The sequence below is a fragment of the Cornus florida genome, unplaced genomic scaffold (assembly GCF_030987335.1).
Source record: "Cornus florida cultivar Cherokee Brave unplaced genomic scaffold, ASM3098733v1 CherokeeBrave_3.0.0_Hap2_Chr05, whole genome shotgun sequence".
Classification (NCBI taxonomy): Eukaryota; Viridiplantae; Streptophyta; class Magnoliopsida; order Cornales; family Cornaceae; genus Cornus; species Cornus florida.
The window spans coordinates 93282449-93354537 of record NW_026775575.1 but is presented as its reverse complement, the minus strand read 5'-3'; the positions used below and the strand labels follow the sequence as shown (position 1 = coordinate 93354537).

Here is a 72089-nt window from a genome sequence, read left to right as displayed (position 1 = left end):
CATCCCAAGTCCCACACCCGACTCTCCTTATAGCTCTCTTCTTATCGCCAATTTCTTCAACTTGGTGAAGACGTAAGTAACGAATTGACATTTATTCTTGCTACTCGTATGCCATGGATATTCCTTTTTATATGGAGCTTTACTGTAAAGATCAATGTCCAATATTACACCCTTAGGCATGCTCGACATGCTCTCTTGCTTCACTTTTCTACTCAGGTAATGGAGGATTTCAACTTCTGTTGGGGCGAAGTGAAACCTTAACGTAATTAAAAACTTCTTGTGATCGAAAACAGAGGAATTCATTAAGAAAAAACAAGACGTCTTCCAATTACAGAAGAAGAAGGAGGAGAAGAATGATTGAGGCGGTAGTTGTAGTGACTTGGGAAAATAGTTGAATGAGAAAAAAAGGGACTTACAGTGTTACGGAATACAAGAAGATGAAAAGGAGCGTGATTAGTTTGCAAATACAGAAGAAAAAAAAGACGACCACCACCGAGGAGCGTGATCAGTTTGCAAATACAGAAGAAGATGAAGAGGAGCATGATCAGTTTGTAAGTATAGAGGAGTGTGATCAGTTTGCAAATACGGAAGAGATGATTCTAACCGCGCCATACTAGCAAATCATGCTTGCAAAGTCACGCTTCTGCACTCCAAACCGCGCCACCGTGCGCCTTAAGTGGTAATCCCACTATTCCATGTACTTTCACACGCACCAGCGGTAATCCTACACCTCAACGTGTCGGATCAACTCCATCACCGCACCACCACGCGCCATCATTGGTCATCCCACGCCTCGCCCAAACGCCCACAAACGTCAAATCCACGCCGCGCCACGTGTCAGGCCACGTCAACATCACCGCGTCATTCATCCACGTCGCGCCACATGTCAGGCCACGTCATCACCGCCGCATCATTCTGCCACATCAGCAACAGTACCAGCAATAGTGCCACATCAACTGTCACGTCAGCTATTAATCGTGTTTCCATCTTCATCATGGGTAAAAACCTATCTTCACCAAATCGTTTCCACCATGCCGCTTTCAAGATTTCATTTCCAAAATCAGGATATTGAGGGGGTTGTTAGAATATATTGTATAATATATTATTACTATATTGTATAATATATGCTAACCTTGTATAGGATTACCATATATATATAGTTATCATATACATATAGGATTTACTTGTTAATCACACATAACCCTTCCTATATAAACATATTTTATATAAATATCATACACATCAATACATTATATAGTTATACTCTCTCTTTTATATCTAACAGTTACAAATAGTAAAAAAATGAACGAAAACGCATGGGAAGCGTAAGAGCAAAAGTGCATAACATGAAAGTGGTTCTTAATTGTGTGCCTTAGATTATACCATTGTTTAGGGGTAAAGAAGTTTGATCAGTTGGTGACATTACCCTTGCTGGCCCAATATTACGGCAATGAAGATGAATTTCTTACCGTCCGATCTAATATCCAGTGTCAAAGCTGATATGTGAAAGGACAAATTTCACAACAAATAAAAAATGGAATCTAAGTTGGTGCACTGAAACCAAGTGTGGACATAGAAGAAAATGGCTCTTGTTGATTTTTAATGCACACCCAAAATAAGCTTAGGATTAATTGCAAACAAATCCAACTCTTAATAAAAAGAGAACTCGTTAGTTAAGTAAATAAATTGAGTGTCAGTTTAACTATGAGTTTTGTTTATTAAACTTTTGTGAATTTTTTTTAAATATTAGAAATTATATTTAAGTGATGTTTGTTAGTGATAGAGGTTCAACTCATATAGGCTCAAATGTGATGACGAAAACATATTAGATTATATAAACCATAAATAAGAATAAAAGTTTGAAAATTTCGATAATTATATGATGCTTGGGAGAACCTAACATCAGCTTCGTTGACTACAAAAATGTATATATATATATACATATATTTTACTGTAAATGATTACAAATTGGACCGAGTTGTTATCTTATGTGGACTAGTAAATAGAAATGATGTGCAGAACATAAACACGGCCTGGTCAAAATTCAAGTGGATTATGTGAAGCCCAGTGAGGCCCAAATAATTTCTTATGGGTATAGGGCTTTTCAGATTTTCCCGAATAGAAAATCGTGGTTGACTTGGGTTTGACCATTTCTAAGATGGGTGTTTTTTCAAAAAAATATTATACTCGGATTCCGTTTGTTTCGAAATAAAATATTTTTTTCAAAAAATAATATTTTTTAAGTAAAATATATTTTTTTATTTTAAATTTTCTGTGTTTGGCAAAGGTCGAATCTATCGGATATGACGTGTAAAATAGTTTATCGAAAATTGATGAATAAATTATTTTTGTTAGGTTTTAATATATTTTTTTCTTCGTAAATATTTTACGACAACCATACGCCAAAAACACGGAAAACATTTTTCAAAAAATATTTTACGCTCAAACAAACAGAGCTCAAATATAATTTCTGTTGATGAAAATTTTTTTACAAAGTGAAATTATAGTGTATATATGCTTAACTTGCCGGGAAAAAAAGTGTACATATATATATTTAACCGTGGAAAATTAAATTAAAGGTTAATTTTGCCTTTTATAGTTATATGGTATATGGTAAATTCACTTGCTATATATATATATATACACTGTGGCATATTCATACAAAAATGAAGTCAGGGACCTTTTTCACAGTCATATGAAGTTAAAATTTCAAATTTTAAATAAGTAAATTCTTCAAAATTGCTGAGGTAAACATGAACAAATACTATGCATTGTCATTTTTACATGGATTTTTTTTCTTTTTTCTTTTCTTAATTGGTACTCACATAGGGACATAGTTGTTAAAGGTGCCGGAGGCGCGCGCCTGTGGCGCAAGGCGCCTCCAAGCGCCACCATGTCGCCTCCAATGGCTTAAGGCACTGGGTTGAATAGGGCGGCCGCCTTTGTATAACAGGCACAAGGCCACAGGCGCACAGAAAGCGCACCTCTTGAAAAAGGGAACTTTTTTTTATAGTTGTTTTGTTATTTTTTCGGTTTTGTATTGTTTATTATTTGTTTATTATTACTTTTTATTTGTTTATTACACAACTTACGAGTTACAAAACGAAAAAATAAAAAGAAAACCAAAAGCAAAAGTGGAAAGAGACAGATCTGCCGGTAGCGAAGGCGATATCTGCGAAGCTCTCGGATCTACCGGCTCTCTCAGTCTCGGTCCTCTCGGATCTGCCGGTCAGTTCTCCTTCTCTCTCTCCTTTCCTCCTCTCCTCTTTCTCTCTCTTCTTCTTCTCTCTTCTCTTCTCACCGAATCTCTGTCAGATTTTTTTTTTTTACTCTCTTCTTCTTCCTTCTCTCGTTAGAATGTCAAATTTTTTTTATCTTTTTTTTTTTTTTTTTCTTCTTCTTCTTCTTCCTTCTCTCGTCAGATGTCAGATTTTTTTTTCTTTTTTTTTCTTCTTCTTCTTCTTCCTTCTCTCGTCAGAATGTCAGAATTTTTTTTTCTTTTTTCTTCTTCTTCTTCTTCTTCTTCTTCTTCTTCTTCTCCCGGCTCTCTCTTCTTTCAGTTCTTCTTCTCTCGGTCTCTCTTCTTTCAGTTCTTTGAGTTCTTTCCTTTTGCTTTTGGCAGATTTTTTTAATTTATTTTTATGCTTGTCTAGAATCTGGATGATGTTGGTCCTCTGTTTTTCTGAGGGCTTTTTTTTTTTTTTTTTTTTTTCTTCTTCTTCTTCTTCTTCCTCTCTCGGCTCTCTCTTCTTTCAGTTCTTTGAGTTCTTTCCTTTTGCTTTTGGCAGATTTTTTTAATTTATTTTTATGCTTGTCTAGAATCTGGATGATGTTGGTCCTCTGTTTTTTTGAGGGTTTTTGCGTAGTTGTTGTTTCTGTAGATTAGTGCCTTACTGCCTTGCATGTGTTTGGTGATGCCCCTGATTGATTTTGTTTACTCCTTATTAAAACAGATTAAAACAGATAATAGAGATATACCTAATCAATCAATCATGGTGCTTATAGAAAATTAGATTGATTTGATTTGAAAATATAGCACATCCTTGATCCTTATGGTTTTTGCAAGATAAATTCATAATTTCTATTTAATGCATCCAAACATGGTGCTTGCAACTTGCAAAAATGTTTTATTCTTGCTTAATTAGTGCTTAATGAAAATTAGATTTGATTTAAAAGTAGTAATAGCACATCCATGTGATTTTTGCAAGATGAACTCAAATTTTCTAGCATCCAAACATTATTGCAATCTTTATATATACTATTGCATCTTTAATACTTTATTGGGTGGGTTTTTTTTTTTTTTTTTAACGTGCACCTTACTTCAGTCGGGCGCGCACCACGCCTTGAGCCTTGCGCCTCAGGCTCCAGGAGGCATTTGCGCTTTTGTGCGCCTTGAGCCTTTAACAACTATGCATAGGGATGGCAAAATACCTCGCCCTGTCGGGGTACCCGCCCCACCCCATCCCGTTTAGAATGATTATAGGAGTGGTTAAAATGATTTTGGGGTGGGGATGGGAAAAAGTCACCTCGCCTCGTCCCACCCCATTTATAGTAGTAAATTATAATTTTGTGTTTATACTTTATTTTAGAGGTTTTTATAGTATAATTCCATAATTTTATATAAGTTTTGACATTAGACCCTTTTAAAAAATATATTAGAGATTGATCATATTTTTGTACATTTCAGTTAACTAACAATGAGAGAAAAGATCCAAGGTACCTTTGGCGTGTTAACTTTAAAAGTGCATTTTTCTACAAAATTAGCTTCCCTAGCCACCATCAAAACCTACCACCCTCTTTCTCTCTCTCCCTTTTTTTTTTTTATTTTTTTTTTTATGGTAAAACAAACACACACACTTTTTTCCCCCACGCCGGGGCTCGAACCCCTCCCCTCTTCTTTAAAGATGGGGAGGTTGTACCATTGGGCCAAAGGCCCTTTGGTCTCTTTCTCCCTATTTTGTTTCTACGCCATCGTTTCTTATCATGGTTACAAACAATTGTTATTTATAATCTATGAAAAATTAAAATGGTTGTCAAGAAATTGGCCGCAACTTGTTCTCATTTAGGGGACATTCACAATTTCAAAGTGCAATCTTCAATCAGGTTTTGACTTATGCAATCTTGAAATTTTTCACATTGTGAGATCCTTGGTATTAGTTCTCCAAATTGATCTTTTATTTTATTTTTTTTATATTTTCCGTTAAGTTGTTTCCTGTTTCAAGGGCCTCCTTAGATCCTTGGCGTTAGTTCTCCAATTTGATCCTTGAATTTTTTTTTTATTTTCTGTTAGGTTGTTTCTTATTTCAGGGGACTCGTTTGACCCGTGTTTTGTTTGATCAATGCCTTGTACTTTAATGGCATAAATAAAAAATAAACATAAAATTGACTTTCATTGAAACAATATATATATGGATTACTTCTGTATTTTTCACAATCCAACCAAATTTTTATTTCTATTACTGGAAAAGAGTTTTTATTTATATTGCTGGAAAAGTTCCTATACGAATAAAGAGGTGAGAGATAAAATCATGTCAAGATAGTTTAATCAAAGGGATAATTTTTGAATTTTATAATAATAATAATAAGAAGGACTCTTAATTGTAAGGGTGGTAAATTACATAACACGAGATAAGCGAGTTTGGGTTGACCTTAAACGGGTTCGAGTCATAAATGGGTTGATATGATTAACCAGTTTACTTAACCGTGTCGGGTTAGGGTTAAGATATTCAACCCATGTAACCTGTTTATACCCGTTTAACTCAACATATTATAATCGTGAATATGACATATGTAATATGTTACTTATTTAAACCCAACTACTATGCACAGTTAAGTCATTTTAACATAAACCTTGATTACGCCTTATGATTTTTCTTCTTATTTTGAATATTTGGGTTTAATTGTAACAATTTTTTCTAGTATTTATTATATGATTGAATATTTGTAATGACCCGGTCTTTTGCCTCCCTTTCCTTTTTTTGAAATTTTACGGATAAATTTTTTCCGTTTAATTCTCCTTTCTGAGTTTTGTTTCTCGTCGTTTAATGTCATCTCGAATGCACGGAAATGGTTTCTAAGACTCTTTCGTTTGGATTGACAACTTCTTTTGAGGACCGAGTCATTTCCCCATTTTTACTTTTCAGACACTACTCACTTTTTGTCTTTTTCCCTATTCTGTCTTTTCCCCGTTTGTCACTTTGTTGGCAAAACCTCACTTTTCATGCTCGGAGTTAGTTTTTGACTTCATGTGTCTTCATCCTTAGTGATTTTCACGAAATACGTATCTTTACTTTTGCAAGAAAGTACTCTGATTGCACCCAGTGCCAATAGGGGTATAGATGCATAGTTCTTTACAATTATTTTCTTTTCTTGGGGTGTTTTTCGTAAATATATTTTGAAAATATTTTATTTCAGGGGTATCTATGAAAATATTTTTGGAAGATATTTTCATTCTGGGGTATTAGTGCAGTTAACCCTTTTTGGAGGGGTCATTGTGCAATTAACCAAAGTTATTGCAAAAATACCTTGTTTGGAGCCTGCATCCTCGTACGGGATTCATTTTCATATTTCGTCGAGTCGTGTACTCTTAGAATTCCGTTCTGGTCATTTTTCTCCAGTTTCAGAATTTCTGGCCCTAGTTGTCGCCAAACTTGTTTGGGGCATATCTCTCTACTCGGGACTCAATTTTTGACTCCGTTTCTTCCGTTGTTCATATTTTCTCATTTTGAATCTTTTTCATTCACGAAGTTTTGTCATTTGAGCGCGTTTGCTCAAAATCCACTTTTCTAGACCCGGTGGGGCCCTTTCGGGGCACTTTTTGAGATTTTCTATAAATAGGGGACTTAAAGAAGAAAAGTCATATTTCCTTCTCTCTCTCCTCTCTCTTGGCTGGTAGTTGTGGCTGCCAAGGGGCTTCCATGCTTCTTCTTCTTTATCCGGCCACTTCCCTCAAGTGAAAACTCTTCGGCCTTAACGTTTAATACTTGTCTTGACGCCGCGCACCTTTCACCCTTATTAGAACCCATTTCTGACCATTTCTTGAGTTCGGGTTTGAAGTCAAGTTGTGATTTTCATGGGGTTTCCTTCGGATTCTTGTTCATCGTGTTGTCCCCGACAAAACCCTTCTGTATCGTCGGATTCGGAGCACTTTTATTTCGGTGGGCTTTTGAGATTTTCATCTCAAATTGAGGTAGGGGGTGTTATAATTTATTTTCTTATTATATAGCATGCTTGTGATGCTTATATACTTCATTTACATGTCTTTGTATCAAATCTAGAACCTTTAATTTATAATTTCTTTGTGTAAGATTTAATTTTCCCGGTTGTCCATAATTTGTTTTAAACATGTGGCACGATAGAATATTACCCTTTGATATGTTCATTGACATATATTAAATTGAGAGCTTTTGGACAAGTATTAAAGATTTTATTTAATATTTATCTTGGGTAAATATTTAATTCAAGTGGCCTTAACTAGTTTGAAATCATTGTGTGTTAGCATATTATATTAGGCCCTAGCATGCTCTTCAACATAGGTGAATTTGAGAATAATCGGAAGTGTTCTAAAATCTAGAGAATATTTAATTAATTGATTAATTAATTTATTCCATGTGTACTATTCGTCTCATTTGAATTCCGACTTGATATTCTTGATATGTATGATATATAGTTTCATATATATTAAATCTACAATATTTGATTGGTTTTGAAACTTTTCATTTATTATTTTTCTAATATTAAAGTTTAATACTCATGGCCGTGTCTTGCTTAGAATTCACTTGTATCATACTTTAGATTGAGATCATTTAGATGAATTTCAAAATCTGAAGATTTTAATTAAATGAATTAATTAAAATCCATTCAATGGCTCATTAGTCTTGATTAAGTTTCTAACTTGGTAATCATGCTTTCCTTGACAAGTTCCCTTACGTGGATCAATTTGAGAATAACCGGATAAGTTTTGAAATTTATATTTAATTATATCCTTTGTATGGAATTAAATTCACATGGTCGTGTCTTGTATGGAATGAACTTGTAACTTGACATTGAACTTGCCTTCGACATGACCCTTGACTTGTCTTGTCATCTTGACAATTTAATCCCTTAAGTAGATTAAATTTCCTTATATGCTTTTATCGCGTTAATCATGCTTTGATATTGAACTCGTGTTAACTTATGAATTGGACTTGTATTTCATATACTTTCATCTTTTTATCAAGCATCGTGACTCCTTGTATCTAGGTTTCATTAATATACTTAATGAACTTGCACATTTGTCTTGGAATGGTTTAATTTCACATATGTTGTTTAGTAAGTAATTGAACTATGTATCTTATACGTGTGGTATGTTTACTTCAATGGATTCCTTGTGCTATATATTTTGGTTGTAATCTATATATATGCACACTATAACTTCTTGACATTTCACATGCCATGATAGTTGATGAACTTAGGACATGACTTGTGTCTTTCAAAATCTTGGTTGTGCATGAAACGTGGCTAATGCATTTCTTGTATTTTGATACTATCTTGGTTTGCACAACTTGTTGATTTTGGGACTTGGGATATCAATCAAGAATTGACATGGCTAGGACTTGGTTCTAGTACTGGGGAATGTCCTCTTACACTATAGTGCGCACTGGGGGAAAGGTACCCATGGGTTAGTAGCCCTAAAGTGATCTCAAGAGTACGGTTTTAATCCGGGCGATATCCAAGTTTCCACATTGGTTGATTTCACTCCTTTAAATTTCAAGTGCTATTCCTTGAAGATTTAAACTTGTCATGTATGTGAAATGCTCCAATCCTGTTTAATTGCATAGATATTATGCCTTATTCTTGATTTCATGTATAACTATATTCGTGTTTCATGAAATGTTCCATCCTTGTTTAATTGAATAGATATTATGCCTTGTTCTCATTTTCGTGTGTTACTCCTATCGTGTTAATTGGAATGCTCCAATCATGTTAATTGCATTGATAATGTAATTCTTGTTAACTTGTATCCGAGTATGCTTCTTGTCGTGTTAATTGGTATGTTCCAATCTTGTTTAATTGTATTGATAATTCAATTCATGTTAATCTATTTTCAATCATATTTCTTGTCGTGTTGTATGTATTGTTCCAAACCTTGTTTAACTACATTGATAATGTAATTCATGTTAACTTATAAACTTCTCATGTTCGTTGGATTATGTAATACCCCTAATTTTAAAAGGACAGTCCTGGAATTTAATTTAATTATTTATTGTATTTTTATTTAATTAATTGATTATTTGTTTGTTTTGATAAATAAATTATTTGCTTATTTGATTTATTTTATTTTTAATCCAATTAATTGTGTTTTCTTTAATCAATTGCTTAAATTGTATTTTGGTTTATTTCATTAATTTAAATTGTATTTTGGTTTGTTTTATTAATTTAAATGTATTCTCAAGTTTAATTAATTACGTGCTTATGTGAATTCACTGTTTAAGAATTTAGGGTTTTGGTTTTAGCCAACATAGGTTATTAAAAGGTTTTCTTGGGCTGACTAAGAGTTGCATTAGGGCTCTAATTATACAAGGATTAGGGTTGGAGTATTAAGCCTATAAATATAATCTTATGTGGGTTTAAGGGTTTTAGAAAAATACAAAACTCTGTTCACGATACAGAGAGAGCAACAGAGAGAAAGAAAGAGAGATAGGAGAGGAAGGCTAGGTTGGACCAAGAAGGAGGAAGGAGAGGCTGCTTATAGGTGAAACCAATAGCAACGGAGGTGGAACTACAGTCTAAGATATAAACGGAACATTCAGAGACAGAGGATTTCAGTTTCAAAATCTGGAATTGCAGGCAAGTCTCTGTTCTTCACTTTCCCATTAATTCGTGTTCTGTGCATGCCTAGTTGGACTCCAGGGATTTAAATAAAGATTAAAACGGATTTAAATAAAAGTAATAACAAGTCTTTTATGCATATATGATTTTTTATTTAGTCTCGTTGATAATCTGGTTTGCCTAATCCTTGATGTTTCTGTTATTTGTTTCTTCTCGGTGTTTATGTTAAGCTTTGATTAAATGGGGATCATGATTATGTATTGGGGACTAGATATCAATCTGGAGTTAAGATTGAACTCTGAAATAAGTATTAAAAACAGTATTCAATTTTCACATAAGAAATCTGTTTTGAATCGCTTAAGTTTATAACTGAGTTTTTTGTAATCGTCACTTTAAAAGGTTGTGTTCAATACATGTTATGGTTGTATGTTAGTGGTTTAAGGTATGCCTGGGATTGAGTTGGAACCTAGAACAAGGACTAAAAACATCACAGAGGGTCTAGGGAAACACTGGAGTTGAAGCAAATGAAGCTAGAACGAAGAGAGGGCTGCTAAGAGGAAGGAGAGAGGGCTCCAAACCTCTTAGAGCCGACTCCCAAAGGGGAGAGCCGGCTCTAGGTATCATGGAGCCGGCTCTAAGATCCTAGAGCCGGCTCTAGGTGCAAATACAGAGCAGGCTCTCATTTTTCTAGAGCCTGCTCTTCTTGAAAAACACTGTAACGTGCATTTTGTTAAAACTGTTTGCTTTCAGGATTTTTGCAATTAATTTAAATTGGTTTAAATGATGTGTGGGACTATTCAAGGCTAGATTTATGGTGCAAAAATATAAATTCATAGCTGGATTAAAAGTTAGAGCAAGATGAACCTAAGAGAACATGGGTAGTTTGCTCTCTGTTTTTATTAGTTTTGTATAGTGGAACGGAATAAGGTTTTTATATATAATTTAATTATATATAATCATATGTTTATTCAGTATGTTAAGGATGGTAAATTAATTTTATTTTAACCATGCTTAGTTAGATTTAATTGATACTTAAATTTCTTTTAACTGTATCAATTCGGGGACTATATTGGAGGATTTGCTAGGTTGATATACCGGAGTTTGGCAAGGTTGTTGTATATGATTTAAATATATGTCTAAATCATAATTCTATAGTACTTGAAGTCTAGTGAATTAACTGAGTTTTCCCTATGCTTAACTTGGGTTTATTTGATACTTAAATTGTACTAAATTGTATCAATTCATAAATTATGCTGGAAAATGTAAATGTGTGCAAATTATGTAGCAATTTACATTGTTGGAGTTGGATTTTAGGCTCGGTATTGAATGCCTAATATTTATGTATATAGATTAACTTATCTTGTGCATACTATGGAATGTGGTTGATGACTATTTAATATTGTTTTGTCAACTATGTTAACTGGAGGATTGTATGTACCGGTATGGGACGGTAACATACTAGGTATGGATTAGTTCAAACACTAAATCCTACCTAATTTGGAATGAGTTGGATTAACCATAAAAAGGTTAAAACCTACTTATATAGATATATATGAACCGGTACAAGACGGTGTCATATTAGGACTGGCTTAGTTCAAAACACTAAGACCTACCTATATTGGGAATGGATTAGTTCAAAACACTAAGTCCTACCTAATTTGGATTAAGGTATGGATTAACCTTAAAGGTTAAGTCCATCACCTACTTGTGTCATGTCAATCAAATAAATTGAATGACCTATTATGGTTTCATGATGGATTTGTTATACATATATCCAACCACTATGCAGATGGATGATATTTTGTATTAGAAGTATGGACTCTATATATTTATTATATGTACCATGGTATGAGCTTGAGTCTCAGGACCATGGTTAGGGCGCGTATATCGCCTAGGATGGATAACTGGACATAGGTGTTGTTTCCTGGTAGGTCTAGGTACTCATGCCCACCTTCGGGTGCGTATTCGCATGTTGCCTTGTATTCAGGCTGAGACAGACCTACTGGACTAGCGATCGTCCTATACTGTGTACTATATACTTATATGGACTACTCTAGTTATTATTAAGTCTTCCTAGGATGTATCTGCGTATCGGATTACTGTTTGGATTGTAGTAGATCAGGACTTGCATATGGGCCTGACCCACTACTATATTTTTCAGGTGTTCGTCAGTTCCAGGGTTAGAGCTTGGACATGCAGAGTAGATACAGATATTCATTCCTCCGACTATGTAGGAATCTCCTTTATGTTAGCTTTGGTCTTTATTTCTATTATTTTCAGTTCCGGTTTGAGAATCTTTAATAAGGGGTCCAATGGATGGATTCCCAAGTTATAAACCTATAGGGTTTGGATTTAACGGATTTTAAATAATTATACTATTTTAAATAATTATATTATTTTAAGGATTTTCAATTAGCATTCTTTCAGCTTATTATTTTTAATTCTTATTTTATCTTGTATTCTGTGTTCGATTACATATTAATTGTTTGACATCCCTCGGGTTTGGGCCTGGGCCTGATCAACCCGTGTCTCGGATCCGAGGGGTATCACAGTTGGTATCAGAGCACTTCAGGTTCAAGTGTCTCTAGGATTCTATCGTATAAGACTTCCGCGTAGCGTTCTCTATTGTTTAGAGCTTAAGTTTAGGATTCATTGTATTCTTTACGGTTCGGTTTAATCGTGCTGATGTCTGTCTTTCTGTGTTGACAGAATGGCTAACGCAAGAACCAGACGGAACAATCGGCAACGAAGGGAAGCGGCCCGTAGGCAGCGTCAGGAGGATGAAGGTCAGTTTTATGAGGAGCATGAGGAAGTTCAGCAGACTGGGGATCAGGGAGGAAATCCAGAGTTTCCTCCTCACCTTAATGACCTTATTGCTCGGGCTATAGAGGCTGGGGTAACAGCTGCACTCCGGAACCAACCACAGGTTCAGCCGGCACCACTACCAGCACCAGTGGTTCAGACGGATTCTTGGGGAAAGGCTAGGAGCTCTTTCACAAAGGGTAGTCCACCTGTGTTCTCAGGCTCAACCGATGTGAGAGCAGCTCACCAGTGGAAATAGGACATTGAGCGTCATCTTCGTTTGGTTCAGTGCACGGAGGTTCAAAAGTAGATGCTTGCTACTTTCAAGTTAGTAGGGGATGCACTACAGTGGTGGGAATCAGTTACCACCCCGGAGGAGAGGATGACATTGTCTTATGATGAGTTCAGTGCTCGCTTTGACGAGAAATATTTTCACTATGCAGTCAGGGCAGCTATGAAGACAGAGTTTCTAAATCTGTAGTAGGGAATGACAGTGGCGGAGTATGAGCAGCAGTTCACACGCTTGTCTCTCTTTGCACCGGAGGAGGTGGATACAGAGGAGAAGAAACGTAACAGTTTCGTCAAAGGACTGATGTGGTCTATCAAGAGAGCTATTACAGGTAGTCCAGCCTATACTACCTATGCTCAGGTGGTAGACGCCACTCTATAACAGTATCAGTTGACTGTGGACATCAGACAGGCTCGTGGTGAGAAGCGAGGTGATAAAGACTCTACTAATCAGTCAGCTGAAAAGGGGAACGGCAATGGTCATCGGCAGAATGACAAAGGCAAGTTCCAGGGACAACAGCCTTGGAAGAAGCACAAGGGTGGTTCAGATGCTCATCGGAATGGGGCACCTATTCAGAGGCAACAGAATGGGGGAACACAGGCAGGACAGGGTCAGCCAAAGGTAACCGACAGAGGAGGCCATTTGGTACTTTCCAGGGTAGTTATTACACTTGTGGAGAGTATGGTCATACCACCAGGCAGTGTCCTAAAGCAGGACAGGGACAGGGACAGTATGTGCAGCAGTGACAGAGGGCGCCAGTGCCTCTACCAGCTCCACAGGTTCCACGGATTCAGGGACAGACACATCTGGCTTTACCGGCACCGCCGCAGACTCAGGGACAGGCACCACAGTAATTGCACTATGGCAGGGTGTATAACCCCATGCCACAGGATGTTCAGGCACCTCAGACTATTGAAGGTAAGTTTCCTATTCATGGTTTACATGGATGTGTTTTATTTGATACAGGTGCTACACACTTATTTGTAGCTAGGACTTTTGTTGCTTTATCTGGGATGAGGACGAGGGTATGCACTAGACCTCAGGGTATTTCTACACCATTGGGTGATACAGCTATTGTACATGAGAGTGATGGGCCTGTGACACTAGATATTGGCAGACTCAGATTTCTAGCCAATCTATTGGTCCCGAACATGCACACTTATGATGTGATACTTGGGATGGATTAGTTGTCTCACTACCATACCCAAGTTGATTGTTTTAATAGATCTATTATTTTACCATACCTGGTCAGGATATGTATGTAGTAGCTATGCCACGTTCTAAAGGGGGCGGTAGCACCTATTTGTTCCATGTGGAGGGGGAAAATGAGGAGGGGATTACTGTGCCATTGGATAACATACCGATTGTACAGGATTTCCCGGATGTATTTCAGGAGATTCCAGGGTTGCCACCTAGTCGAGAGATTGATTTTGTGATAGACTTAGCTCCAGGCACTGCGCCTATTGCTAGGGCACCCTATAGGATGGCACCGGTGGAGATGAGAGAACTGAGGGATCAGATTCAGCAGTTACTCAGCCAGGATTTTATTCGTAGGAGTACATCACCTTGGGGAGTACTGGTTCTGTTTGTGAAGAAAAAGGATGGTTCGCTTCGTCTGTGTATAGATTATAGGGAGTTGAACAAGGTTACGATTCGTAACAAGTATCCTTTGCCCAGGATTGATGACTTATTTGATCAGTTAAGGGGAGCCAAATACTTCTCCAAGATTAACCTGCATTCTGGGTATCATCAGCTAAGGGTTAGGGAGCAGGATGTTCCTAAGACGGCGTTTCTCACTAGATATGGATCTTATGCGTTTCGTGTTATGCCGTTTGAGACCACTAACGCACCAACAGTTTTAATGAACAGAGTGTTCAGGGCGTATTTAGATTAGTTTTTCATCGTCTTCATTGAGGATATCTTGATCTATTCTCGGTTGGAGGACGATCATGCAGGAGATTTTCGTATAGTCGTGCAGAAGCTTCGTGAACACCAGTTGTATGCCAAGTTCAAGAAGTGTGAATGTTGGCAACGGGAAGTGAAGTTTCTGGGTCACGTGGCGTCGGAAAGGGGGATAGCAGTAGGTCCAGCCAAGGTTTCAGCTGTGGTTGAGTGGAGACCACCTATTTTACCTACCGAGATTTAAAGTTTTCTCAGTTTGGCGGAATATTATTGGAGGTTCATCCAGGGGTTCTCTAAGATAGCTGGACCACTCACACACCTAACTAAAAAGGGTGTACCGTTTGTGTAGGATGAGCACTGTCAATGAGCTTTTGATGAGCTCAAAAGGAAGTTGACCTTTGTTGAGTTTTCAGCAGTCTTTGGGTACCGAGTTACATCTTAGTACTGCTTATCATCTTCAGACTAATGGACAGACTGAGAGTGTGAATCAGATCATGGAAGATTACTTGCCACTTGTGAAATTTACGTGTAACAATAGTTTCCAAAAGACTGTTGGTATGGCACCATTTGAGGCATTGTATGATAGACCGTGTCGATCACTTGTTTGTTAGATGAAGGTTGGAGAGAGAAGATTCTTAGGTCCTGTGTTTATTAAGGGTACTTCTGCGAAGATTGCTCTAATTCGGAATCGCATGCGTACTGCTCAGAGTAGGCAGCAGAGTTATGTTGATCGGTGTACTCGTATTTTGGAGTTTAGGGTTGGAAATCAGGTTCTACTCAAGGTGTCGCCTATGAAAGGTGTTTTGCGCTTTGGGAAGAAAGGGAAGTTGTTATCGCGGTTTGTCGGTCCATTCATGATCACGGGTCGCGTTGGAGCTGTTGCTTGTAGGTTGGCACTTCCGGATACTTTGGATCGCGTTCACAATGTGTTTCATGTTTCCATATTACAGAAATTTCTCCGAGATGGGGATAGGTATCAATGTATTGATGTTGGGGGAAATTAAGTTGCAGCCGGATGCAACCTATTAGGAGTCACCGTGTCGTATTGTCGACCATCGGGATCAAATCCTTCGTTACAAGGTTATCCCTTTGGTGCGTGATCAGTGGAGTCATCACAATGAGGCTGAGTCCACTTGGGAATGGGAGGATGTCATTCGCTCGCAATTTCCTGAATTATGCGAATAAGGTAAGAGCGAATTCCGAGGACAGAATTCCTTTTTGTTAGAGGGGAAGAATGTAATACCCCTAATTTTAAAAGGACAGTCCTGGAATTTAATTTAATTATTTATTGTATTTTTATTTAATTAATTGATTATTTGTTTGTTTTGATAAATAAATTATTTGCTTATTTGATTTATTTTATTTTTAATTCAATTAATTGTGTTTTCTTTAATCAATTGCTTAAATTGTATTTTGGTTTGTTTCATTAATTTAAATTGTATTTTGGTTTGTTTTATTAATTTAAATGTATTCTCAAGTTTAATTAATTACGTGCTTATGTGAATTCACTGTTTAAGAATTTAGGGTTTTGGTTTTAGCTGACATAGGTTATTAAAAGGTTTTCTTGGGCTGACTAAGAGTTGCATTAGGGCTCTAATTATACAAGGATTAGGGTTGGAGTATTAAGCCTATAAATATAATCTTATGTGGGTTTAAGGGTTTTAGAAAAATACAAAACTCTGTTCACGATACAGAGAGAACAACAGAGAGAAAGAAAGAGAGATAGGAGAGGAAGGCTAGGTTGGACCAAGAAGGAGGAAGGAGAGGCTGCTTATAGGTGAAACCAATAGCAACGGAGGTGGAACTACAGTCTAAGATATTAACGGAACATTCAGAGACAGAGGATTTCAGTTTCAAAATATGGAATTGCAGGCAAGTCTCTGTTCTTCACTTTCCCATTAATTCGTGTTCTGTGCATGCCTAGTTGGACTCCAGGGATTTAAATAAAGATTAAAACGGACTTAAATAAAAGTAATAACAAGTCTTTTATGCATATATGATTTTTTATTTAGTCTCGTTGATAATCTGGTTTGCCTAATCCTTGATGTTTCTGTTATTTGTTTCTTCTCGGTGTTTATGTTAAGCTTTGATTAAATGGGGATCATGATTATGTATTGAGGACTAGATATCAATCTGGGGTTAAGATTGAACTCTGAAATAAGTATTAAAAACAGTATTCAATTTTCACATAAGAAATCTGTTTTGAATCGCTTAAGTTTATAACTGAGTTTTTTGTAATCGTCGCTTTAAAATGTTGTGTTCAATACATGTTATGGTTGTATGTTAGTGGTTTAAGGTGTGTCTAGGATTGAGTTGGAACCTAGAACAAGGACTAAAAACATCACAGAGGGTCTAGGGAAACACCGGAGTTAAAGCAGATGAAGCTAGAACGAAGAGAGGGCTGCTAAGAGGAAGGAGAGAGGGCTCCAAACCTTTTAGAGCCGGCTCCCAAAGGGGAGAGCCAGCTCTAGGTATCATGGAGCCGGCTCTAAGATCCTAGAGTCGGCTCTAGGTGCAAATATGGAGCAGGCTCTCATTTTTCTAGAGCCTGCTCTTCTTGAAAAGCACTATAACGTGCATTTTGTTAAAACTGTTTGTTTTTAGGATTTTTGCAATTAATTTAAATTGGTTTAAATGATGTGTGGGACTATTCAAGGCTAGATTTATGGTGCAAAAATATAAATTCATAGCTGGATTAAAAGTTAGAGCAAGATGAACCTAAGAGAACAGGGGTAGTTTACTCTCTGTTTTTATTAGTTTTGTATACTGGAACGGAATAAGGTTTTTATATATAATTTAATTATATATAATCATATGTTTATTCAGTATGTTAAGGATGGTAAATTAATTTTATTTAAACCATGCTTAGTTAGATTTAATTGATACTTAAATTTCTTTTAACTGTATCAATTCGGGGACTATATTGGAGGATTTGCTAGGTTGATATACCGGAGCTTGGCAAGGTTGTTGTGTATGATTTAAATATATGTCTAAATCATAATTCTATAGTGCTTGTAGTCTAGTGAATTAACTGAGTTTTCCCTATGCTTAACTTGGGTTTATTTGATACTTAAATTGTACTAAATTGTATCAATTCATGGATTATGCTGGAAAATGTAAATGTGTACAAATTATGTAGCAATTTACATTATTGGAGTTGGATTTTAGGCTCGGTATTGAATGCCTAATATTTATGTATATAGATTAACTTATCTTGTGCATACTATGGAATGTGGTTGATAACTATTTAATATTGTTTTGTCAACTATGTTAACTGGAGAATTGTATGTACCGGTATGGGACGGTAACATACTAGGTATGGATTAGTTCAAGCACTAAATCCTACCTAATTTGGAATGAGTTGGATTAACCATAAAAAGGTTAAGTCCTACTTATATGGATATATATGAACCGGTACGGGACGGTGTTATATTAGGGCTGGCTTAGTTCAAAACACTAAGACCTACCTATATTGGGAATGGATTAGTTCAAAACACTAAGTTCTACCTAATTTGGATTAAGGTATGGATTAACCATAAAGGTTAAGTCCATCACCTACTTGTGTCATGTCAATCAAATAAATTGAATGACCTATTATGGTTTCAGGATGGATTTGTTATACATATATCCAACCACTATGCAGATGGATGATATTTTGTATTAGGAGTATAGACTCTATATATTTATTATATGTACCATGGTATGAGCTTGAGTCTCAGGACCATGGTTAGGGCGCTTATATCGCCTAGGATGGATAACTGGACATAGGTGTTGTTTCTTGGTAGGTCTAGGTACTCATGCCCACCTTCGGGTGCGTATTCGCATGTTGCCTTCTATTAAGGCTGAGACAGACCTACTGGACTATCGAGCGTCCTATACTGTGTACTATATACTTATATGGACTACTCTAGTTATTGTTGAGTCTTCCTATGATGTATTTGCGTATCGGATTACTGTTTGGATTGTAGTAGATCAGGACTTGCATGTGGGCCTGACCCACTTCTTTATTTTTCAGGTGTTCGTCAGTTCCAGAGTTAGAGCTTGGACGTGCAGAGCAGATACAGATATTCATTCCTCCGACTATGTAGGAATCTCCTTTATGTTAGCTTTGGTCTTTATTTCTATTATTTTCAGTTCCGGTTTGAGAATCTTTAATAAGGGGTCCAATGGATGGATTCCCAAGTTGTAAACCTATGGGGTTTGGATTTAACGGATTTTAAATAATTATATTATTTTAAGGATTTTCAATTAGCATTCTTTCAGCTTATTATTTTTAATTCTTATTTTATCTTGTATTCTGTGTTCGATTACATATTAATTGTTTGACATCCCTCGGGTTTGGGCCTGGGCCTGATCAACCCGTGTCTCGGATCCGAGGGGTATCACAGATTACCCCAACCTTGACTTGTTTCATACATGTATATGTATCATGATTCTTGTTGACATTGTTCTAAGGTAGCTTAGGATGCTCCCTGAGTCCAACCTTTGACATAGACATTAGGTGGCATGACCTTTTTAAACTATTGCATGTCAGTCTAAAAATCTCTAAAGAAATCAAGTCGATGCATGCTCATTCTCTACGAGTAAACTTGTTTACTCACCCCGAAGTTACTGGGGGATTTGTTCAGGTACAAAGACTTGGTTCGTGATGCTTGTCGTTCATTGGGATGGCTTGTAGCTTCGAGTTTCCATTTCATGCAAGTGTTAGCATGAAATATCACTTGGTAGCCTTATGTATCAAACTTGTATTTTGATTCTAAATATGTAATGCGTGCTTAAGCACATCTTTTGACTTTTATTTTATATGTATGACATGAGGCCAAGGGCCACAAACTCTAAAGTTCAAGTATATGTATTTAAATTTCAAGTTTCGCATTGGAAATGTAATTTTTTTTAACTTTGGAGGTTTGACATGTCAAATCTTGCAGATGGAATGTAATGAGGCCGTAGGCCATTATAGCATGTTTAAAATGTCATATTACACTTGCGTGTATGTTCACACCATCACACATTAGCTTATAATTAAGTTTGATCATGCCATGGGGGATTCCAAATCGATTTTCAGCCTTGGGTGCATAACAGGTGGTTTTTGCACTTTCTCGAGCCATTTCGGTCAACCGAAATGCCAGTTCAGTCGATCGATTCTCCTTTGGTTTCAATTGAACATCAAAACCTCCCATTTCAGTAGCCATTTTTGATGTTTGGCCCAGTTTGGTCGACCGATGGCTTGGTTCGGTCGACCGATTCTCTTGTGGTTTTAGTTGAACAGTGTTTTGCTAATTCCAGTAGCCTTTTTCACAATTTGGACCCAGTTCGGTAGACCGGTTCTCTGTTTCGGTCGACCGAAACACCTCCCATTTTTCCTTCTTTTCCTGGCCCATTTTGGCAGACCGATACTCCATTTCGGTCGACCGAAATGGTGCTGTCTTGTGGGTTTTTGTTTAGTTGTTGCCTAGATAGGTTAACCTTCTTCCGTTCGTTCCCACTTGACCTCGTTGATCTTGTTCAAGCCATTTAATGGCGTACATAGTCTAGATTGAACTAGACTTTGTTTCCCTTGGATGTCATTGGTGCCATAGGGTACCAGTTGACCTTTTTATCCTAGTTTCCGCCTTCGGCTATTTCCTTGGGTTCCGTGACTTTATGGAAGGTCATATTCGCGTCTGAGAAATGATTTATATCTCGTAAGACTTTGGTTTATCTTTTACTTCCGCACATACTTTCTATGGGTTCCGTGACTTCATGGAAGGTCATCAAAGTGTCTTAGAGGTGTGTGATGCCTTGGGAGACCGTTGTCTTGTTTCTTGCTTCCGCATCTGGATCCGTTATCGGGTCAATTTTCGGTCCATCACTGTAGTACTGGGTTGAATCAAAACCCGGGTTGTTACAAGTGGTATCAGAGCATCCGGGTTCAAATACCTTGGACGATGGGTTTTTGGTGCATATCATGCTTGTGTTGCCATGCTCTACGTGTTCAAATGCTTCTTGAAAACATGTTTTGTGTGATAACATGTTCACATGCTCAGGTATTTTGAGACATCTATCATTTGTTAAGCATGCTTTGTGTGTATATATGCTTCCTGATAACATGGTCTAAGTTAGTGTCATGTCCTAGTGTGACATCATATTTGTGTGTTTATGTTAGTATGATCGTATGCGACGTATGTCGGCATACCTTACTTTTTTCATTCACGTGTATTGTCGTACCATGTACTTACGTGCTTCTTGATAACATGTTTTGATTTGATAACATGTCTGTTTGCTTATGTGGCACCTTGAGTGGGTAGTCTGTTGTTAGGTTGTATGCTAGCTATTTTCTTTCATGTCTGGTTTTGGCATTTTCACTTGGGGTCTGTCGTATCCCTTAGATGTGTTCTTGTTTTATGAGTTTCTTCCTTGGATAGGAGAAATTCATTCCGTAAGGACCCAGGTAAGGAACCTTCTTGTCTGTTCTGTTGGTTGATGCGAGTAAAGCCCATGTGAGCGTAGAGGACTGCTATTAATTTCCATCTCCTTATCTGGTGGAGTGAGACGTGGGCCGAGGAGGCACCGTTTCATTTCCTTTTCCTTCGTGGCTTCTAGATCTAAAGCCTTAAGCGTAACGGTACCTATGGCATTGTTGTCAGAGCTTTGGGATTAGGTACCCCAACTCTCGCAGATACCTGGTTCCCGTAGTGCTTTTGGTAATGATCATTTTCGACATTTATGTCATCCATATCGATAAGTTTTTCAGAGTTGACCTGGTTGGGGCATGTTATGAACATTAGTTCATATGAACATTAGTTTTTCAGAGTTGCTATTTGTACTGCCTTGTCGCTCTCTTCCTTTATCGTGTTTCAATGTTTCGTTGTCTTGGGATTCTCTCAGTGGTTGACGTTGAGTTAACGTGCCGATTCATATGAGGTGTTGTCTCGGTTCGTGGTTTCGCGTTCCTTCAGTTGATCTTGAAATCTCTTGGGTTGTCCTTCAGTTCTTTATGAGCCGTCTTTGGTTTGACCTTCTGCTCTGTCTTTGCTCTGTTCTTGTTCCCGTATGTTCCCTCACGTGGATCAATTTGAGAATAACCGGATAAGTTTTGAAACTTATATTTAATTATTTCCTTTGTATGGAATTAATTTCACATGGTCGTGTCTTGTATGGAATGAACTTGTAACTTGACATTGAACTTGCCTTTGACATGACCCTTGACTTGTCTTGTCATCTTGACAATTTAATCCCTTAAGTAAATTAAATTTCCTTATATGCTTCCATCGCGTTAATCATGCTTTGATATTGAACTCGTGTTAACTTATAAATCGGACTTGTATTTTTATGTACTTTCATCTTTTTATCAAGCATCGTGACTCCTTGTATCTAGGTTTCATTAATGTACTTAATGAACTTGCACATTTGTCTTGGAATGGTTTAATTTCACATGTGTTGTTTAGTAAGTAATTGAACTATGTATCTTATACGTGTGGTATGTTTACTTTAATGGATTCCTTGTGCTATATATTTTGGTTGTAATCTATATAGATGCACACTATGGCTTCTTGACATTTCACATGCCATGATAGTTGATGAACTTAGGGCATGACTTGTGTATTCCAAAATCTTGGTTGTGTATGAAACGTGGTTAATGCATTTATTGTATTTTGATACTATCTTAGTTTGCACAACTTGTTGATTTTGGGACTTGGGATATCAATCAAGAATTGACATGGCTAAGACTTGGTTCTAGTACGGGGGAATGTCCTCCTACACTATAGTGCGCACTAGGGGAAAGGTACCCATGGGTTAGTAGCCCTAAAGTGATCTCAAGAGTACGGTTTTAATCCGGGCGATATCCGAGTTTCCACATTGGTTGATTTCACTCCTTTAAATTTCAAGTGCTATTCCTTGAAGATTTAAACTTGTCATGTATGTGAAATGCTCCAATCTTGTTTAATTGCATAGATATTGTACCTTGTTCTTGATTTCATATATAACTTTTTTCGTGTTTCATGAAATGTTCCATTCTTGTTTAGTTGCATAGATATTTTGCCTTGTTCTCGTTTTTGTGTGTTACTCCTATCGTGTTAATTGGAATGCTCCAATCATGTTAATTGCATTGATAATGTAATGCTTGTTAACTTGTATCCGAGTATGCTTCTTGTCGTGTTAATTGGTATGTTCCAATCTTGTTTAATTGTATTGATAATGCAATTCATGTTAATCTATTTTCAAGCATCTTTCTTGTCGTGTTGCATGGATTGTTCCAAACCTTGTTTAACTACATTGATAATGTAATTCATGTTAACTTATAAACTTCTCGTGTTTGTTAGATTACCCCAACCTTTTTATCCTAGTTTTCGCCTCCGGTTATTTCGTTGGGTTCCGTGACTTCATGGAAGGTCACATTCGCGTCTGAGAGATGATTTATATCTCGTAAGACTTTGGTTTATCTTTTGCTTCCGCACATACTTTCTTTGAGTTCCGTGACCTCATGGAAGGTCATCAAAGTGTCTTAGAGGTGTGTGTGCCTTGGGAGACCGTTGTCTTGTTTCTTGCTTCCGCATCTGGATCTGTTATCGATTCAATTTTCGGTCTATCACTGTAGTACCGGGTTGAATCAAAACCCGGGTCGTTACAATATTAAATATCTCATTTTGATAAACAGGTCATTAAATGGGTTAATAAACAAGTCGGGTTAGTGTTGAAAGTTCTTGACACGATTATTAAATAAGTTGGGTTTGAATTTACATGTTTAGTAGAATATCCCTACATCGATATGACAAGACATGATTATAAGTCACAAACACGAATTGCTACTCCTACTTAATTGTAACGTCGTTTGATGGACCGTGTGATGACTAATTGAAATGTTAAAAAATATGATCAATGTCTAAGACTTTTTAATAGAAGGACTAATATCAAAACCAATGCAAAATAATTGGATTTAACTCAAAGAAATTCTTTATTTTATATTCAATAATAGGAGATATATATTAAACAAATTCTAATTCATTCTATCTCAATCACTAAATATTCTTTTGTACTATTTTTACTTCAGAAAATTTATGTATTATTTTGTTGTTCTTACAATAATATTAAGTCTAAAATTCCACTTGAGAAGTTAAATTTTGTTTTCATTCGTATGAGAAAAAATAATTATTACCATTATGGGAATAAGTGTAGCTATGCTAAACGGCGGTGGGGATGGGGAAGGCATTTCCCGAGTTAACCCGCCCAATTGACATCCCTATTCACACACACGTGCCTCTAGAGACTTGAATATCTAACGTCCCTTTGAGAAGTATGGCCTAATACCACTAGGCTGCTGCCAATTGATAAATATATTTTTTTTTAAATAAAAATTTTAAAAAGTTTATTAGGTACACCCACTTTCATTCACTTAGGTACAATTTATGTGTAACTATGTATTATTTTTGTGCCTAACAAAATGGATAATTTATACATCAGATAACTTTTTTTGGTTTGTTTGTTTGTTTGTTTTTTTTTTTTTTTTTTTTTTTTTTTGTTACTGTCAAATCATATAATTTATTTATAATTATTATTATTATTATTATTATTATGTTTGGGGCAATCAAAGAGACTGAAAATATTAGAGATGAGAGAAGCAAAGACCAATCATATCTAAATGGGTAGTTGTTTAGTTTGAAAATAACTAATTATTCACTTGTGAAGTTAGGGTTAGATGAGTCAATTCATTTTAGATTAGAGTGCAAACATAAAAAGTAATAGAGTGCAGCCTCCCATTTTCCCTATATTTATAGTTTGTATGGAATTGCTATTCAAACTTTAAAAACCTTTTAATATAAGAATTGCGCTTACAAGTGTTTGGTATTACCAATTTTAGTTTTGTATGGCTTTTGAATAAGGTTAATATTTTTAAGGGTGAATTGCACCCCCTTTTATGAATTGTTTTAGCAAAAAACCCCCCTCAACTATCATGAGGGGTATTTTAACTGCGCTCTGTTTAAGGGGTTATGTTTTGAACGAAAATACCCCTTAAATAGTTATCCTCTTCGTCTTCTACTTTCTCTCTTTAACCTCCCAATCTCCTCCATTCCACCGTTGCCACCACAACCCACCTCCGCCATTGCCACCACAATCCAACAATAACTAAAATAATACTAGTGATAATCACTTTAGTCCACAAACAGTCTCTCCCAGTCCAGCACACAAATCACCCACAATACAAGAAGATAAACCCACATTTTCCTCTTTTCTTCACCCTCCTAATTTCGTCTTGTATCTCTTAGATCTCTGACCCTTCAGCTCAAACAACTGCAAAAAATCAACATCAACATTCAACCAAATCATCGTTTTTCTTTGAGATTACAACTTGTTTTTGATATTTTGCTTCGATTTTTTGAAACCCAATTGGGAATTTGAACCAAATCATTGTTTTTCTTTAAGACTACAATTTGTTTTTATCTTTTTGCTTCGATTTATTGATGATACCCAATTCAAGAATTTGGACCAAATCATCGCTTTTTATTTTTTTTATTTATTTTTTTATTTATTTTTATATATTACAATTGATGGTTGTGTTTGTTAAACATATATAATTATATATGTCCGGTTCTCAGATTTTAATTGATGGGTTGTGTTTTGTTAAACATATATTTTTTTATATTTAATTATATATTTATGGTTCTCAGATTTCAACTGATGGGTTGTGTTTGTTAAACATATATATATATATATATATATATATATATATATATATATAATTATATATGTATGGTTCTCAAATTTTAATTGATGGGTTGTGTTTGTTCTTTTGCTTTGCTTCTATATCAACTGGCAAATTAGCATTCAGATTTTGAACATTTGTCTTTCAGATTTTGGCAAAGGTGGATTGTGGTGGCAGTGGTGGAGGTGGATTGTGGGTGGCAATGGTGGGATGGAGGAGATTGAGAGGTCAAAGAGAGAAAGTAGAAGACAAGGAGGACAACTGTTTAAGGGGTATTTTCGTCCAAAACATAACCCCTTAAACAGAGTGCAGTTAAAATACCCCTCTCATGATAGTTGAGGGTTTTTTTTCGCTAAAACAATTCATAAGGGGGGTTTATTGCTAACGGGTGGCAGTTTAGAGGGGTTTTTTGCAATTCGCCCTATTTTTAACTTTTAGGTAAATGTTTTTTATTATACAACTTTATCTCTTTTTATTTTTTTAAAAAGACAATTTCTCCTATCCTTTAATAAAGGTGCTAGTATTATTTCTTTATAAAAAAAATTAAAGTCATATAGCAACATTCTATTAAGATTAACAATAAAAATGCTTTTAAAAAAATGTTTTCACAAAACATATTGAAAAATACTCTAAGCAAATGTTTTTTTGTGTTTGGTAGAAGGAAAGAGAAAATTAGGAGGAAGCAAGGAATGATACTTCATCCCTCATTTCTTTGTATTTTGTTATCCGCCCAATTTTGAGGGGAAGATGAGAGAGAAAACAGGATAATAACTAATAATTTTTAATTTTCATTTTTAACCTTTTAAAAAAAAAATTTCACTTTACCCAGTGAGATGTTAATAATGAGGGTATAGTGGTAAAAAAGCATACAAAAACTATATTTCCCTTCCTTCCAACCAAGTGTAAAAAAATATATATATATCATCTCATTCATCCTTTGTCTTTTCCGTTCCATCTAACTAAACAAAAAGTGAGGGAGATCACTTCTCTTCTTTAAGGATGTCTCATCTATCCATCCCCTCTCATGTCCATCTATTTTTCCATCTTTCCAACCAAACAAAGCATAAGTATCATGTTTTTTTTTTTTTTTTTGGCTAAATTGCACTGACACCCCCAGGTTTGGATTAAAGACACTCATTTATAACTTTAGCACTATTTGGACAATGACACCCCCATATTAGAAATAAGAACCAAACATACCCCAAAATTATATGAAAGTCTAAATTACCCTTCAATATTTTATTACTTATAACTATAAAATATAAATTTTTTAAAAATGACCATTTTGCCCTTTAACCAATACCTACCACATATTGTAGCACCCCCTCCTCTCATCTCTCTAACCTCCTACTACCACCCACAATCGGCACCTCCACTACTACCACCCATAATCGGCACCTTCACCACTACTCACCCACCATACAGAAACAACCATCTCTATCGTTTTGTCACAACAACTCACCTCTCAAAATCACCGGAACCCTAAATTGTTAACAACATCACCTACCCTATTGGGTCGCCCTCAAGGACCACCACTTATAGGTCCAGTCGTGTCGGCAATGGTGATGTTAGCAGCCTTTATTTCCACCACTGATTACTTTTTTATCTTTTCGAATTTGGGCTGACGAAGCTTACCCGACAATCCGATTTAGCCGAAAACTCCAAGAATGAACAAAAACAACCACAAAGACTTCATAAAGAAGAGAAGTGCGAATAAGATGCAAAAGCCCTCTGCGAAATACAACATAACCAAAACCACGAAATCGAAGAATGAATCAACCAAGACCAGATCCGAACCCATGGTAGAATGGAATGTTTTGATGCGCTAAATGGAGAGGTACGTTGCTGCAAAACGTGGTTTTGCCGTTGAATTCGTTGTTTCGATCAGTACCTGATTCGATGGTGGCCAAAATAGTATATGGATATATAGAGAGAGATCAAATGAAGAGATATGTATGAGTTTATAATTGTGAAGTGCGTTTGGATAGGATGATTTGGAGGGATAGTAAGAAAAAATAAAAGAAAGGATAGGACTTAAGTGTGTTTGGGTGGTTTAAAATGAAAGAAAAGAAATGATAGGGAGAGATAGGGAGGGATAGTCCCTCCTTATCCCTTATTTCCTATCTCTCCAAAAGTGAGAAGATAGGAAGAGAAATAATAGTGTTTAAGTAATATTTTCATAATCCCGAAAGTGCCCTCAACAATTAAAAATAGAAAATTATTATTCCACTCATATCCATTCGATTTACAAGGATATGATAGTAATTGAGCTGTTATCATTTATCTTATTTTCTCCCTTCTATCATATCCAAACAAGAATATTATTATTATTATTTTTTTCTCTTCTATGTATCCAAATATAAACAGAGATTATTGCTATCTTTTCTTTTCTTTTCTCTCATAACTACTAATTTTTATTTTTATTATTATTTTTATTATTATTATTTTTTTTTCCTATGTATCCAAACAAAGCCTAAATCTTGTTTTAATCTCAATCTCTCTCTCTATATACATATACGTATTGCACATATTTAATTGCAGATTTGGGTTTGTGAGCAAAAATAAGGTGGCCACAGTGGATGGAGAGAGAGGGTAGGTTGAGACGATGATGAGGATTTGGGCGTTGGTGTTCACCTGTTAGAGAGAATGATGATGGGGAGATAAAAGGTTATAGACAGGGGCGATGGTGAAGGTTGTGGTGGAGAATAGAGAGAGTAAGAAAGAAAGAAGGATGGGCGTTGGTGGGTTGAGGTTGTTGGCAATGGTGCATATGTGGCGACGGTGGGGTTCATTTTGATCGATTAATAGTCAATTCAAAAGTCAAAGACATGTAAGTATTTTTATCGTGATTATGTATCTTTTGTTTAGTTTACCCTAAAGGTGTCAATTTGGTATTGCCTTACATGAAAAGTGCCTAAATTGTAGTATATGAATATCTTTAATCCAAATCTTGTAACTGCAATTTAGCTTTTTTTTTAAACTGGTAATAATTTTTGATGACCCTATTAATAAAAGTATTTTCTTACTGTAACAACACTACGACCCTTTCACTTCCCATATATATATATTTATATGGATTTAAATATAACGGAAGTCATCCTTAAAAAAATAATAACAAGTGTACATTGACCGGAGTAATACACAGAGGACCAATTTTAGGAACAAATATTAAAATGGAACAGGATTGTATTTCTTCCATTGAAAAGTTTATATAGAGGAAGGGGTTTTTCAGTACTTACACTGACAGCACTCGATTCATCCGAAACTAGTATTACTAAACACGTGATAAAACAAACAACTAACAACAACAACAACAACAACAGACGTCACGCCACCTTCACTCGTTTTGCCAATTTCTCACTCAATACTACGTCGTCTTCTATACTTTCCTTAACATGCGACGGACGGACGGTCGATGAAACCGGTAATGTTCCTCATTTACGGTCTGCAGAAAAATATATACAAATATATATATATATATATATATATATATATATATATTAATTTTCTCTCTAATATAGTAGTAGTATTTACTGTATAGATCTCAATTTCTCAAAATCAGTACTCTCTCCTTATCTATCTTTTGTTTTCTCTCTAACTAAAAGAGGCAAAGACCTTTTTGGTTTCTGAAGAAAATCAAAGAGAGATTTTAGAGAGAGAGAAAGAGATCTGATCTGACTATTCCCTCTCTCGGACGGCCCTGTCAAAAGGGTCATTTCAAAATCTCTGCTTTTGTTTCCCTATTCACAGTAAGTCTCCGCCATTTTTTCCTATTTTTCATCACCAACTCTTCTCTCTATTTCTTCACTCTTTCAAATTGCTTTCTTCTTATATAGATCCATACCAACCCGATCTCGATCCTTCAAGGTACTACATATCATTCCCAAATCATCTACATCTGTTAATTATGTTTATCAATCGTTTTTGTTTTTGCTCTTCTCTGAATTCTTTTTACTTAAAAAGATTTGATCTTTTCGATTTGTTTTTAGTTATAGCATCATTGACTGATTCAGATACGGGTATAATTGTTTTAGATTCGTTTCTTTTAGTTGTTTCTCATTTTACTATTTTAGTTAATTCATGTATCTATCAATTGCATATGTACTGATCTTTCTCTTTCTCCTTTCTCCACATGAATGCATGTGTATTTTGCAATCATGTAAAGGGTTTGTTTGAATTTTTTGGTTAATTGTACTGTTCGATTTGTGGGTTTGAAGTATTATTCTTCTTTTTTTAGAATGATCTCTGAAGTTCGTAACAGCTATATATTTGCTTGTTGTTTTAGGGTTTGTCTTTTTGGTAATTTTGATTGAAAGATCTATATGATTTTTTGACATTCTGTACCATGTTATCGTCTTTAATTTCATTTAAACTTCATCTTTATCGTCTTAGATTCTTTTGATAGAAAAGAATTATATGATGCCAATTAAAAAATGGGTCATAACAATTTTTTTTTGTTAAACTTTTGGTGTTTTTTCTTAGTTCAGAGTTGTCAAGAGATCTTGTTGATTAGTTTTGACTGAAAATTTTGATATTGAATGGGTTGATTTGTCTTTTAATTATACGCAGTTCTGGTGGGATATTGTTGCCAGGTGGATGTTCTTTTTATTTGTCGTTTAACTAATTATTTTTTTACTTTCCGCAACAGGTTTAGGGATTCTGTAAGGTGGTTTATCTGTTAAATTTTGTTGTGAATTATGGGTGTGGAGGCTGTGGAATCTGAGTTGGCCCAAGTTTCTGTTGAAACTGGTAGTGAAGAAAATAGCTCTTTGTTGCATGAGAAGGAAAATGTGAAAATGAATGAGGGACAGGGGCTGAGCGAACCCATAAAGTTTGGTTCGCATGGTTTAGATGAGTTGGCTAAAGTAGAAACAAATAATGTTCTTGAGGCCAACTTTCCAAAGGGTGCAGTTGATGAATGGCCTATGCCTCCGCAAATCCATTCTTTTTATTTCATCAAGTATCGCTCATATGAAGATCCAAAGTTGAAAGCGAAGCTCGATCAGGCTGATAAAGATCTTCAAAAGAAGATTCAAACCCGCTCTCAGCTCGTTGATAAATTGAGGGAAAAAAGGGTAAGATGCAGTTTCAATTTTTTTTTTTTTTTTTTTTTTTTTTTCAAATTTTAATTGTCTATTTAATGTTGTACCTAATGAAACCAACAATCAAAGCTGTATGCAGAGATTACTTTTTGTAGTATTTTTGTCGGGAGCAAATTAATATTATTATTCTTTTCTAAAGATGTGAAGGCAGTTGTTGTCCTTGTTAATCTGTCAGCTCCTAGAATAAAAAAGATAAATGTTAACAATTAACATGTTTAGCATTTTTACAAGCTGAAGAACTTTATTTAATCCCATTTAGAGTGTTTAAATGGCTTCATATATCATTCAAAGAAAGTTGGATGTGATCATGTACATAAATTTAACAAAATTTGACATTTTTAAGCGGTTAAACAGCTGCTGGAAGCTGGTGAACTTCGAATATTTGAATGCTTAAATAAATATTTAAATATGAATAACATGGAACATAATGAACAAGTACCTACAATATGGCTGCTTTTCAAGCAGATGAAGTATTTCCATTACTAAATTAAAATTTGTCAGAAATACTTAGATATAAGCAGAAGATAAAAGAGAACTACGGTAATAGTAATGGACATCTGATACAAGTGAGACCTTTGATTTTGTTATGAGTGGGTTCTCATAGGTAGGATTAGGTTCCAGTATTTTCAGTCAACTCATTTAACTTCTGCTTTGTTTATATGTTGAATATATTAAAGATTGTAACTAGATGATTATACTTACTCTGTACACGCACACACAGGGCATGTAGATTAATGTATTATCCAGCACTGAAAAAGATATCACAAGTTGTTAAACGCAAGTTATTTGATATGAAATGAAGTTGATTTGATTGTACTGTATGTCTTATCATTCTATTTATCCAGTACTGAAAAAGATATCACAAATCGTTTATTTGATATGAAATGAAGTTGATTTGATTGTACTGTATGTCTTATCATTCTATAGCTTCTTATATTTGATCAAAATTTATACTGAATCAATAGGATTAACCCTCACTTATGAGGAAAAAAAACTAAGGTAGGTGAGTCAACCGAATGAAATATATATACATTTTTCACCGGAAAGTAACCAAATGAAAATTTCAACAATCATCTCAACCGCTAAATGTTTGACTCTGCTGCATTTATTTTCTGTAGTCGGATCGAGCACAGGTAATTGGTCAAATGAGGTCTCTGGGTGTTGAGAATAGGCAGTTCAGGTCAATCATGGACGAGAAGAAAAAAGAAATGGAGCCTCTGCATCAGGCTCTGGGCAAGCTACGCACTACAAACAGTACTGGCCGTGATAGGGGTGTTAGTCTGTGTTCATCTGAGGAAGAGCTTAATGATATTGTAAGCTCTAATATTAAGCTTTTCAAAATTGTTGCAATATATTTGCTTGTTTTTACTGTGGCAACTACCAACTCATGTACTTCGTTCTCTATTAAAAATCGAGAATTTGTTTTAGAGATTAAACTGTAGTGATTTATAGTATTTTCTTTTCTATCTCCTCTGTAATTGTTAACACAGATTAAAAGTTTGCAATACCGTATTCAACATGAAAGCATTCCACTTACTGAGGAAAAGCAAATCCTTAGAGAAATTAAACAGCTGGAAGGGACAAGGGAAAAAGTTACCGCTAATGCTGCTATGAGGGCAAAGATTCAGGAGTCATTGGGCCAAAAAGAAGTCATTCAGGACCAAGTCAAAGTAAGGCAATTTTTTTTCTATAAATTCTATAATAAAAAACTTCTCATTTAAGCATGCGATCTTACAACTTTTTAGTTATTGCAATTTGATATTATTTGATTTCATATGTGGATTTCCATGTGATTGTAGCTTATGGGAGCTGATTTTGATGGAGTTAAGAAGGAACGCATGGTGGTTAGGGCGAAGATGAATCAACTTGAAGAAGAAAGAAATGCAATTGACAAAGAGATCAATTCATTAGAGACTGAGCTGACAGTTATGACACAAAAACGGGATGAAGCTCGTCAATATCTTCAGAATTTGAAGAAACAGCGAGAGGAGGGGGTATGCTGGTTTCCTTTCCATTTTTTGGTTAAACTCTGGATTTCTTTAAATGGATTATGGATTCATTTCTACTGTTGGATATTATTTCTTGACTATTTGTTTGTTAGAATTGTGTGGCTTTATTACCAAATATTTATAAAAAATTTTATGCCGTTTGAAGGACTTAAAATTTCCATGAACCAAATCGGGAAGAGTTTCCATGCTGTGGTAGTCAAATTGTGTCTTATGCTTGATGCTCAGACCCAATGTGCCTCCTTGTCCATGCTTTATAATTTTCATTCCTCATTAGTTACTGTTGAATTTGGTCAAAGCTTCCAGTCAAGGTTTTTTTTTTTTTTTTTTTTTTTTTTTTTTTTTTTTTTCTGGTGTTCTTCTTCTTGGTTCTCTTTCCCTCTAGATTAATTTCTTCTTCTTCTAATAGATTAATTTCATGCATTGGGAAGTAAAATAGAATTTTGTACTTTCAGTTGATAAGCTAGAGTTGTCTAGGAATGGTGTCAGTCCTTGTTTTAGTGACTTTGTGATGGAGGAAGTTTGATAAGAGCTGAAATTAATAGTTAATGGAAGTTATATTAATGTTGGCATGCTAAATAATATGGAATTTTATTGAACTTTGTTTCTGCTTCTGTTTTATACATAAAGTTAATGCTTACTATCAATCACCTCATGTGATTTTTCATTTTTAAACCATCCATTTGGTCAAGTTTCCAAGAACACCTAAATTTAACGTGGAATCTAATGATATTTGATCTTCTAAAAGCATCCTACTTCAGTTCCTTGTGGAATCGTCATAACTAAATTCCTCTTTGCTCTGTTCAAAATTTGAATTCTGACATATTGATCTGCCAGATAATGATTTGCATCATAGTTTGTTTAATTCGTAGGGCAACAGGCACACTTAGCAAGTTGTACAATGATAGACTTCATGATGTTTGGAATTACGGGTTATAATGTTTTCAATAATTCTCCACATATTTTTTAAGAAAGTGGTTAAGTATTTATAAATAAATATATATTTTTTCTAAATATAACCATCTCATGTTCTTTAAAAGAAACCAACCTACCTTTGCAGCTGATATGGCCAGGGTCCTTCGAAATAAAAGGGATGAGTGAGACACTCATTTTTATTTAAATAAAGTGATGAATGGAAAACAGCACTTAGCATGCTGTTGAGGCATCTAGGTGGTAATACCATATGCTTGGCGGCTCGAAGCAATATTCTCACTTTTAGCCTTGCTAGTGACTGACAACTATACCCTTCTTATATATGCCCTAAGAATTAAGAGAAGAAAACACTGTTGGGTGGAAGTTTGGGGTGGGCTGAAGCTATCTAGTAGATTAATGATCAGTTAAAACTGTTATAAATACGAACAAGATTGAAAAACATGGAAGGTACAAGAATGTTGTAGTCAAACCCAGTTATGTTTCAAGGTGATGCCTAGAAATTCTGTTGACTTATACCCTAATAGGATTCTTTCAATAAGTAAATGAAATGGATGAAAATACATTGTCTTTTTCAGTAGATTTCTTTATTTTTTTCTTTTCTGTGCCTCTAGCCTTTTAAAAACTGAGAAGCTGTAGTTAGTTACCCTTTTCTAAGACACTGAATTGTTCTGATCGTTTATTTAAATTTTTCCCTGGCACCAACTGGCAGTGCTCTGCAGTCTTCCTGCTTCTTAGGCGTATGTTGTTACGTTAACCTTCCCAAAGCTTTGAGTTTCTCTTTATTCACTTCAAGGAATGGTTTGTTCTCTTTTTCTATTTTAGTTGAGTTGAGAGCAAAAGGAAAATTGCACTTTCTTTGGATTTTTTTAAACATCCAGTTAGGAAATCAATAAAGTTGTATGGAGATCTAAAACAAAAATAGAGATTGAAACATATGAATTAAATATTGATATAAGGAGTTTTAAGCAGTTTTGAGGTGATAAAATGCAATTGTAAGATCAGGACATTTGTCAACTACAATATGTTTTGAGTAAAGAGATATTACTTACAAGATCATCTATCTGCACCATGCTTGGTGTTCACTGGCATACGAGACTCAAACATTATATGAAATTCAGTAGCAGCTTGCATTATAACATGGCCCTTATTAATAACATTGCAAAAGGAAGGTACAGTTGCTATGCACTAGCCGCATTCCATAGTTGCCATCTTTATTGATACTTAATCATCTGTATTAGTTTTATAAAATTTGACATTCAGTTTTGATTTGCAACAATTTAAGATGGTGAAAGAACCTCTCTTTTATGTTTTTTAGATTGGTTTACAGAGTGATTATTACATTTATGTTGCATGAAGACCTTTAATCAATATCCTTATGTTTCTCAGAATTCCTGCTATTTCCAAAATCGTACGCTTTTGAACAAGGCCAAAGACTTTGCTGCAAAGAAGGATATTGAATCCCTTCAAAAGATTTGTGATACGGAGGTATCCATTGCTGTCATTTTTTACGAACATATGTGACTATAAACCGTTTCATTGAGCTGTCAACTTATTAGCATTTTTCTTCTCACTGAATAGGTTGAGAACTTCATGTCCCTGTGGAGCAGTAACAAGGCTTTGAGGGATGATTATGAGAGAAGAATCTTGCCATCTCTAGATTTTCGACAACTGAGCAAGGATGGACGGATAAGGAACCCAGATGAGAAGTCATTTGTGTTGCGGGATGCAGCATTACCTTCTGAAACAGAGGCAGCAGCAAAAACCAAAGTAAAGCAAGTAAAAGAAGATACTATTTCCCCTCCACAACACGATTCTGGACACATCCAGAAGGTACCGAAAGAAGCAAAAGGTAAACAAACAGGTTCAGGAAGCACTTTGGAGCCTCTTGATATAGAAAAAGAAATTTCTGGGTTAGAGAAACAGCAAAAGGATCCTCCTTCTAAGGAGAATGAACTTGATGCTGCAAAGTTGAAGGAGATGAAAAGAGAAGAGGAGATGGCAAAATCTAAGCAGGCCTTGGAAAGGAAGAAGAAGTTGGCAGAGAAGGCAGCCGCCAAAGCAGCTATGAAAGCTCAGAAGGAGGCCGAAAAGAAGCTTAAGGAAATTATTGATTAAATGTTTACTTTTTCCAAATTTATTAACTAGTGATTTTGTTGCAACTTTGAACTAATGTAGTTTTGTTTTTAATTTAAAACAGGACCGTGAAAAGAAAGCAAAGAAGAAGGCTGGAGCTTCTGTACCTGCTCCTGATCTTGAAGAACCAACTGATCAAGCAGATCCCGAGGTTTCTGAACCAGAGAAGCCTGATGAAAATGTTGATGCTCCTGTCGTGTCTAAGAATAGGGACCGAAAGGAGAATACCATTAGGCACCGAAATCGAGCAAGGGGTCCAGATTCACTTTCAAAAATCATACTAAAACGCAAAAAGACAACTAACTACTGGATGTGGGCTGCTCCTGCTGGTATTTCAATGCTGATACTTCTAGTGGTTGGATATTTCTATCTTCTCTGAAGAAGCAAAACTAGAATGAATGGAGTTTGTGGACCAATTTTGTTTTGATGATCATGCAAGTGGCTAGGTCTGGTATTAGAAAACAAACATAAGCTATATTCCTGTTATTTTTTACATTATGTTCTTTTTTACATCACGTGAAGGGAACTTGAACTCATAATGCTGCTGCTAGAGATCTGGCAGTCTAAAATGTTTACCGTAGAGCAAACATACACAGTTGGTTTGGTTAGTGCTGTTTGAAGCTTCGACTTTCAATCAGAACATGTATTATGCCTTTGTTTTTTCGAGAACTGATATCCACATATCAAGATTGATAGTTCTGAATATGATGAAATTGAGTTTGATACGATTATCTGCATTGAGGTATGTATGACGCTATATTGCTGTTACTCAGTTGTCGATATTGATGCTTTACTCTAATGTTGCTAGTATAGTTTATCATTGTAAACCTGGTATCTATTCGAGATGTATATTCAACATGATTATGCTGGAGCAATTGGGGAACTGTGGCTGCTACCTTAGTGGATTTATTGATGATATCTGTCATGGAAACTAGCATGCTCATCATATCAGAATGTGGAAGTTGATTTATTTTGTTGAGTATTGTTGGTGTGAACTTGCTGACAATGATTTGAAAATTAAAATTCTCAACATAAACTATTGAACCAGAACTTGGACTGGCGTAACAATTTCCAGCAGTGAATTGAGACATGTCCCAAAGGCCATGGATTGGTCTATTTTTATCATCTTGAATGTACCAAAGGCAGTTGTAGCCTTGGATGTACTTTCCTGTCTTCCACTAAGTGGAAGGTCGATAGGCAAGTGGGTGTTTTTGTTTTTAAAAAATGCTCACTACCTTGTAACTTTATTTTTAAGTTCATGTAACAGCTGGACGCAAGGCGACAAGGATTGAGTCTAGTTTTGATATTACTTGTCTCTTAACTTATTAAACTATTGAGTAGTGTTACGTACTCATCTATTTAAGTCTCCACATAGACAAAAGTTTGTGTGTGATATGTATAAATAAATTAATGAAAATTTAATTATATAGAAGAATTATAGAAATAGCCCTTTACTATTTTAATATTGAAAGATTTATGTATAAATAAATTAATGAAAATTTAATTACATGGAAGAATTATAGAAATAGCCCTTTACTATTTTAATATTGAAAGATTATCTCCCAAAAAATGTGAAAATTTTCAATGGGATTTATGGTTTGCTAATTGTGAGGTAAAATCTTTTATATTTTTTAACCAATTGTTAAAAAGTTAAATCAAAATCTCTACCCTTATATTAAGTACGTACGCAACTAATATGTCAAAGGATCACTTCTTCTATTTTAAAATACCACAAAGCTAAAAAAAAAAAAAACAGAACTTTGAACTCACAAAGTTAAGTAAAAGAAATCAATTTTGATATTTTATAAATGAAAATGAACTGTGTCCATGTACTCTTGGAGTACATGTATACTTACACTACACAAAATTTATAAACACAAGAAATAAACAAGCCGAAAACTGAATCATCTCTAAATATTATGAAAAAGTAGAAGATATAACCTAATCACTAAACTAAGATATAACCTAATCACTAAACTAAGATATGAACCAAAAATCAGAATAATTCAAGTTTATTTAGACCTCCAACAAAAATCCCAAGTTGTTCAGCAGTCTCTCTATATATAGTACTAAAAAATGCAATTTGAGGTACCTTAAGGTTGGAATTTTGCCGCTCGAATTTTGTAGATTGGGTCGTTTCTGACCAGGAATGAATCCTCTTGACTCGAAACAATATCATAGAATTGTACCGAAAAATAAAAAGTCTACAAACCTGTGGCACATCAATATAAGTGAGTTTATGTCTGCCAACCACAAGCATTATAAATCACCTTGTAGAAAAAAAAACAAAAAACACTGCCAATGAAAAACGTAAATTATCTCTTTTATTGATAACATGAACTCATGTTTACAAACAAACAAACAAAAAACTATGTATATATAGAAGTACTAGAGGATGGCAAAAACATGAATCTAGATACAAAGCATTATCCTTCCTCTGCAGAAAACAAGCAGCCCAAACCATATCAACTGGTTGAACCAAAAATCACTTATTATTAATTAAACCATCTTAATTTCCATTTCCAAACTCCCCTAACTACAATTTTTTTTTTTTTTTTAACCACACAAGTGGTGTGATTCTTTTTTTTTTTTTCCTGAATCAAGTGGCGGTGTGATTCAAGAATACCCACAAACACCATACTCGCATTTAACCCCCGGCGAGCATGCCGTGTCACATTTGCCACAGTGTGCATCATTGTTGGCAACGTTGGTGCAACTTCCATTGCAGCATAGCTCACCAAATGCACACTTGTGCCCGCACTGCCCACACTCATTTTTGTCGCTTAGAACATTGCGGCAATGCGTCTTGCAACAGTGCAAAAGGCTTGTACCATTGTTGGCCGAGACACCGTCACACACATTGTTGGTGACGGGGTCGCAGTGTGTGCCTTTCTTGACGACAGTGGTCAAGAACCGGCCTCTCAGTCTCGAGTTGTTGACAAACGGGTTGTCGAGTACGTACTCTTCGTCGTCTTGGATGCGGCCGGTTGACAAGGCTGTTTGAGAATGGAAGGGAAGTAGAAAGATGGTTAGAGAGAGAATGGTTGAGAGTTTGAGTAGAAAGGTTGCCATTCTCTCAAAAGTGGTGTGTAATCTAAGGGAGGCACAGTGGTGGTGTTTTAAGTTGCAAGTTTGTAATAAAATATTCCATGTTTTTAGGGAAAATGGGAAAGTTTAATGTACTTCACATGATTTTTGTTAGAAACTCTTGAGTTAATTAGATTTGATGATCATACTTAAATGGGGTGTTGTAGAACGTGAGATTCTTATTGTATTAAATTCTAAATTCCAATTAAGACTTTGAATTAATCAAATGGTACCATCAATAGGTGGTATTAATTTCACTGTTTTGGGTTTAGTAGATCGAGGTGTAGCAATATAATTTTTCATAAATTACAACTTATTAAGTATAATTAATTTGAAATAAATTTCTAATTAGTATTTGTGAGACTTTAAATAAAAAAGATAAAGTAGTTTTTTAAAGAAACAAAAGTTATAGTTTCAAAAACAAAATATTTGTATTTAGAAAGAGAAGTTGCAACTTTTCAGTATATCATTCTTGGCTCAATCAAAGCTTAAAATTTGATTTTCAGAGTCCATTTTTTTTTTTTTTTTTTTTTTTTTTCTATTAAAACAAAACTGTGCCTATTTGCAAATACTATTTTGGCATTTCTAAATAAATAAAAAATTATTGTACGTGTGTAAGGATTTGTAAAACAATCAGTACTATTGGTATAATTCACAATTCAAATATAAATAAATAAAATATCAAGAATAATTTGATGAAAGATTATGAACAAAAGATCTAAATATTGTCAAAATATATAGGTAACTGAACAAACAAAAATAGTATATGAATAAATAAATTATCATGATTTTGTAATACTTAAAAGTAAATTTAACGTTATGAAATAGATTAAGAATTCATTTGTACATTTGAAAAAAGCTATAATAAATTTGAGAACTTAGAAATAAATTAGAAGAATTTTCATGTATATATATATATATATATTACTTGTTTATGCAACTGGACAGCCTTTCTGAACGCGCTGCATAAAAAATGTGCGCCAGAACTTCTAAACCCCTACCTAATACATTCTGGTGGGACTGATTAACCCTCGGAGTTGACGGTCCGTTTGTTAATTAATGTTTGGCGTTAGTAGTAATTTCTTGACCGTGAAAGTGGTGTAAAGTCTGCTGGTACACACGTGTGAGGGATCTGATTTTCCGGCGGGTAACGCGTACCAGTGACAGGTCGGTCACGATTTTCAACCACAGATCTTGGGCCTCGTGGCCCGTGAACTGGGATCATCATAATATTCAATCAATAATCTATATGGGTTGGCGATGCATGACCTGGCTTATCGTGGGTTGACTTCTCTATCACATGCCAATATGGACTTGGTCTGGACCAGCCCATTTCCCGGCCAATTCCAACCAAGAAAGATTACGCGTGTTGACATCTCCAATTAATGCTATGTTTTGGGAGCATTTCGACCCTCCAATTCCATGCTCCCAAACTCAATAATATTTTTTAAAATTTTAATTTGGTACTCTCAAGCGCAGCTAAAAATCAAGCAGCTTGTCACCAGTTCTACTTTAAAGTTTAAACTAACACATTTTGAGAATAAAAAAGTTATGTATTACATACATTATAAAAATGAAAAAATTGTGCATAAGTGAAGGTATTATGCGACAAATTTTGAGAATAAAAAAGTTTTGTATTAATACATTATAAAAATGAAAAAATTGTGCATAAGTGAAGGTATTATGCGACACATTTTGAGAATAAAAAAGTTAGTATTAATACATCATAAAATTAAAAAATTGTGCATAAGTGAAGGTATTATGTGACACATATTGAGAATAAAAAAGTTATGTATTGATACATTATAAAATTTAAAAAATGTGCATAAGTGAAGGTATTATGTGATCTGCATTAAAATAGTGACGGATTGGGATGGACCAGTTTCCATGAACGTATACATCAATTCACCATTTAATTTCACCGTATTTTGTATGTGATTTTATTTACGTATTACAAGTCTCGTGTTTAATTTCAGTGTACTTTATATGTGATTTTACTTACGTATTATCAGATACAATATTATCTGTTTTTGGCTCTTCCGAACCAAAGTCTTCCTAGGAGATCACTCAAGTCATCCTAATACTACTCATTATGTCATAGAATGTATTGAACATATGTACATATATCATTTCACATTTTTCAAATGATGTGGCACGTGTTATTTCATAGAAGTGTGTTAAACTTAATGTACGTATAACATTTTACCTTTTTCAAGTAATGTGGAATCATGACACCCTCTAACCTATCCCTATAGTAATTTGTCCAGTATCTCGTACCTTCCCACATCATAGTTTCCATGCTCAAACTTTGTAATGTCACAAAAATTTCGAACTGTAGTCCGTGTGAAACATGCACTTACTCGTTAATGTAGATCGAACAATCCATGCGAAACACTTACTCGTTAATGTAAATTGAATTGTTCGTGCGAAACACTTGCAGCGTTAATGTAGATTATTTCATATGTCAAGTGATCCGTGTTGGTTTTTTTAAGAAATATTTTTTTAAAAAGCTTCTTAACCTTATTGATCCTTAGATGGGTGAATAAATATGAATAAAAACTCTTATGAATGGACATCTTTTTATAACAGTCCAATCTTTTGATAGGGGTGTGAAGTAACTTATAAATATATCTTTTCTTGAACAAATTAATATTGCATTTTTCATTCTTTTCTTGTTTTGATAAATTTTTCCTTGGCATGTCATCAATATCAACAACCAATTATATCACAATACATAAGTATTCTAACACCATATTCGGTGTTTAATTAGAGAGAACACATATTGATCAGAATTTTTTTTACTCTCTTACTTTAATATGCTTTTCGTAAATGATTTACTGGCCTAAATAATGTTTTCTTTACATAAATTATATTCTGGTGTGGTTTGGTTATGATTTGTTAAATAGTATTATAAGATAATCAAACTCCCCAATGTTTCTAACGTGTTTATATGAGGAATATGTTACATTTCATAACATAATAATATTTTAGTATATGTATTGTTTTTTTAATCCAATCAGGCAGATTCTGGCTCATAAATAATTAGTACATGAGGAATTGTTACTATATTTTATATGTTCTCAGTTATTCAGTTCTGGAAGTCCTTAATTACGATATGAAATATCATAACATAATAATATTTTAATATGTGTATCTCTTTTTTTAATCCAAATGCAGGTTCTGTCTCAGAAATAATTAGTACATGAGGAATTAATTGATACGATATATATATATATATATATATATATATATATATAGACACACACGAATATCAAATTTGATCTGTTAAGATAAGATACAAGGATAAAAATATTTGAAATATAGTACCAAAATAAAAATTTATATATAAGGATTAACATGTGATCTGACAATAAAGATAATATAAATAACATTCAATAGTTATTTAATTTTACTAAAATTATTGATCATTAGTTTTATATTTCACCTTGTCACTTTGAAAACTCAACTCTCACATCTACTTTGAAAAATAAAGAAGATACATTAGGTTACGAGCTCTTAATTTTTTGAATATACTACTATTAAAGAGTGATGATTAGTGAGAATCCTTCAAATTTTCTAAAATATAACCATATATACAAAGCGCGTATACATATATATATATATATATATATATAATTAACACACATATAAGTTGATTGAAAGTGATGATTAAATTTTTTATTTATTTTTGATAAGTATTGAAAGTGGTGATCGATTAGTTAGTTTTATCATAGAATTATTTCCTGAAAAACAAGAAGGAAAAAGTGTATAGTGTGTGTGTGTGTATCACGTTGATGTTTCCTACAAACTTCTATTTTAAAAAAGAAAAAATTACATAGGTTAAATTTATGTGAATTTTTTGTCAATAAAAAATAAAAAAATTATGGAATGCATTGAATTCTGAATAAGAAAGATTAAAATTAATGCTCTGTTTGGTATGAAGGAAGGAAGATGGGTGGAGGGAAGATAGAAAGGAAGGAACATTTTTTTTTAGTTTGGTAGAGAGAAGAGAGAAGATGATGGATGAGTTATCCTTCATTCTTAACAAATTTTTATCCCTCTAAATATGGACAGAAGACACAAAGGAAAAATGGTAAAACTCTTATAAAAGTTTTTAAACTACAGAATTTTCCTTATAAGTAGCTATGTCTCTTTTCTTCTCTCATTATTTTTTTCTTCCATCCAATTAAAACAAAAAGAGATAAGGACACAATCTCTTCCTTAGAATATCTCATTTATCTTTTATTCTCTCTCTTCCATCCTATTCCTTATAAGTAGCTATCTCTCTTTTCTTCTCTCATTATTTGTTCTTCCATCCAACCAAAACAAAAAGAGATAAGGACACAATCTCTTTCCTAAAATATCTCATTTATCTTTTATTCTCTCCCTTCCATCCTATTTTCTTCCTTCTTACCCAACGAGCATAAGTCTAATATTGGCGCTCCACCAATAGCCTAAGGCGTTCCACCCTCTTTCTTTTTAAAAATAAAATTACAAAAAAATCCTTACATGACACCATCTTTAATTCTTATGTTTTTAAAACCATGATTTCCCTCTTATTCTTCTAATTCTTTTTAACCTTTCTATCTCAGTTCTATTCATTCCAACTTCCTTTTTTACCTTTTTTAGAATTTCAATTTATATATCAAAGCTTTCTCTCTCATATTAAAATTTGACTACCTTTTTTATAATTTCAATTTATCAACTTTTTCTCATAAAGATTTAAATTTGACATCAAACCTAAGTTAAGGGATATTCATTTTTGAAATTTATGTGTTTGTTGTGACGAACAAAAATGTAATTTATTTAATATAACACACTATCAATAGATTTTTATCTATTCATATGGCAATTTACATTTAAAAAGGGTTCCTGATAGGCAAGTTTTTGTGTTTGTTTCCAACTCAAATACCTTCTATTCTAATACATACATTTTGTTATTATTGTAAGTGATTGGTACTCTCTCAAGTCATGATATTGAATCCTAAACTTTTCCACTCCTTTCTTTCTCCTCTTTGATCTACACTTGAATTGTATCTATTATCCTCAACATAGCATCCCAATGGATAAAATCTAGTGCAAAAATAATATTTGATTGATTAATTCTTGCAATATATATATATATATATATATATATATTTCAAAACCAGCTCAAAAAATATATTCGGAAGAAGAAAGTAAAACCAAAAATAAAAAATTCACCATTAGACTTGGGCAATAGAGAAAGGGAGGGGGAGGGTACGTGACAAAAGAAGTTGAAGGAATTTTCATTTTAGCACCAATAATCTTAACCTTAACAGGGATTAGGGAAGGACAATTATGGTTTAATAAATAAAGGCCAATTATGGTATAAAAAATCGTAAGAATAAAATATTGTGTAGTTAGGGGCTCTTTTATAATTTCATTTAAAGATAAAAAGACGATGGAGCTATTGGCGCTCAAAATGGAGCTTTACCTGTCAGTTATTGACGCTCCAAAATTGTACATTAAATGTACAATTTTAATTTATTCATAAATCAAATGATAAAAATAGCCCTCAACTATCTTAAAAAGAAATTCACTCTCATTTCATCTCTTTTCTTTTCTATCTTTGTATGTTTTCTTTTTTTACTCCAATTGAATCACAAAGGCCTACCATCAAATTACTTTCATTTCTATCTTTTCTCTCTCTGTTGTATGCTTTTTTTTTTACTCCAACTGAGAACACCTAGTGTCACCTACCATTTACAAATACCTATTTACCAAATACTATTTATTTTTGTATACAATGGTGAATGAGACAAAAATAAGTGAAAGAGAATATGCATAATCCCAGCAAATCACTGTCACTCTTTTTAGTATCAAAATTTGTGATTAGATGGGGCAAAAAAAAAAAAAAATTAAGAACTTTGAGTATCTCTATGAAGAGAAAAAGTTATCAAACGGAGGATAAACTTTACTTAACCCAAAAAAAAAAAAAAAACGGAGGATAAACTTTACTTAACCCAAAAAAAAAAAAAAAAAAAAAATTATCAAAGAAATATTCTTAAAGAGAGCATAAACACTACACCATTTATGAGTAAATTCAAGTGATTTTTAAGGACAACTTCTTCTGTTGTGGAAAATTCACATAATTATAGAAATATATAAAGTACAATATTCATACACAAGATAATGAACAACACTAACAACAATTCTTTCATTAAACTGAACAATACATCATTTGAAAAATATAGATATAACAATAAACATGAATTTAACAACATAAGTAAATCAGCAATATTATATTAATATTAACTCAATAGTATAAATTAAGAAGGAAAATAATAATAATAAAATATGTAAGAAAGTGCTGACTGATTGTTGAGGCACATGATAAACACGCTAACCTAAAGCTTGAGTATCTCTATCAAGAGAAAAAGTTATCAAAGGCAGGATAAACTATACATACCAAAAAAAAAATTGAAAAGTTATCAAGAAAGATTCTTAAAGAGAGCATAAACACTGCATAGTTTATGAGTAAATTCAAGTGATTTTTAAGGAGAGCGTCTTCATCGTTAACATTGTCTAAATAATTTTGTTTTTGGCTCCGTTTGTTTGGACGCAAAATATTTTTCATATTTTCTAATGTTTGGTTGTTGTAAAATATTTACGAAAAAATATATATATTAAAACTTAACAAAAAAAAATTATCCAAAAATTTTTGACAAGTTATTTTACATGCCCCGCCCGATGGACTTGACCTCAACCTCGACGTACATCTTTGCCAAATACCGATAAAGTAAAAATAAAAGAATATTTTACCTGAAAATAAAATATATTTTTCAAAAAGAATATTTTACGTCGAAACAAATGGAGCTTTCATCTCCATTCTTTTTCTGTAACTTACGGGTTCTTTTTTACTTTCTCTCTGTATTGCTCTGATTCATCTCTTTTTTATTTCAAGTTGATAATATTAACAATGATTGTGTATAGTCTGTGTTTTGTATCTTTAAAATAGCTATATATATATATATATATATATATATATATGAAGAAAAAAAAAATAGCTATTTTTTTTTTATTTATAAAAATATAAAAGTGGAGCAGCTAGTATAATTTTGGAGTCAGCTTCCTTTACTTATATATATATAGGGTAATTTACACAGACCTCCCCTATGGTTTGCCATAATTACAGGCGGCTCCCCTCATGTTCCGGAAATTACGCGGACCTTCCCTACTTTTTAAAATATTCTACACGGATCTCCCTTATGTGTGATGGACCGTTAAATACACTAACGGAACTGTCAAAATTACTGAAATGCCCTTAATTCTCTATGGTAAATGACTAAAGTACCCCCCTTTCCCTCTCTCTCTCTCCTTCTTCTTCTGTCACATAATGCAAACAATTCATTTAGCCCAAATTGAACCGCCGTGTGCCAACAGGATAAGGGGCAAAGCCTAACACAATTGTTTGAGGTTAAGATCAGTTCAGAACTATAGCTTAAAGCAGATCAGTTTAGAACTGTAGCTTAAAGCAAAAAAAAGAAAGAAAATCGGTTGTATTTGGTGGCCTATAGAGAGCATCCATGAGAGAGAGAAAGAGGAGAAGTATCATGGTGGATTGTTGTGTGTATATAGTAGCATCCATCAGATCCAGGATTTGTAGAGGTTGCAAATTGAAGTTCAAGAGAAGAAAATTTGAAGATCAAATAGCCAGAGGATGCCGGAAAATTTGATAAAAATAAAGACTTGCTTTGATGTGGGTATTTTTAAATCTGTAGTGGCTACAACAATATATATATATATATATATATATATATATATAATTTAGAGGTTTGCTTTGAATTGGGTTTTACATTAGATATGGGATAAAGGATTGGAATAATTCCTTTTTGTCTGTGAGATCCATGTATGGAAAGAATTGGGTTCTACATGAAATTGTCGAGTTATAGACCTATAAGGGTTTAGATTCTATAGCAACAAATTTAAGCAACCAAAAAACAAAGAAAAAAAAGAATTGAATTATGGGCAAGGAAGCTCAAACATTGTTAATTTGTTATATTATTTGAGTTAAGCAAATGATATGTGCATCATCAACCAGAAATTGGTGATATAAGTGTAAGAACCATAAATTTCAGTATTATATATATATATATAAAGACGAGAAGAAAGAGATGATGGAATTAGAGATACCGCAAGTTCTACAACATCTAAAGCAGACTTCTCTTTCAAGTTTCTCTGATTTTTCTTGCAATTTCCAGAATTCAATTCGTGAGGAATTCAGTCAAAGGAAGTTTCTTTATCTCAAAAATCTGCAACCGAGCCAATGCCTCGACTGGTTCAAAGGACAATACCCTCCCTCCAAAAATTACTCCAAGCATCCGTGACAATGACACTCCCTGAGGTTTACTCTAATGACAGCTATATACAAGTTGAGCCATTTTTGAACGATGACATCCCTTGAGGTTTGCTAAAGTTAGCAAAGACACCCGAATTGTCCTTACACATAGTGAATTGACATTATTGTCCTTTGACATACTTAATTACCAATTTGCCCTTCAATCAATATCAAGATTGTATTCTCTATTTTTATAAAGTGACGCTTTTGCCCTTCAATCAATATCAAGATTGTATTCTTCCATTTTTCTCTCTCTAAACTTATTTTTTTTGGTGAAAGTAATTTATAATATAATTATAGAGATGGATCCGAATCCTGGCTTGGATTATCAAAAAGAGAACTACAAAAAGCGCTCAGTAAATTGGAGAAATAATCATCACTTCCTATATCATATCATATAATTTGATCCTCAGACAACAAAACAACATGAATAAGAATTGAAGTTATATATAACATATATATATATATATGTGTGTGTGTGTGTGTGTGTGTGTGTGTGTGTGTGTGAATTTCTCCAACTTTGCAAACCCATCTTCTTGGGCTTGTCGATAACTGACTCCTTCGGCGACGGCTTGGCCATGACGTCGACCTTAAGGGCGAGGGAGGATTGCACCGGCGATGGTGGTCTGGCAGCGTTTATTTCCACTGCCGATCATCAACGGCACAGAAGAACAAGTAAAGTGATTTGAGAGAGAAGAAAAATAGAGGTTTCTCTAGGAAAGAAGCTTGGTCTAATCCACCTTCATTTGGGTTTGGTGAGATTTTCAGATTTGCAAATGGATTGGACTATGTTTTGCTTCTTTTGCCTGACACCGAGCTGTGGCAAATCCAGACCCCCTCGCTGATCTGAGCTTTCGATCTATGTAATACCCCTAATTTTAAAAAGGATATCCCGGGGATTTTAATTTAGTAGTTAATTGCATTTTATTTGATTATGTGTGATTAGTTGAATTAATTTGATTATTTAATTGTTTAAGTGTTGTAATTAGTAAATTGATTATTTAATTGTTTAATTGTTTAAATTAGTAAATTGAGTTAATTGTTTTGATTTAGTTTATTTAATTATAGTTAATTATTTAAGTGGTAAATTTATTTGTTTTGTTTAATTTGGTTTTCACGGGACTGTATGGGACACATATAGTTATATTAGGGTTTCAGTTTATAGCCGGCAATGTATATATCATAGGTCGGTTTATGGGCCAAGGAGGGCTCTGTCTCTATTAAACAAGGATGAGGGTTTGGGATTTGTATGCCTATATATATATATACATGCTTCTTGGTATTAAGGATTGGAAAAAAAAAAGACTCTACTCGCGTAACATAAAAACAGAGAGATACAGAGTGAGGTTTTGAGAGAACAGCTTTTGTTTGGTGTGGGATTCGAAGGGGATTTCAGGGTTGGACCTAGGAGAAGGGAAGGGCAGAGGTATTAGGAGGATAGACAGTGTTGCAGTGGTTACCGGACGTTGGGAAGACGGCGCCAAGTTTTGAGTCCAAAACTTCAGGCAAGTTCTTTTCTTCCTCCTTCCCGTTGGCCTATGTTCTGTGCACCTAGATATACTCTAGGGTTCTAATGGATCAATAATTGAATTAAGCATGTTTTTATATGTCAATTTAACCTTATCTTTGCCTTGAATAAATTCGGTGATGGTTTTTTTAAAGTTCATTCCAGTAGTTGCTTTCCTAAGCATGATTTGTCTGTGGAACTTGTAGTTTTTGTTTTTGATTTCAATTGTTGTAAACACTCCATGGGGATTATACTGGGCATAGTTAGGACCCTTGGGAACAGTTTAAAACTAAATAATACGGATGGGAAGCGGCCGGCGTTGAAGAAGAAGGTCGCAGAAGTCACAGACGGACTGACGGCTCTCAGAGAGGGAGAGAGCCGGCTCCATGGAGGAGGGAGCCGGCTCCCCCCTAGTGTAAAGCCGGCTCTAGGAGGTGTAGAGCCGGCTCTACCCAAGTAGATTGTTCATAACCTGTTCTCGCTCAGTTTGCTTCCGGAAGGTGTTTAATGCACTGTTTGAAGCTGTTGTGTGTTTGAATTGTTAAAAAAAAAAATATTGGGACTTGCCATAGTGATTAAGAAGTTAACTTTGGGTATTAATAGAACTTTTAATTGATTAAAGTTTACCTCTAAATTAACGGAACAAACTGTATAAAATTTATGCACATTGTACACGATTAAGGAATGGAAGAAGACTTAATTGCTCAAGCTTATTTTTGAGCATTCCAGTGGGATCTAATATGTTTATAAATTGTTCTAAATACATTATAGGGTCATTGATGTATTGAAGTTGACCTATGCATGCTTTGGAGGCTAATTGTTGAAATAGTAAATACTTTCTGCAATGATATGGATTATCGCTTGGATTTTTAATTGCTAGAACATCAAATATCTTCCTGCAATTATTTGGATAATGTTTTGGAATGTAAATTACTAAATTATGATTTCTATATTGTAATTGGCATTGATATGGAGGATTATATGCACCGGTATGGGACGGTGGCATTCTAGGGATGGTTTAGCTTCAAAACGCTAAGACCTAACCTAATGGATTAATGGAATGGATTGTAAGATATCGAATCCTAATTGTGACTAAGTCAGATCAGCTGTAACTAAGTTGGATGACTTCCTGGATTAACGGATGGTAGTTAAGTCATATCAACTGAATAAGTTGAGTGACTAACTAGTTGGTTTATTGTAGGTCAGTTTAATAAATAGTTGAACTGCTTACCCTGGATTTGGACGGACTTTATGTATATGTTTATGGTACCACGAGTTAAGCTTGAGTCTCAGACTCGTTGGTTAGGGTGCGTATATGCAGTGGATGCGTAGTTGGTTATAATAGGTTGAGGTGTACCCTGTTAGGTCTAGGTACTCATGCCCACCTTTGGGTGCGTATTCACATGTTGCCTTCTATTCAGGTTGAGACCACTATTATAGACTAGTGAATGTCCCTTAGTGTGGATATATTTATACGTATGGACTAGATAGATATTGTGAGGTGTCTACGGTGTATCTGCGTATCGGGTCACTGTATGGATTGCAGTTAGATTAGAACTTGCTCGTGGGTCTGACCCACTCCTTTATTATTCTTTTCAGGTACAGGACGGTTCCAGTCTTAGAGCTTGATCGTGCTTGTCGAGGACAGTCTCACTTTCACCGGATTACGTAGGACTTTCCCCGATGTTTCTAGTATTATCTATTTTCAGTTTCAGTTTCAGTTGAATTTTTAGTTAGGGGTCCATCAGTGGATTCCCAAGTTGTAACTTTGAAGTTTTGGAGGATTGGAGTTTTAAATTTTCAGTTACACATGGAGAATTTTACTATTATTATTTCTTTCAGTTTTATTCTATCTTTATTGGTTTTGTCATCTGTGTTCGTTTTAAAATACTTTAATTGTTTGATATTCCCTCGGGTTTGGGCTTGGGTCTGATCAACCCGTGTCTCGGATCCGAGTGGTATCACAGTTGGTATCAGAGCACTCCAGGTTCAAGTGTCTCTAGGACGTTTCGTATTAAGATTTCCGTGTAGCGTTTTTATATAGAGCTTATGTTTAGGATTCGTTGAATTCTTTTACGGTTCGTTTAAACTTGTACTGATGTCTGTCTTTCTATGTTAATAGCATGGTTAACACTGGAAGAGGACAGAACATGAACAGTCGACAGAGGAGAGCGGCATGTAGACAGTAGGAACGTCTACAACGTCGACAAATGAAAGAAGAGCAGCAAATGCCAGGGTTTCAGGAGGAGCAGGAGGAAGTTCAACAGACTCAGGGTCGGGACAGAGATCCAGAGATTCCTCCATACCTCAATGACCTTGTTGCTCGGGCTATAGAGGCTGGGGTAACAGCTGCACTCTGGAACCAACCACAGGTTCAGCAGGCACCTGTACCAGCACTAGTGGTTCAGACGGATTCTTGGGGAAAGGCTAGGAGCTCTTTCACAAAGGGGAGTCCACCTGTGTTCTCAGGCTCCACCGATGCGAGAGCAGCTCACCAGTAGAAACAGGACATTGAGCGTCATCTTCGTTTGGTTCAGTGCACGGAGGTTCAGAAGCAAATGCTTGCTACTTTTAAACTAGTTGGGGATGCACTACAGTGGTGGGAGTCAGTTACCACCCCAGAGGAGAGGATGACATTGACTTATGAGGAGTTTAGTGCTCGCTTTGAGGAGAAATATTTTCCCTATGCAGTCAGGGCAGCTATGAAGACCGAGTTTCTAAATCTGCAGCAGGGAAACATGACAGTGGCGGAGTATGAACAGCAATTCACACGCTTGTCTCTCTTTGCACCGGAGGAGGTGGATACAGAGGAGAAGAAGCGCAATAGTTTTGTCAAGGGACTGATATGGTCTATCAAGAGAGCTATTACAGGTAGTCCAGCCTATACTACCTATGCTCAGGTGGTAGACGCCGCTCTACAACAGTATCAGTTGACTGTGGACATCATACAGGCTTGTGGTGAGAAGCGGGGAGATAAAGACTCTACTAATCAGTCAGTTGAAAAAGGGAATGGCAATGGTCACCAGCAGAATGACAAAGGCAAGTTCCAAGGACAACAGCCTTGGAAGAAGCACAAGGGTGGTTCAGATGCTCACCGGAATGGGGCACCTATTCAGAGGCAACAAAATGGAGGATCACAGGCAGGATAGGGTCAGCCACAGGCTAACCGGCAGAGGAGGCCATTTGGTACTTTCCAGGGTAGTTGTTACACTTGTGGAGAGTATGGTCATACCACTAGGCAGTGTCCTAAAACAGGACAGGGACAGAGACAGTATGTGCAGTAGGGACAGAGGGCACCAGTGCCTCTACCAGCTCCACATGTTCCACGGATTCAGGGATAGACACATCTGGCTTTACCGGCACCGCCGCAAACTCAGGGACAGGCACCACAGCAGTTGCATTATGGTAGGGTGTATAACCCCAAGCCACAGGATGTTTAGGCACCTCAGACTATTGAGGGTAAGTTTCCTATTCATGGTTTACATGGACGTGTTTTATTTGATACGGGTGCTACACACTCATTTGTAGCTAGGACTTTTGTTGCTTTATCTGGGATGAGGACGAGGGTATGCACTAGACCTCAGGGTATTTCTACACCATTGGGTGATACAGCTATTATACATGAGAGTGATGGGTCTGTGACACTAGATATTGGCAGACTCAGATTTCTAGCCAATCTACTGGTCCTGGACATGCACACTTATGATGTGATACTTGGGATGGATTGGTTGTCTCACTACCATGCCCAAGTTGATTGTTTTGATAGATCTATTATTTTTATCATACCTGGTCAGGATATGTATGTAGTAACTATGCCATGTTCTAAAGGAGGCGGTAGCACCTATTTGTTCCATGTGGAGGAGGAAAAGGATGAGGGGATTACTGTGTCATTGGATAACATACCAATTGTACAGGATTTCCCGGATGTATTTCAGGAGATTCCAGGGTTGCCACCTAGTCGCGAGATTGATTTTGTGATAGACTTAGCTCCAGGCACTGCGCCTATTGCTAGGGCACCCTATAGGATGGCACCGGTAGAGATGAGAGAGCTGAGGGATCAGATTCAGCAGTTACTCAGCCAGGCTTTTATTCGTAGGAGTACATCACCTTGGGGAACACCAGTTCTGTTTGTGAAGAAGAAGGATGGTTCGCTTCGTCTGTGTATAGATTACAGGGAGTTGAACAAGGTTACGATTCGTTATAAGAATCCTTTGCCCAGGATTGATGACTTGTTTGATCAGTTAAGGGGAGCCACATACTTCTCCAAGATTGATCTGCGTTCTGGGTATCATCAGCTGAGGGTTAGGGAGCAGGATGTTCCTAAGACAGCATTTCTCACGAGATATGGTTCTTATGAGTTTCGTGTTATGCCGTTTGGGACGACTAATGCACCTGCAGTATTCATGGACTTAATGAATAGAGTCTTCCGGGCATATTTGGATCAATTTGTTATTGTCTTTATTGATGACATCTTGATCTATTCTCGGTCGGAAGACGATCATGCTAGACATCTTTGCATAGTCTTGCAGACGCTTCGTGAGCACCAGTTATATGCCAAGTTCGAGAAATGTGAATTTTGGCAGCGGGAGGTGAAATTTCTGGGTCACGTGGTGTCAGAAAAGGGGATAGCAGTGGATCCGGCCAAGGTTTCGACGGTGGTTGAGTGGGGACAGCCTACATCACCTACAGAGATTCGGAGTTTTCTCGGTCTGGCAGGATATTACAGGAGATTCATCCAGGGGTTCTCCAAGATAACAGGACCACTCACTCATCTGACCAAGAAGGGTGTACAGTTCATGTGGGATGAATACTGTCAGCGAGCTTTTGATGAGCTGAAAAGGAAGCTGACTTCTGCACCGGTTCTGGCTACTCCGCAGAGCGGGATAGAGTATCTTGTTTACACGGATGCTTCATTGCAGGGTCTTGGATGTGTATTGATGCAGGAGGAGCGACCGATTTCTTATGGATCTCGGAAACTTAAGCCTCATGAGCTTAATTATCCAACACATAATTTGGAGTTGGCAGCAGTGGTTTTTGCCTTGCGTATTTGGAGGCATTATCTGTTGGGTGAGTCCTTCAGATTATTCAGTGATCACAAGAGTCTGCAGTACTTGTTCACTCAGCGGGAGCTGAATATGAGACAGCGCAGATGGTTGGAGTTTGTAAAAGACTATCATTTTTCTATACTGTACCATCCAGGGAAAGCGAATGTGGTGGCTGATGCACTTAGTCGTCGGCCTGTTGGTAGTCTTTCTGCTCTATTCACTACTGAGTGGAATGCTTTGAAGAATGTAGATGAGTTGTTAGACGCTTTTATGGCTTGCATGGTGGTTACACCTTCCATCATTCGTAAGGTTTTACAAGCACAACTCACCAATCAGCAGTGTGTCGACAAGGTCGCAGAGATAGCTTCCGGAGAGGTTCCATTCTACTATGTTGGGGCCGATGGAGGTTTAAGGTACAAGGGACGGTTAGTGGTACCTTCTACTGATAATTTGAGGAAGGATGTGATGACTGAGACTCACCACTCTGAGTTCTCTGTTCATCCAGGAGGCGATAAGATGTATCAGGATATGAAACGGCAGTTTTGGTGGGCAGGTATGAAGAGGGACATTGCTCTTTTTGTTTCTCAGTGTAGTACTTGTCAGATGGTTAAGATTGATCATCAGAGGCCGCCAGGAGCTCTACAGTCACTACCAATTCCGGAGTGGAAATGGGAGAGCATATCTATGGATTTTGTGGAAGGGTTGCCAAATTCTTTCAAGGGGCATAATTCCATATGGGTCATTGTGGATAGGTTGACCAAGTCAGCTCATTTCTTGCCTATTTGCACTGACTACACTTCGGAGCAGTTGGCGCGGCTTTACATTTCAGAAATTGTGAAGCTACATGGCATTCCATTGTCTATTATGTCGGACAGGGATTTGAGCTTTGTATCTGGATTTTGTAAGAGTTTTCAGCAGGCTTTAGGTACGGAGTTACACCTTAGTACTGCTTATCATCCTCAGACTGACGGGCAGACTGAGAGGGTGAATTAAATTATGGAAGATATGCTTCGGTCGTGTGTTCTGGATTTCAAGGGCCACTGGGAGGAATATTTGCCACTTGTGGAGTTTGCTTATAACAATAGTTTCTAGAAGACTATTGGGATGGCACCTTTTGAGGCGTTATACGGTCGACTGTGTCGATCACCTGTTTGTTGGATGGAGGTTGGAGAGAATCGATTCTTAGGTCCTGAGTTCATCAAGGATACCTCTGAAAAGATTGCTCTTATTCGAGATCGCATGCGTACTGCCCAAAGTAGGCAGAAGAGCTATGCTGATCGTCGCACTCGTACTTTGGAGTTTCAGGTTGGGGATCAGATTCTTCTTAAAGTATCTCCTATGAAGGGTGTTATGCGCTTTGGGAAGAAAGGGAAGTTGTCTCCGCGGTTTGTCGGTCCATTCATGATTACGGATCGAGTTGGAGCTGTTGCTTATCGGTTGGCACTGCCGGATAATTTGGACCGCGTACACAACGTATTCCATGTGTCCATGTTGCGGAAATTTCTGCGCGATGAGGATCGGTATCAGCATATTGATGTTGGGGAGATTGAGTTGCAGCCGGATGCAACTTATTTGGAGCCACCGTGTCGTATTGTCGACCGTCGGGATCAAATCCTTCGTAATAAGGTTATCCCATTAGTTCGTGTGCAGTGGAGTCATCACAATGAGGTTGAGTCTGCTTGGGAACGGGAGGATGGCATTCGCTCGCAGTTTCCTGAAATACTGGAAGAAGGTAAGAGCGAATTCCGAGGACGGAATTCCTTTTGTTAGGGGGGAAGAATGTAATACCCCTAATTTTAAAAAGGATATACCGGGGATTTTAATTTAGTAGTTAATTGCATTTTATTGATTATGTGTGATTAGTTGAATTAATTTGATTATTTAATTGTTTAAGTGTTGTAATTAGTAAATTGATTATTTAATTGTTTAATTGTTTTAATTAGTAAACTGAGTTAATTGTTTTGATTTAGTTTATTTAATTATAATTAATTATTTAAGTGGTAAATTTATTTGTTTTGTTTAATTTGGTTTTCACGGGACTGTATGGGACACATATAGTTATATTAGGGTTTCAGTTTATAGCCGGCAATGTATATATCATAGGTCGGTTTATGGGCCAAGGAGGGCTCTGTCTCTATTAAACAAGGATTAGGGTTTGGGATTTGTATGCCTATATATATATATACATGCTTCTTGGTATTAAGGATTGGAAAAAAAAAGATTCTACTCGCGTAACATAAAAACAGAGAGATACAGAGTGAGGTTTTGAGAGAACAGCTTTTGTTTGGTGTGGGATTCGAAGGGGATTTCAGGGTTGGACCTAGGAGAAGGGAAGGGCAGAGGTATTAGGAGGATAGACAGTGTTGCAGTGGTTACCGGACGTTGGGAAGACGGCGACAAGTTTTGAGTCCAAAACTTCAGGCAAGTTCTTTTCTTCCTCCTTCCCGTTGGCCTGTGTTCTGTGCACCTAGATATACTCTAGGGTTCTAATGGATCAATAATTGAATTAAGCATGTTTTTATATGTCAATTTAACCTTATCTTTGCCTTGAATAAATTCGGTGATGGTTTTTTTAAAGTTCATTCCAGTAGTTGTTTTCCTAAGCATGATTTGTCTGTGGAACTTGTAGTTTTTGTTTTTGATTTCAATTGTTGTAAACACTCCATGGGGATTATACTGGGCATAGTTAGGACCCTTGGGAACAGTCTAAAACTAAATAATACGGATGGGAAGCGGCCGGCGTTGAAGAAGAAGGTCGCAGAAGTCACAGACGGACTGACGGCTCTCAGAGAGGGAGAGAGCCGGCTCCATGGAGGAGGGAGCCGGCTCCCCCCTAGTGTAGAGCCGGCTCTAGGAGGTGTAGAGCCGGCTCTACCCAAGTAGAGTAGGCTCCAATAAAAATTGGAGCCGGCTCCACCTTTGTTCATAACCTGTTCTCGCTCAGTTTGCTTCCGGAAGGTGTTTGATGCACTGTTTGAAGCTGTTGTGTGTTTGAATTGTTAAAAAAAAAATATTGGGACTTGCCATAGTGATTAAGAAGTTAACTTTGGGTATTAATAGAACTTTTAATTGATTAAAGTTTACCTCTAAATTAACGGAACAAACTGTATAAAATTTATGCACATTGTACACGATTAAGGAATGGAAGAAGACTTAATTGCTCAAGCTTATTTTTGAGCATTCCAGTGGGATCTATATGTTTATAAATTGTTCTAAATACATTATAGGGTCATTGATGTATTGAAGTTGACCTATGCATGCTTTGAAGGCTAATGTTGAAATAGTAAATACTTTCAGCAATGATATGGATTATCGTTTGGATTTTTAATTGCTAGAACATCAAATATCTTCCTGCAATTATTTGGATAATGTTTTGGAATGTAAATTACTAAATTATGATTTCTATATTGTAATTGGCATTGATATGGAGGATTATATGCACCGGTATGGGACGGTGGCATTCTAGGGATGGTTTAGCTTCAAAACGCTAAGACCTAACCTAATGGATTAATGGAATGGATTGTAAGATATTGAATCCTAATTGTGACTAAGTCAGATCAGCTGTAACCAAGTTGGATGACTTCCTGGATTAACGGATGGTAGTTAAGTCATATCAACTGAATAAGTTGAGTGACTAACTAGTTGGTTTATTGTAGGTCAGTTTAATAAATAGTTGAACTGCTTACCCTGGATTTGGACGGACTTTATGTATATGTTTATGGTACCGCGAGTTGAGCTTGAGTCTCAGACTCGTTGGTTAGGGTGCGTATATGCAGTGGATGCGTAGCTGGTTATAATAGGTTGAGGTGTACCCTGTTAGGTCTAGGTACTCATGCCCACCTTTGGGTGCGTATTCGCATGTTGCCTTCTATTCAGGTTGAGACCCCTATTATAGACTAGTGAATGTCCCTTAGTGTGGATATATTTATACGTATGGACTAGATAGATATTGTGAGGTGTCTACGGTGTATCTGCGTATCGGGTCACTGTATGGATTGCAGTTAGATTAGAACTTGCTCGTGGGTCTGACCCACTCCTTTATTATTCTTTTCAGGTACAGGACGGTTCCAGCCTTAGAGCTTGATCGTGCTTGTCTAGGACAGTCTCACTTTCACCGGATTACGTAGGACTTTCCCCGATGTTTCTAGTATTATCTATTTTCAGTTTCAGTTTCAGTTGAATTTTTAGTTAGGGGTCCATCAGTGGATTCCCAAGTTGTAACTTTGAAGTTTTGGAGGATTGGAGTTTTAAATTTTCAGTTACACATGGAGAATTTTACTATTATTATTTCTTTCAGTTTTATTCTATCTTTATTGGTTTTGTCATCTGTGTTCGTTTTAAAATACTTTAATTGTTTGATATTCCCTCGGGTTTGGGTTTGGGCCTGATCAACCCGTGTCTCGGATCCGAGGGGTATCACGAATCCTAATCTTTCACCGCCGAATGCGAATTCATTTGCCCCAAACAAATATATCTTCCACCTCGAGAGAAATTAGGAATTTCATATAGTGAACGTCTTCTTTACATTCTGGATCCATGGTTGTTCTTTGCCTCTGGCAGATGTGGTTGGGGAAAGGCAGCGACGATGGATGTGGTTGGGGAAAGGTGGCGACGACGAATCAAGATTGTGGGATGATGTGGGTGGGGGCGGTGGCAGAGGTGGAGGAAGGAGGCGGTGAGATTGTGGAAGTGAAGAGAGGTGGTGGAAGTTGCAGTGGAAAGAGGGTGGAAGTTACAGTGGTGCGACGGTGCCGGACTGTAGATGGAAGGTGACGGTGCCAGACCGTAGGTGGGTGGCGATGGTGCCTGCCGCTGTTCTTCCCCGCCAATGATTTTCTGTTAGACTAGGTTATATATATTTATTTATTTATTTATATATGATGGTGCAGATGTAATAGCGTATATATATAAGAGTAAATTTGACTTTTTATGAGTTCTGATATTTTATTATTGAAAAGAATTAATTATTGAAGGGCAATCTCGTCTTTTCTATCGTTTTAAGGGCTTGTTTGGATCAAAATTCTCACAGGGGGTGTCTTTGTCTAAAAAAGGATTAAGTTGTATATGGCTGTTAATATGTTAAACCTTAGGGGGTGTCGTTGTAATTAACCCTATTATTTTACATGTATTATTTGCATTTTTCATAAATATTAGGTATATATATATATAATCTAAAATTATGTAGGTAAGGGTATTTTCGGCATTTCATGAAAAATAGGTGCTCATGTTATCATTTTTCGTCGTTGACTGACGTTGATCGTAACGGAAAGAAGGTCCGTGTAGAATATTTCAAAAAGATAGGAAAGATCCGCGTAATTTTCGGAACAAGAAGGGTATCCAACTATAGAGGAGGTTTGTGTAAATTATCCTATATATATATATATATATATATATATATATATAAATTTACTCCAGGCTTTGAAAGTTTTTCATGCATCGGCATTACCCGGAGTTGCACTTTAGCATTTAATGAAATGAGAAGAAGTTCAGCAACTTTTTATAGGTACTATAAACTTTAACCTTTTTTTTTTTTTTTTACTTTCTTTACTCCTCTTCCATATATATATATATATATATATATATATATATATATATATAGCATTTAATGAAATGAGAAGAAGTTCAGCAACTTTTTATAGAAGAAGTTCAGCAACTTTTTTACTTTCTTTACTCCTCTTCCATATATATATATATATATATATTTTCCTTGTGGCAAACTAAGGGAAGGACAATTTAAATACGAGCAGTTAGGCACTTTATCAAGTATATGGAATATTGGGGAATGCCTTACATTCTTTACTTCCTTTTTTTTTTTTTTTTTTTTTTTTTTTTTTTTTATCCAGTCAAAGAGATCATTTATTTACCAGAAAGAACGTTCATAAAAAAATAAAATGAACTCATATGGTCTGTGTTTTGTTTTGTTGGGTTTGTCTCATTGAAGACCCAATTTGAAAATGCAATGTTGGTTGGCCATGAGAAAAAAGTATTTTTCTATTTCATGTATTTCTAAAAGAAGAGTTAAGTGAGAAAAAAAAAAAAAAAAATTATAAGATTAATATAATCATGTCATCGACAAAGAAAAAGGAGGAAAAAATATAACAGAGTATGGAAGAAGAAAAGTTATTTCAAGAATTGACTTAGTAGGATAACCATTAATGTTTTTTCAGTGTATTAGTTAATTCAAGTTCTCTGTTTAGCTGTTATATATTGAATTTGATTATTATTTGCAGTTTATTTGATTTTAATTATATTAATTGATATATTTTTAAGAATACATCTAATTAGAGTGCATTGTATTTAGTTTATATTTTTATTTTTATTTTAAAAAAATAAAAAAATGGAAATAAAGAAGTTAAAGTTTATAGTATGAAGGATAATTATGATAATAGTGTAAAATAAGGGGTGATGGATTAATAAATTTAGGGACCTTATTTATTTTATTTTTTAAAAATAAAAAAAGTGCAATTGTAATAAAGGAAGGAGTGCAAGCCTCCTTAAAAATATTAACTTATAATGTTTTCCTGTGAAAAGTGGAGGGGAATAACATGTGTCAAAATACATGCATATCCCGCACATCTGTTTGAACTTTCCACTCGTATACCACACACAAACGCAATGACGAGTGGGACAATTTTTGATACCGTATCAATATGCGAATTATAATAATATGGCGTGTGTTACAAGGACAAGACCGGTGAATAATATTTTAACTTATTAGTTAATTGACATGCTGAATTGATTGGTGAAAATTTAAAATGACGTTAAAATGAGATGGTGAGATCACCCAGACTTTGTGGTCGCTTTGTTTGTTATTGTTCCATGCTTTGTGTGTTGTGTTGTTTTGTTTGGTTATGATTTGTAAATGCTGTTTGATTGGTTTTTATTTTCAACAAAAAAACAAAAAAAAAAAAAAAAATTTCACCCAGACTAGAAATGAAATAGATTTACATGAATTCCGATTTCAATTCATATTTTAATTATAGGTTCTATATTCATAACCCCATCTCATCTAATCCTATAAATATGATCTATATCAAACCCATGCACTTTAAGTTGAATATAAATAAAGTAAAATGAACTTAATCTAGATCGAATCTCAACTAAAATAACTCGATTCATTTAAAAATTATCCAGATTAATATCTAATCCAAGTTAGTGATGAATCTTTCAATGATTTAGTCCTTTTTTTGAATTTAAATTTAAAATTAAAACCTAATATCATTTTAATATATTTCAGATCGAATTGAACTTTGGATCAAACTTGCACCCCGCCGTCCAATAGATCTCGCTCATGGGGTGATCTCACCGGTCCAGTGCACCGGAGAGGAACTCATTCTTCATGTTTTTCCATCATTGTAGGTGATTCTCACTTTCTTGAGCACCTCTCAAAGTGAAGTCCACTGAGTCCCACCCATAAATGGGGCTTTCCCACCAAATTGATTAGAGGGTGCACCAGAGGGATGTCTGATATTATTGTATTTGACGAAATGTAAACATCCATGTCCCAATCACACACGAGTCAATGCCCAAATGTTTTGAAATTTGAAATTCCTAATGCTTATCACTTGATGCAGATGGACCAAATTCCTGATACAACTGGGATGCATTTTCTAGGTAACCAATCAATCCTTAGTCCTAATCCAAAAACAGGAAAACAAGAGTGAGAACATAGCGCCTGGAGAGAGAGAGTTGGACAACAAGACAAACAAATGAGCCTTGTTTTTCACTCTTCCATACTTTTCTTCTCCACCCAAAAGCAACCCAACAAAGACTTTTTTGTGTGTCTCTTGATCTCTTGATAGAGGTGGAGTGGGAATTAGAGACCCATCAATGGAAATCACCTCTGGACTTCAAGAGAGAGAAAACCCATCTCCTATAAACACCCCAAACACCAATGGAGGCGGAAGCAACAGCAACGGCAAGGGAGTCCAAATTCAAACCCCACCATTGACCCCAAAACCCATGTGTAGATCGGAAATCAGGCCATGCCAAACAACCTTTGTCCAAACAGACACCATTGCATTCAAACAGGTGGTTCAGATGCTCACTGGATCGTCTAAAACAACAAAGCAAGCGTCGAAATCACCCTCTTTGGAGCCAGTGTCCTCTAAAGGTTACATACCACCGATCAAGACTGGACAAAAGAAGCAAGGCTTCAAGCTCTATGAAAGAAGGAACCAACTTAAGAATGGCTTCATGATCAGCCCTTTGGTGCCTGGCTTAGCTCAAAATTCTGGCTCTTCACCTCGTGTTCCGGAGATCTTATCGCCAAGTATACTCGACTTTCCTTCGCTTGTTTTAAGCCCTATTACACCACTGACTGATGATCCATTTAACAAGTCTTCACCTTCGGTGGGGACTTCACCGGAGGAAGAGAAAGCCATTGCCCAGAAGGGGTTTTATTTGCACCCTTCACCGGTAACAACACCAAGAGAATCAGAGCCCAGGCTATTGCCTCTGTTTCCGGTGACAGTTCCTGGCTCTTCTTCCTGACAAATGGTGTTACTCGGGAGGAGGTTTAATGGGTGTTGGATGTTTGGGGAGAGAGGTAGAGATCTTGCTTCAATTGTACAATTCAATCTCTCTTCCTCTGTTTTTCAAAGAAGAAGCTATTTGTTAGTTTTCTTCTTCTTCTTCTTCTTCTTCTTCTTTTTCTTCTTTTGTTTTTCTTTATTTGCTATTGTTTTCTTTCTACTTTTCAATGAGAAACCACTAACTTGAGATGAAAACTGAGGTCAATTTTCTAGTGTTGCGTTCATTTTTCATGGATACATTTTCCTGATATAACCAGAACACGATATACAAATACAAGAAACACCAATATGTTTGGATCCTCCACTCCTCACTCAATATGTACTGCTGTAAACCGTATGATAAAGTATTTCCATATCTATGCTTCTACAGACAGCAGAGAAGAAATAGCTGCTACAAAATGTATTAAGCATAGTTATTTTTAAGCTAAACAAATGCCTTGTAAGCTCTATGACTTGAATTATACGTGTATAAGTTAACAACACGCACAGTATACTTCAAACAACACTTAATAAAACACATTAATAATTAAAACTTGTAAGTATTAGAAAGAAGAATTTATACAGAGGATAAGAACTTTATCGAAAATCTCGCCTGTGAAATGAAAAAGTACTCCTTCATTTACAGCCAAGAAATGTAATTGTTAAATGTACCATTAATTTAGGAACTAAAGTAAAATAAAAAAAAAATAAAAAAAAAACTTAAATATAGAATAACAAACACACATTACATATAATTGAAATAACAATATTTTTATTAAAATATGATTAACAGTAAGAGAAGTTCTATATTTATGCATATCATTATTTTGTAATAATTGTCACACTCGATATGATTACAAATATTACAAAGGGATGCATGCATCCAATATTAGATTTCTGAAAAAGAATTAATTGTTTTAAAACCATGATTCTCCGGAAGAGGTCCATTTCCCGGGCGTATAGAAATTATCACCTCCAAACCTGAAATATGTATTAGGATTCAATTATGAATGGTAAATAATCTTAATTATATGCAGAATATTTTCACTTATATATCACACCGAAAAGTTTGGAAAAGCCATTGCAATTAATGTGAAAGAAGACAACCTTCCAAGTATAAATTCAGGGCTGTTTGGGAAATAACAACGGGATCAGCTGATCAAGAAGGTTATTCCCCTCAGCACCATCTTTTATTTATTTTATTTATTTTTCAACCAAAGCTTAGGGACACTTTTGGAACCTGAGCTGTCTGTGTTCCTAGAATACAAGCTCAGCCTTTCAGAGTGACTGTTTGACTTGCGAGAACTAGCACTAACGAAAAGGTAAAAAAATTGGAAATAGAAACCAAGAGCAGCATATTACCTGCTGACTTTGCAGCTACGCCCTCTTGAAAGACGTCTGTCACAAATAAAATTTCTGATGGTTTATCCACTCCCAGAGATTCCGAGATTTCAATATAACTTTGTTTCTCTCTCTTGTTCCTGCACACAGAAGAAGAGAGATGGTTTTACTAGAATCAAATGGTATTGGAGAGGTGCTTTAAAGCAGAGAAGTGAGTTCATGTAAATATTAAAATTACCCCACTGTTGTATCAAAAAAACCACACAAGTATTTTCTCAAATCCCCATAATTTGTGTTGCCAAACAAAAGCTTCTGTGCCAATCTGCTACCACTGGAATATATATACACCTGAGGAAGAAGTAACATATAATGAGTTTGTCCATTCTCGACAACTGAAATGAAGGCATATGTGCTACCAATCTTTGGCTTTATAGACGAACTTGCTCAAAGATTACGTTACAACAATTATTATTATTTTTTTAATCTTAAATGTAAGACTCCATTTGACTCCGTTTTAATTAAGTTGGATGGTTGTAATAATAGATCGTTTTTGGAAAAATATGCCTCTTTTACCAAACAAAATGCCTCTTTACACCAACTTCACAATATCTAAAGATATTACAATTTAGGAGATTTATTGGAGGAAAGAAGAGTATGCTTTTTAAATTGAATTACTAAAGAGAGAAAATAAGCATATATCAAGTGATAAACTATATCTTTACCACACAACCAATGAGTAAACCTTCTACAAATCAACTTTGCACCAATATATCAGTGAAGGTCTCAAATATATTGAGACGACCTCCTCAAAAAGGGAAACAGAGAAGGGCATTGAAAAAGGACAGGAAATAGTTCATTCTCTTTTCTTTCAGCAAGTGAAATAATTCATTTTCTCAACAACAGTACCAGAGAAAATACTGCAGAAGCAAAAAAGAGTTTTAAATAGCATAAATACCATCCGAACAAAAAATTTTAGCAAACATCTCAGTATTGTCACTTATCATGCAACTTATTTGCTCAATCAACATGAAAAGCAATGGGACTGAAGCACACCAAGCAATGGGAGGAGCCAGGATAAAACAAGTTGATACATCCTACAGTAAAACATAATAGAGTAACAGAAAGCTGTAAAAGTAACCTTGATTCCTGAAGCATGCCACTTCTCAATAGCTTCTGGTACATCATCAAAAACTATCCCCTTTAACTCATTATTCTGAAATCCAGTTCGCCATATATGACCCTGAATTCTTATACGTCAGCTAAATTGTAAGAATAAGGTCCAGGAGAAGCATGTGTCTTCCAGATTCCATTTTACTTACTTGTAGTTGTTTTAAGGCAGTGATCTTCCTGTCAGCTCTTATCATTGCTTCCACATTGGCAACCAAAGCTGCAATCACCTCCTCTTTCCCAGCATTATCAGAGGGGATGGGCACAGCACCAACAATTCCTTGTACCAAATCATCTCGTACCTGCAAGAAGAATATAGAAACCTTAAATTTACATGACCAAGCAATATTTATATATCTTCATACCATCATCATTTGCTCTTTGTTATTCAACTTTTTTTTGCACAATTTCCACTTTTACTTGTGATTGAAAAAATAAATAAAAATTTCCAGAAAAATGAAAATCAATTTTTATTTGTGACATGAATGCAGAACCAAGTCTAGCACAGCAGGATAGTGTTTCAGTAATAATAATCCCATAGCTTGCTTGCCAAGGTTGTTTTGAAAATAATTGGGTTAATTCATAATAGTGAGATGCAACCATATTCCTTGAAACCCTTGGAGGACACGTATAATAATGAAGAAGTTCATAAGAAATATAATGAATTTCCAGAAAGTTTCCAGTAAGGCAGTAATACAGAGACTAATGATCAAAGCATTTTATAGAATACCTGGAACGACTGTTCTCTCATTCTTGTTCATATGTTCTTCAAATATATGAAAAGAAAAAAATTAGCAAGTACTTAATTGGTTGATTAATGCACAAGAATTGTAATTGCTTTCTAGAAAGTTATTACTTTCTAGTAACACAGAAACTAACTATGGGAAGACTGATATCTCATTTTGGTTCATTGTTTCCTCACCTAGATGAAAGAAATGTTCACTAGTACTTCATTGGCTGATTAAGTCTGATTATTACATTGACTTATCTGACTTGGGTTCAACCTACAAGTTAACCATTAAAGTAACATCTGGCTAACACAATAGTCCCCCCAAAGTTTCATATTTTAGTTGTTAATTAGTCATTACATAGCTCCTATGTTTTCTGATCAGATGGAATACTGTACTTTTAGGATTGAGTGTGCTGAAAATACCTCTACAACAAAATTTTTTGGAGTAAATTGCCTTTATAAGTTTTAACTATTAGGAAGCTGAAACAAGGGCAGTTAGTAAGCCGGTAAATGGTGGAAACAAGATTTACACTGGATGGCTTAAAGGGGGACTGCGTGCCCAATTTACACAAATGGAATCTTGTTCGCATCGGGTACTCATTTTGTTACAACTGATCTATAGCTGAGTTACTACTATCAGGCCACACCAAATATCTATCCTCAGAATTATTCTAAGCTGCCCCTTTCCAAAATTTTCGTAAAGAAGTTTTCAGCCCCCAATGCGGAAAGAAGACTATATTAAAAAAAACAGTGGAATAATGGGGAGATGACTAAATAAAATATAATGATAGAACGATAGGGGGAAGGACGATATCACATTTGCCCAAGAGAAAGCAAGCATTCTACTCTTCCTATCTAAATTGAAGGTAAATAAGGATCTATTTAATCAACGATTTGAGAATGCAAATTCATAAGAAAGTCTATACCAACAGTAATGGAAAAAATTTGACCTAGAAGCAGAAACCAAGAATTAATCATGGAAATTCCCAAAAATTCAGAGCATTCTTATAAAAAATAAATAACAAAAAACTAGGGAAAATAACTAAATAAATAAGGAGATTGCACAATAAAGTAAAACAATGAAGAAAATAATAAGTTCATATCAAGTTCCATAACAAAGAAGAAACTTACTTGAACGCACAACAAATTAATGTCATCTTGGGTTTCTGCAGTATGGTATGTTGCATCTATATGTCTGCCCACATTATCACAGGCATATGGAAAGAGGACATCGGTAACAAATGATATAGGAGTTGTGGTCCCTTCAATGTCCAGAACAATGCAACGCTGCGACACACTTCAATATTTTAATAGTATAAATTGAATTTGGAATTAAAAAATTAAAATACATAATAACATTGAACCCAGGAATTTCTGGAAAGACGGAGAACGCTTCAAAAACTTACCCTTGATGACCCAATTTCATCATTTGAAATAAGATTCCCTGCCTTCACAGAAGTGTTTATATTCCTATCACCCCCTAAACCTCCTTTGAAACTAAGAATGGGACCATGATTTGGAGTAGACCAGTCTAGTCCCAGTTGATGAAGTTTGATGGCAGCATCAAAGAGATAGTGATAACATTCAGCCTGCAAAATTATATTGCAAATTGGAGCAAAATCACATCAAATAAAGTCCAATAGCTAAAGCAGGCGCTCTCATTTCCATGACAGAAGAGTACCCAACACCAAAAGCAAATAAAGCAATGTTGCTTAAGCTCTAATACTTGCTGTAGTCAATAAATCATGTTTATATCACCGTGATCAAAAGTTTCAAAACAATGACTAAGATAAAATACATAACAAGCTTGAAATACTAAAACTACAGGATTAGAAATGTCCAAATATCATGCTTCCAAAAGAAAAGATCTGGCATGAAGTACTCAAATTGAGTCAAAGAAGTCTTCCACCAAGGATGCCCTTGTCAAAAAAGTAAAATACCCTTTTTCATAAAATAAGAATATAAAAGCATGGACGCTGCATCAAAGAAGGAATTTTTAAATAACTTCAAACAATATTATTGTAGCAAATCTTGTATGTTCAGCATGCAATGGCACACCAGTTCTCAACATACAGACATGCAACTCAATACCTGTCATCTAAATCCCATAATTTTGGGAATCTTATTCTTTTCTTCTTTTTTTTCGTAGTTGATACTCAACACCCCACCCCTCTGAAGGACTGGGGATCTTATTCCTGAAGCATGAATCCTTAGAAAAGTATCAAAATCATAACAATAGCTATATAAATATTTCTTTCTTTTTTATTTCATTTTTTGTAAGCATCAAATATCCTTAACTTTTGCCTTATATCAAAGAAAGATTCAGCATACAGAAAAAGAAATTTAGTGACAATAATAATGAGAACAACAAATATGGCAACAACAGTTACACCTATCGCAGTAGCCAACTAATCTAGACAATTTCATTGCTTAGATATGAAAATAAATTGCAGACTTTCCTCCAGCCAAAATCCGGGAGCAAATTAATTGGTTCACCAATTTCCAGCACTGAATATAGGTTTTTTTGATCACCCCAAATTGTGTTTCAAGAATAATGATTTTGATAAAAACTAAACAACAGTACTTATGTAGTCAATTCAGATAGTTGGAAAAGACTTTGTTGAGTTGAGTTATCATGTTCATTCTATCAGTAATAACATTCTTTGTGCACACAATTGAATCTCAAAAGGCCGCATATAGAAACAGGATGGTGTTCCATGGTTCCTGTTCACATCTACATTTCCCTAACATTGGTTATATGGACAACTTAGTTATTACATTATTTTAAATCATCTTATACATGTATCTACATACACTGCACATTAAAAAAGTAACACATACGTAATATTGGAGATAGAAAAATGAATCCATATTTAGTTTTGGAAGGGTGGAAGAGATAAACAATTTAAAACAATAAAATTATTCAACCCCTATAGTATTACATCACAGTTCCAAGTTTAATGCTATATAAGAAAATATACAAACTTCTAATAAACATTTTATGCAACTGAGCAACAACGTTCGAATCCTCCCCTTGACAACACAAACCTGAGTTTTAGCACTAATCCAAGAATCCCCCCATATGTATATACCATGGTTCCGAACCAGCACAGCTGTAGTTTTTGGGTAAGCTTCAATCTGAGAAACAAGGAGAAAGATCAATTTATCTGAAGCAAAGCTTGCAACCAAGAAAAAAAAAAAAAAAAAAAATCTTAAGATATTAATGCAAGAAAATTTCTGGAGATCAGTCACTCTAGACCAGTCCATATTCGTGTGTGTATATATAATATATATACACACACGCACATATACATAATAACAAATTAATGAGAAGGTCGGACTGCAAGAAATTATAGTCTTCCAGACATTAAGCAATCCACACAAAATCTCGAACAGAACACTATAAATTGGAAACATGAGAGACCATCTCGACTTGTTTGTACTTTCTTCCGTATATAAAATGCTACCAGAGTGGTTTCAACAAAAGGCAAATATGAGAATTGGAAACAAATATACCAAGGCATATCTTAGAATCATAGGAGCATAGTTTCAAGGCTGAGATCATCTAGACAGTACCAATATGATTATAATTCTTTTGTACATATGAAAGGAATATGAAATTTGTGGGAACCAAAGGTTTAATGTATGTTGGCATGCAAGTGTGTGGAAACATGATTCTTATTGGCAAGCCTTTCGCATCACTAATATCACTTTCAAGAAGAGTTTAAACATTTCACAATACCACTAAAGAGGGAGATGTGAGGACAAGAATGTCAAAAAATTTACTGAAACCGCAACTAGAAATAAATAATAAAAAATAAAAGATATTTTTCCCAGATACAAATCTCACTCATAAATTGCTGTTGCAGGGATCTCAAAAGAGCATTTTTCACATCATCATGTAAAAACCCAGAGTTGAGCATGAAAAGTCATTCGTCATGAAAATTAAATGCATAATAAGAACATACAGCTTTAGCAAGAGATTCTGTGAGCTCCCGCTCATAGGCAGTGTTCTCTATTATGGGGATCACAAGCTCATCATAGTAACCATGCCCTTGAATACCTTTTATCATTTCCATATGAGTGATCTGTAAATTCAGATATAAAAGCACAATGAATGATGGAATAGACAACCAGGAGACATAAATAGAAGTCATATTCCTTATCTTTAACAACTTAATGGAGCTATCATTTGATGATCTTGGATTCCAACAATATAAATCAAATTCATTAAAGGCCCATTTCTAGAACAAAAAAAAACCTCTATTATATAAACCTTTTTTTCCATTTCCCAAGAGAGATTCAATAAATTCAACAATCTTAAAGCAAATGTTCCATAAGAAATGTTTCTAGGAGTCATAAAAGAGGAATTTCCGCTGTTTTAATTTTATATGAATTCTCTTACCATTGAGTTTCTCTGTGTACTTCCTATCTCTTCTAACTCTAAATGAACTCAAATAAAAAATTTCTATATTGAGTACCTATTTCACCCCAATCTGACATTTGCTTTCCATTTTTTCCGCTGCTTATAAATATTTTCTGAACTGTATTTCCAGCATCCTAAAATCCATTCTGTAACTCTTAATAAAATCCAATCCAACCTACGAAACAATCTAAGAAACATGAGCAAAAGCCTAGCAAAAACAAAAACCACCATTGTCCTTGGAAGAAAAAAATGTAAACATCAGAGGCTTTTATTATCTCTCGTTGTTACTGTTGCTTTAGTGCTTCCATGGATACATTACAAACATCAAGCTTTCCACACTGCAACAAGATTAGTAAGTTCTAAAAAATTCTTTATTGTATGTCTTAAAGAGAAAAGCCAACAATTTTGATCCCAATTAGTCTTGGAAAGAACTGACAAAGAAAAAGATGTACACATGTCCAATGAATGGTCTGTTAACTCTGTTTGGAATTTGTGAAAGGTTCAGGAAATGAGAGATAATGAAAGTGATAAGAGAAGACAATGTAATTTATCATCCTCAAGTATAAGAGCTGAAGTTCAAAATTTACTCGAAACTCTTTCGATGAAGGATTGATCATGGTCACAATACAAGATTCCATCCCATGACTATGTATAACAGCACCAGCATTACGCATATCATATGCCTGGAAAACAAGGATAAAGGCCACCATTATTTGACAATAAAAATAGGAAAATCTAGAAAAGAAATCAGTCAATCATAGATTTAACAACGCCAATCTTCTCCATTAAGTATCATACTAGAACCCCATGATTCGGGCAACTACAAACTGCAAGGGAAAATATATAGAGCATTGTAATGAAGTAAATGCACAGTTCAGATTGCCAGTGTTGTACATCAAGGATTATGAAGTAGAGTGCGTTCACATGCACTTGTTACAGTTACTGAAGTATACTAGAAATTGATCGAACAAGCTTATGCCAACAAATTTGAGGAATAATTAAAACAAAAAAATTAAAGTTTGCATAAAAGCACTCTAGATATCAAACAAATGAAAGAACAGTTCGTGAATATAAACTTTGCTCATTCTGGTGCTCTCACAAACTGCTTCAATTCTCCATATCCACAACCATCTTTGTCATTCACTTATTTATTTTTAGTACCAACTACACATCCACAATCATCCTGGACATGTTTAGTCAATATTTAGATGACTAACCATCAATCCTTTGCTCATGGATATGTAATAATGCAAATTTAACCTTTTGAAAGACTAGAGCATCTCATAAGAAATTCTTAGCTTAAAGTTTCAACTGATAACAATATCTAAGTTAAGTGGCATTAAAGAAAGGTTACATACCACATTTGGAAGAGGGGTTTCTTTTCGACCATTGAACAATAAAAGCACTACATCAACTACATTCTAATAGCAATCAAGTAGTCATTAGCAGCACAATATCATATATTGTGGTGTTTTGCTAGGACAATGCAGGCAAAGAAATAAGCTAAATTTTCAGACTTTCAAAACATTCATGCATGGTTGAGGCCACTATAGAACTCAAAATTCCCCACCCAAATAAGCCTAAGATGTGTCATTGACTTCGTTGAGTAAGATGCTTAATCTCCAGGAATTCAGAAACAATATAAAAAGAAGAAATGAAATATTAGCTTTCCTTGTCTTTCAACAACTCGCGAACCACACAATGGGCAATGGCAGCCAAGCAACCATTTTATCCACCATAATTGCGACATTCAGATCTTGTGATCTCCTTGAAATTCTGATTTCCATATGACCTTTCCCCATAGCAATCTAATCAGTGCTATAACCAAATTCCTAACAAACCATAAGGTGCAACCACCACAACAACATTGATGCATAAAACGCACCAAAATATGTTATTTCACCAATGTACAACAAACAAATAGCTGGACACTAATATCTGAGTTTACCATCAATATAACAAATAAACCAACAGTTTAGTCTTGATTCAAATAGCATCGAAAGAATTCACATTTTTTACACCACTATAGCAACATCAAAAGATAATTCAAATTTCATATTAAAAATTATAAGAACTGATAATTAAGCTGAACTTCGGTATAACGACTTCCTAGTAGATAAAGCAATGCGAATTTGAATTATATTCTAAATGTCTAACCTTTTAGTTTTAGACCAATTTTCCAGAGGATCAAAACTAAAACCCAAAATCTTAACTCCTTTTTTTTTTTTTTTAAAGTTCTTATATACTATAATATTA

At 35.3% G+C, this 72089-nt stretch overlaps 4 protein-coding genes, 1 long non-coding RNA gene and 1 pseudogene across 8 annotated transcripts in view; 3 read left to right on the top strand and 3 right to left on the bottom strand.

The window, feature by feature from the left end:
* Window positions 1-2727: 2727 nt before the first annotated feature.
* On the top strand, window positions 2728-19070 carry LOC132307694 (uncharacterized). The gene is made up of 2 exons (XR_009482294.1): window positions 2728-3228; window positions 18819-19070. It is a non-coding gene; the product is annotated as an uncharacterized LOC132307694 (long non-coding RNA).
* A 9815-nt stretch (window positions 19071-28885) lies between these two features.
* LOC132307693 (proton pump-interactor 1-like) lies at window positions 28886-36383 on the top strand. 4 transcript variants are annotated; one of them, XM_059805521.1, is made up of 8 exons: window positions 29014-29233; window positions 29321-29351; window positions 30133-30559; window positions 31705-31899; window positions 32077-32256; window positions 32386-32580; window positions 34912-35010; window positions 35104-35917. In XM_059805521.1, the coding sequence occupies exons 3-8, from the start codon at window positions 30182-30184 to the stop codon at window positions 35638-35640; spliced, it is 1584 nt and encodes a 527-aa protein (XP_059661504.1). In that variant the 5' UTR covers window positions 29014-29233; window positions 29321-29351; window positions 30133-30181; the 3' UTR covers window positions 35641-35917. The 4 variants fall into 4 exon arrangements, with proteins under 4 accessions (XP_059661506.1, XP_059661504.1, XP_059661505.1 ...); XM_059805524.1 differs by having other exon boundaries at window positions 29015-29351; window positions 35104-35628; window positions 35726-36383; XM_059805523.1 differs by lacking the exons at window positions 29014-29233; window positions 29321-29351 and adding an exon at window positions 28886-28908.
* Window positions 36384-37954: 1571 nt separating this feature from the next.
* Window positions 37955-38730, bottom strand: LOC132310361 (protein GRIM REAPER). Its single transcript, XM_059808543.1, has one exon. The coding sequence runs from the start codon at window positions 38728-38730 to the stop codon at window positions 38275-38277; it is 456 nt and encodes a 151-aa protein (XP_059664526.1). The 3' UTR covers window positions 37955-38274.
* Window positions 38731-47406: 8676 nt separating this feature from the next.
* On the bottom strand, window positions 47407-47490 carry LOC132310913 (small nucleolar RNA Z103; annotated as a pseudogene).
* Window positions 47491-61278: 13788 nt separating this feature from the next.
* LOC132307692 (VQ motif-containing protein 4-like) lies at window positions 61279-62358 on the top strand. Its single transcript, XM_059805519.1, has one exon. The coding sequence runs from the start codon at window positions 61487-61489 to the stop codon at window positions 62147-62149; it is 663 nt and encodes a 220-aa protein (XP_059661502.1). The 5' UTR covers window positions 61279-61486; the 3' UTR covers window positions 62150-62358.
* Window positions 62359-62924: 566 nt separating this feature from the next.
* Window positions 62925-72089, bottom strand: part of LOC132307691 (probable bifunctional methylthioribulose-1-phosphate dehydratase/enolase-phosphatase E1 1) — a 9767-nt gene continuing 602 nt past the window's right edge. Inside the window, exons 3-12 of the mRNA XM_059805518.1 lie at window positions 70421-70516; window positions 69376-69495; window positions 68456-68545; window positions 66814-66996; window positions 66539-66694; window positions 64830-64979; window positions 64649-64750; window positions 63749-63858; window positions 63532-63650; window positions 62925-63150 (exon numbers count right to left, since the gene is read on the bottom strand). Of these exons, the coding sequence (XP_059661501.1) occupies window positions 63059-63150; window positions 63532-63650; window positions 63749-63858; window positions 64649-64750; window positions 64830-64979; window positions 66539-66694; window positions 66814-66996; window positions 68456-68545; window positions 69376-69495; window positions 70421-70516 (1218 nt within the window). The 3' untranslated portion in view covers window positions 62925-63058. The remainder of the gene's footprint in view (window positions 63151-63531; window positions 63651-63748; window positions 63859-64648; window positions 64751-64829; window positions 64980-66538; window positions 66695-66813; window positions 66997-68455; window positions 68546-69375; window positions 69496-70420; window positions 70517-72089) is intronic.

Coding starts and splice junctions, on each gene's coding strand:
- LOC132307693 (XM_059805524.1), top strand. CDS start 30,182: ATGGGTGTGGAGGCTGTGGAATCTGAGTTGGCCCAAGTTTCTGTTGAA. Junction 35,011..35,103: donor AAAAGATTTGTGATACGGAG/GTATCCATTGCT, acceptor CTCACTGAATAG/GTTGAGAACTTCATGTCCCT. Junction 35,629..35,725: donor CCGAAAAGAAGCTTAAGGAA/ATTATTGATTAA, acceptor TTAAAACAGGAC/CGTGAAAAGAAAGCAAAGAA.
- LOC132310361 (XM_059808543.1), bottom strand. CDS start 38,730: ATGGCAACCTTTCTACTCAAACTCTCAACCATTCTCTCTCTAACCATC.
- LOC132307692 (XM_059805519.1), top strand. CDS start 61,487: ATGGAAATCACCTCTGGACTTCAAGAGAGAGAAAACCCATCTCCTATA.